General features: G+C 45.9%; 10 protein-coding genes across 10 annotated transcripts; 6 read left to right on the top strand and 4 right to left on the bottom strand.

Moving 5' to 3' along the window:
* Positions 1-13,163: 13,163 nt before the first annotated feature.
* Positions 13,164-14,204, bottom strand: PtA15_10A668 (uncharacterized protein; the record flags this gene model as incomplete). Its single annotated transcript, XM_053160867.1, has 3 exons — positions 13,164-13,793; positions 13,880-14,012; positions 14,092-14,204. The coding sequence occupies 3 exons, from the start codon at positions 14,202-14,204 to the stop codon at positions 13,164-13,166; spliced, it is 876 nt and encodes a 291-aa protein (XP_053024799.1).
* A 7,655-nt stretch (positions 14,205-21,859) lies between these two features.
* On the top strand, positions 21,860-22,127 carry PtA15_10A667 (uncharacterized protein; the record flags this gene model as incomplete). Its single annotated transcript, XM_053160866.1, has 2 exons — positions 21,860-21,983; positions 22,069-22,127. The coding sequence occupies 2 exons, from the start codon at positions 21,860-21,862 to the stop codon at positions 22,125-22,127; spliced, it is 183 nt and encodes a 60-aa protein (XP_053024798.1).
* Positions 22,128-22,892: 765 nt separating this feature from the next.
* Positions 22,893-25,282, top strand: PtA15_10A666 (uncharacterized protein; the record flags this gene model as incomplete). The annotated part of the gene is made up of 12 exons (XM_053160865.1): positions 22,893-22,932; positions 23,004-23,176; positions 23,253-23,344; positions 23,441-23,545; positions 23,641-23,698; positions 23,779-23,837; positions 23,905-23,997; positions 24,070-24,222; positions 24,295-24,382; positions 24,470-24,566; positions 24,667-24,787; positions 24,877-25,282. The coding sequence occupies 12 exons, from the start codon at positions 22,893-22,895 to the stop codon at positions 25,280-25,282; spliced, it is 1,485 nt and encodes a 494-aa protein (XP_053024797.1).
* A 189-nt stretch (positions 25,283-25,471) lies between these two features.
* PtA15_10A665 (uncharacterized protein) lies at positions 25,472-29,016 on the bottom strand (the record flags this gene model as incomplete). Its single annotated transcript, XM_053160864.1, has 5 exons — positions 25,472-25,531; positions 27,187-27,434; positions 27,498-28,298; positions 28,374-28,606; positions 28,706-29,016. The coding sequence occupies 5 exons, from the start codon at positions 29,014-29,016 to the stop codon at positions 25,472-25,474; spliced, it is 1,653 nt and encodes a 550-aa protein (XP_053024796.1).
* Positions 29,017-30,485: 1,469 nt separating this feature from the next.
* On the top strand, positions 30,486-31,944 carry PtA15_10A664 (uncharacterized protein; the record flags this gene model as incomplete). Its single annotated transcript, XM_053160863.1, has 7 exons — positions 30,486-30,541; positions 30,638-30,804; positions 30,882-30,939; positions 31,022-31,158; positions 31,231-31,426; positions 31,515-31,705; positions 31,775-31,944. The coding sequence occupies 7 exons, from the start codon at positions 30,486-30,488 to the stop codon at positions 31,942-31,944; spliced, it is 975 nt and encodes a 324-aa protein (XP_053024795.1).
* Positions 31,945-34,698: 2,754 nt separating this feature from the next.
* On the bottom strand, positions 34,699-36,290 carry PtA15_10A663 (uncharacterized protein; the record flags this gene model as incomplete). The annotated part of the gene is made up of 3 exons (XM_053160862.1): positions 34,699-35,446; positions 35,533-35,704; positions 35,765-36,290. 3 exons carry the CDS (start codon positions 36,288-36,290, stop codon positions 34,699-34,701), a joined length of 1,446 nt encoding a protein of 481 aa, XP_053024794.1.
* Positions 36,291-45,000: 8,710 nt separating this feature from the next.
* On the top strand, positions 45,001-49,594 carry PtA15_10A662 (uncharacterized protein; the record flags this gene model as incomplete). Its single annotated transcript, XM_053160861.1, has 9 exons — positions 45,001-45,006; positions 45,367-45,522; positions 45,661-45,895; positions 46,470-46,819; positions 47,035-47,166; positions 47,282-47,543; positions 47,862-49,011; positions 49,108-49,452; positions 49,525-49,594. 9 exons carry the CDS (start codon positions 45,001-45,003, stop codon positions 49,592-49,594), a joined length of 2,706 nt encoding a protein of 901 aa, XP_053024793.1.
* A 368-nt stretch (positions 49,595-49,962) lies between these two features.
* Positions 49,963-51,118, top strand: PtA15_10A661 (uncharacterized protein; the record flags this gene model as incomplete). Its single annotated transcript, XM_053160860.1, has 3 exons — positions 49,963-50,784; positions 50,858-50,993; positions 51,111-51,118. 3 exons carry the CDS (start codon positions 49,963-49,965, stop codon positions 51,116-51,118), a joined length of 966 nt encoding a protein of 321 aa, XP_053024792.1.
* A 606-nt stretch (positions 51,119-51,724) lies between these two features.
* Positions 51,725-53,241, top strand: PtA15_10A660 (uncharacterized protein; the record flags this gene model as incomplete). Its single annotated transcript, XM_053160859.1, has 6 exons — positions 51,725-52,243; positions 52,347-52,456; positions 52,531-52,600; positions 52,661-52,837; positions 52,923-53,003; positions 53,155-53,241. 6 exons carry the CDS (start codon positions 51,725-51,727, stop codon positions 53,239-53,241), a joined length of 1,044 nt encoding a protein of 347 aa, XP_053024791.1.
* Positions 53,242-56,611: 3,370 nt separating this feature from the next.
* On the bottom strand, positions 56,612-57,496 carry PtA15_10A659 (uncharacterized protein; the record flags this gene model as incomplete). The annotated part of the gene is made up of 1 exon (XM_053160857.1): positions 56,612-57,496. The coding sequence occupies one exon, from the start codon at positions 57,494-57,496 to the stop codon at positions 56,612-56,614; it is 885 nt and encodes a 294-aa protein (XP_053024790.1).
* Positions 57,497-70,254: the final 12,758 nt, after the last annotated feature.

The following is a 70,254-nucleotide window of genomic DNA, read 5'->3' as shown; positions in this document are numbered from 1 at the left end:
AGCCACAGGAGCAATAGCTATAAAATAAGTGGAAAAAAAGAATGGAAACCTCAAATGGTTATGGGAATATGAAAGCAACTGAATACTCAATAACTTAACAATAGAAGAAAATGAAGAAAAGCTGAAGAGATTCTAACAAAAAACCCATTGGTCATCAAGAATTAAATTTATTCAGGAATATACCAGAAACTTCATAACAGTGAATATTCTGAATATATTTGAGAACTAAATACTTTTTTGATTGGTGTGTAAAGGAAATCAGGGTGTTTTATCTGTAGATAGTCTGGATTCTTGAAGATTTGGGGGGGCTATATCTATTCTTTTTGAGTATTCTTCAGGGTGTAAAACAGGTGAGAGACCCATCCCAATTGGGGTTCAGAAAGTTTGGGGAGAATGTTGTACAGGATTCCATAGCACTCTTTCATGGATTGTTTCCCAACACGTTTGATAGACCAAGACAACATATCTAAAGCTGACTGGAATTCTTCCCCTTTTTCTTCATCTAAAGTTTCATCAATAGCAGATGTGTGTTCATAAACTTCATAAAAACCCATTTCATAGAAAGTTTTAAGCCCCAGGATATCTTTCTGTCTATCCAAAAAGCTCCAAAATAAATCCTCTCTTTGATAATCTAAGTCTTTCACAAAATCAGCAATATCTTTGATGGTATCTTTGAGTGGCTGTGGAGTTTGATTGGGTAAAATATCAAAATGCTTCCTTATAATGTTTCCTAATTTTTCCTCCAAGTCCTGATTATAATCCCCAAAATTTGACATTAATATTTCAACTTCTTTCATAAAATTGTCTGTTTTTCCAGATTGAGAAGGTTGATTAATTGGTACTTTGCCTTCCACTGATTTTTATGATTTTTTTAAAGCAATTTGTTTTGAAGATAAGCATGGGATCCAAAGTTCATTATTGTCTTTTTTTATTATCAAAGAAATGATATTTGGGATTACTGACTACTTGTACCCAGAAGAGAATGTGAGGTTTCAGACTCAGTTAGAACTGCAGGCTTGGATGTTAATTGGTCTTCTGCCTTTTTGTCAGCCAAGGTGGTGGGTAGGTCTGATATCACAAATATTATAATTTATAATCAAATTTCATTGGCCTCCTTGGGTGAAAGAATGGTATGTGATGAGACATTGTAGCACTAACATTCTGTGTGTTCAGATGCGGCCACTAAGAAATCAGGAGCATCATAGAAAGAAATATTGATTGATCAGAAATTTGAAACTCTGGTCCCAAGTCTCAAATAAATGACATACACCTTTGTATCTTGATAGGTCTAGGTGCTAAAAGATAAGAATCTTTACTTATCAGCTTTTCAAAGTGATGAAAATTAACAGGTTACCAAATTGTCCATTTGAAACAAAAAGCAAATGAAAAAATTGACATACACTCCAGCATTCCTGTTTCTAAACCATCTTCTCTCAGGGGGCTATGGATAGCACAGTTACCATCAAGAGCCCTCTTTACCAGAGCCTGTGACGTTGGAAGTGGGTTTGCTAAAGTGCTATGGTAATTTAAGAGTTGAAAGACAACTAGAATTTGGGTGAATAGCATGGTTAATGTCTGCTTATCCAGATAAACTGATTTTTGGAATGATGTGATAAAATTTCAGATGATGAAAATGATTGGCAGATGAGGGAATAATGATGAGAAGACTTGAACCACAGAACCAGGGGTCTATTTATAGCCCAAGCAGTATTTTTGAAATTTTCCCAACAACCAACAAAAATTGTATTTACAAGCCTGTATCCATGAATCATGATGAAATTCACCATCCTTGTTTTCCCCCAAAGCTTGTAAATATGTATGCCAAGTGGTTGCTTTTGCTGAGACAAGTTCTGATGGATCTAGTGTTTGAGGTATTTCTGTAGTACAGATACATCACAACTAGTGAAATGGTGATGCAATCCAACTGTATTCTGCCTAGATTCTAGTCCTGGTAGTTTGAACTGATAAACAGGCCTTGGATAAACATGTTTCATAGGTTCTTTAGCTTCAAATTGAGCACCAAAAACTGTACTTAAACTGTTTGTGGAGTACATTCAGATTGAAAAACTTTAATATTCCTCAAACTTGCCCTTACTATTCCTCGAATATTGTCATGTTGATAAGCATGTATACTCAACAAGATGATCAAGGTTTTATTCTGTCAATTTTGATCATCAAATCTGTGCCTGTATTGAGTGTCCAACTGGGGTAATCTGTCTAATTGTGTGAGCAACTCAATCAAACTGGCAAAAACCACCAGTAAATATATGCTATGTTTTAACAAGTGGAGCTTTGGTCAAATATGTGTCTGTGTTTCAATCTGAGCTGACTCCAGCAAGACCAACAAAGCATGGTATACAAGTTACAGCAGGCACTTGCAGGGTCCTTGCTGGAAACACTTTGCTAAAAATCAAGAACTTTTTCAGGAATTCTGTATCCTTTGCTGACTAAAAAATACCTGGAAGTGTGTTGCACAAATGATTTTCTCTAGATATTGTCCTAATGTAGGGTTGTCTGGCACATTTTTTTGGACCAACATACATGATATTGAGTTGAGTAGGGGCAGGCCATCTTACAGCTATACACGTCCATTTCTTGCAACTGCCACAAATAAGGGGCTCTTGTCACATAGAGGGGGCAAAGAGGTTTTGTGCTGTCTCACTTTCTCTTCTTACAGTTTGAAGCACATACATAGGCTACAGACTTCTGTGCTTGCTCAATGGCCCAAAAACATACTAGGGGATTTGTTGGAATTCTGTATAAAAATCCCTTCCCTTTCTCCTCTCACCAATCCGCGCCTTTTATCCTCCTCTATCACTGCTTGCAGTTGACACGCAGGATACTTGAGTCAAGCTGCCATTGTAACTCCACCTGGATGCACAAGTGCCTTTGTTGGCACAGTCACTGTGCAAGGTGCCCAGTGACTGTGCATTGAAGCTTGGGTTGAGTCAAACCTTGAGTAAGGCTGGTGTAACACCACACGCTTCCTCAGAGTTACCACATGTCAACTGCTCACAGTTGACGCAGTTTTTTTTGCAGTGTATATGATTGTCTTCAGATGAAATATCAAACACTTATGAGTCCCCATCCACTATGGTCTGTCTCATATTATGTTCATGTATGATTTCTTACTATCTTGTAGACCTTGATCCCTGATTAGATTAGAGTATCAGCTTTCCATATTATTGCTTATCCTCTTGTGTGTGCACTCTCTGCTGGTGACATTGATGTACCTTTTGAAATGTTGCAATGAGTTTGAGGAGTTTAATATTCATCATCATTTTATTCAATTTCATTCTCAGCCACAGATTGATGCTTGTGCATAGTCTACTTATAGTTAGCCTAGTACAAGAAATCAATCTTCATTGGTCATTTCCCTTGTTTTCTGCCTTAGAGCTGTTCCAGTGAGAAAGTCCTATCTCACTGTCATCCATCTTGTCTCATTTATCCAAACCCATTTTTGGGCTCTCAGGTTGAAAGTTTTTGAATCAGCCTTCACCAATTGAGGTTCAGCTTCCTTGAATTCTTTTGGTTTTCTTTCTACAGTTATGTTTCTCTTGTTTAATCTATTGCTCCGCTCACTGTTTCTCATACTTCTGTTCTGCGGACCACTTCTGCTTTGGGAGTTTTGTTCTCTGGTTGTGTTTGGTTGCGGACTGTTGTGCGCTTGTTTTGTTGGGTGTGTAGGTCCCCACACCTTAATATTGGTTTTATTATTAACTCCATAAGATTACTGACTTCACATAATCATTATAAAGAAAAGGTGCAGAAATTGCATAGAAATCAACTCAGCCCATGCTATGCTTCTTATGAAACCCCTCAAATTTCCAATCAACGCAAGAAACATGGTCGTAGAATGATAGCTTATCCATGTAAATTGTAAGGGATTGTAATTTATTCCTTTTTTGATGTGTTCATCTTGCTGATTGAGCTCTTTTTGAACTTTTTTAGGTGTGGCAAGAAGATTCACCAACCAACTTATGACACCTCCCCAAAAAATCTATCAAATCACATTGCCAGTTGTTTCAAGAGACAGAAAGACTCAAAAGGATCTCAAAAACTCGCCAACCTTGGGATTGCTGGAACAGGCAATATTAATCCAACAGAGGTGAAGTTTATTTCTTCCATACTTATGAAAATCGCATCGCACTGACATGAGGGGGTTTCAAACCACCTCCAGGAAGTCTTCCAGGTCGGACTTTCCAGGAAAAATTTCCCCCGCCAAAAATAAATTCCTGGGACCTGGAGTTTGAGTCCCCCCAAATGCTCAAGAACAGGAAATGGGAGTGGTTTTATCTCATAAAATTCCATTGCGGCTGGGGTCCCGAAGTGCCAATAAGGCCCACAATTGCACCACCTCTTGGAAGCTCGCCGCACTTGCCATTGAGCAGGGCATAGCACGGTGGTATTCAACGCGTTTTTTGGGCCCCTCAAATACTGATTTGTCAAATATTCGAGTATTCGGAGATATTCAACGGAAAAACTTCCAAAATACATTAAAAACACCAAAAAATTACATTTTTTGTGTTTTTGACTTATTTTGGACCATTTCTGGACCATATAATTTTGAGGGGGTCATCCTTCAGCATATCTCATAATGGTGGACGCACTATTCAGAGTGCCAGACGCACTTTTGATAGCGCCGGACGCACTTTTCATAGTGGTGGACACACTTTTGATAGTGGTGGACTCACTATTCAGAGTTCTGGAAACACTTTTGATAGTGCCGGACGCACTTTTGATAGTGCCGGATGCACTTTTGATAGTGCCGGATGCACTTTTGATAGTGCCGGATGCACTTTTGATAGTGCCGGATGCACTTTTGATAGTGCCGGACGCACTCTTCATAGTGGCGGATGCAATTTTCACAGTGACAGACGCAATTTTGATAGTGGCGGACTCACTATTCAGAGTGCTGGACACACTTTGGATAGTGGCGGACTCACTTTTCATAGTGGCGGACTCACTTTTCATAGTGGCAGACACACTTTTCAAAGTGGTGGACGCACTTTTCAAAGTGGCGGACGCACTTTTCAACGTGGCGGACGCACTTTGCATAGTGGCAGATGCACCTATTGTAGTGGCGGACGCACTTTTCAAAGTGCCAGAGGCAGATTTTTCTTGTGTTGCATCCAATGGGCTGGTATAGGGCCTGTGCAAACTCATCTGGGGCCTTTGGGCCCCAGAGAAGCTTGCATTGGCCCTCTACGCGCCCCTTTGAGCCATTATTCAATTTTTTTTGAATATTTGAGCTTAAATTTGCCCAGGCATTATTTGACTCGAATCAAATTCGAATACAAATACTCAAATCGATTCGATTCGATGTGCTATGCCCTGCCATTGAGACCGGGAGTTTGCACCTAAGACTGTGCTGATAACACTCACCACTAGTTTGTACACTTGATGGCCAGTACAAACCAGCCATTGACAAGCTTTGAGTCATCTCGACGACCAGTTTGTACTGGTCATTGAGCAGCTTAAGTCCTCTCGCTGACCGGTTTGTACCGGGCATTGGGAGAGGATCTTGAGTTATCGCGGTCATTGAGAAGCTTGTATCATCTTGATGGCCAGTTTGTACTGGTCATCAAGCAACTTGAGTCCTCGAAATGACAGATCACATCAAGAGGGTTTGAGTCCTCATTCTTGATGACCAGTTTGTACTGGTCATCGAGAACAACCGTCCAGACTGGTCATTGAGGAGCTTGAGTTCTGTCAATGACCGGTCAGGCCGGTCATCAAGAAGCTTGATTCATCTTGATGACCAGTACAAACACTGGTCATTGAGCACCTTGAGTCCTTGATATGACCGGTCAGACCAGTCATCAAGAGGGTTTGAGTCCTCCCACTGACTGTGTGGTGGGAAGATGGCAAGAAAAAGTCCCGGGGGTTCAGTTCTGTTTGGGGCTAAGATAAGATGGTATTGTTTCTTTGTTTTGGACTCGTTTTTCCTGATTTCCTGGACCTCCTGGAGGGTCTTGCCGGTCAGGAATCCAGGTCCGCAGGAGACGTTCCAGGAGGTGTTTTTTTCCTGGAAAGTGCGACCTGGACGACTTCCTGGAGGTGGTTTGAAACCCCCTATTGGTTGGGATCCTGGAATAGGTACCACAGTTGTGCGCGATTTGGTATGCTCAAGGAGCACACCCTTTTTTGGCTCTCAATGAAGACGGGCACTGAGGTCTCCTGCACCGAGTTTTTCTCAAGAATCTACCCTGTTGAAAGTCAATATCAAACAATATATCCAGTTTGTATACAGCTGTGCAGGAGCATCTCATCAAATCTCTTGAGGCGAGTCCTCTTTTGCTAGGTTTTGATGTTTTTAGGAAATTGTTCAACCTCTTCTTGCGGTAGAATTATCGAGGTGCCATGTACTTGGGGCTGGATGCTTGGCAGTCCTCAAATGGCCATGATATATTAGGTACAGTTATATGTATACCACTTGGTTCAAGGAGACACAGGTGGATGCGACTTGGAGGCAATGCCTCTTGACTTTGTTTGCTTACAACAACGGCACACTGGTGTGCATCTGGCCAAAACGGTTCAGATTATTGTGGAAAAATTTGGGATAAAGGACAAGGTGATTAAATCAATCCATCCTCCATCTTCCCCTTGCTGAATTTTTTTCTGGTTCTTCTTCCAGATCTGTGGTATTGTCACTGATAATGTGACAAATAACCAGGCAATGATTGAGGAGATCAAAAGTTACAAGTGGCCCCGTTTCAAAGGAAAAAAACATTGGGTCCGTTGTTTTGCTCACATATTGAATTTAAATGCGCAAACAATTTTGCGACCTTTTGGAAGCCGCAAGAAAAACAATACTACCACCGTCAATGATGATCAATCCTCCTCTGAAGAGGAATTTGGGGAAGACGAGTCTGATGATCCATCTGAACAGATCCAATGGTGCCTTTTTAAATCTGATCACTCCTCTCATTTGATTTTCTGACCAAGTCATCATTCCATTTAGGTTTGCCGGAGAGTATTTTGACTCAGAGAACAAGGATGGAGATGATTCAGAACTCCTTCAAGGCTGCACTGTGTCAACTGAGCTTGTGAATGTTGACGAGATCGAGCTAGAGGACACTGACATCAATGAGATGAGTGATGAGGAGGAAGATGATCACTATACTTCCAAATCATGCAGCAAGACACTTGCAAAAGTAAGTCATCATCTGATTTCGATCTTTCTCTAATTATTTCAGCAATTATTGATAATTAAATGATGAAAAAACAGTTCTGAGTCATTTCAAGGAAGTTGAACAAGTCAACGAACTCAAAAGCTTGTTTTGTGGAGCTCTGTAGGGAAAATGAGTGTGAGAAGCCACATAATATCAGAACCAATGTGCGTACACGGTGGAATTCTACTTTGGGACAATTGTCCAGTATCCTACAATGCTTGGAAGCCGTGTAAGTTGATTCTTTCGTCTCTTTCTCATGACATTGACCAACCCCACTGAATTTCTTTATGCCATACACCACGGGTGCATAATTTTCAAAGTTCATTGTCAAACCGCCCAAGGCAATGATTTGACATTGACTCGCCGCAGCTATGGCAAAAAGCGGTCCCAGTGAGGCAAGACCACCAATCACCATCTCCCGACGGGGTAAGGCTAGCCTTCCGCACAGCAGACCTCCTAGCCCCGTCGGGCAGGAGTTGCCATCAATGAGCCGGCAATCTCACCACCTTACAACGGTGCTGCAAAACTGTGCTGGCCCACTGTCCAAAAATAAATGCCCTGTATTTTTCCCGGCAAGAATACCACCCAGCCACGGGCATGGCATCACAGCACAGCCCCATCACTGGCATGGCTACCCGCCACACATTTATGTACATAGATATGTAAATAAAAACAGTTGTTTAAAAACTGTAATGTAATGATGTTGAATTAACCATAACAGACCATAACTCTGCACTCTGAATTCATTCATTCTCTGCGGCCTCTTTGTTGTCGGAAACACTCCCACCTGCCCCAAGCCAGGCAGCCAATCCTCCCTCTAACATTGGAATGAGGTGTTGGATGTGCTCTTCTCCCCTCGGGACATTGGTGACCTCCTTATTCCCGTGAAATTTGCCAGAATTGACAACAAATATGTATACCAGCATCTTTATGTGCTGCAGTGGCGTTGTTTTCCTTGGCTTCTTTCCGCTGAACACAAACCTGACCTGTGGCTGATGCCTCACACCCTCCTGCAATGGACATGGATGATGAGCGCTGGAATTGAAGAAAATTTGATGTGGTTTGCGGATTAGCCTGTCAGCGATGATCCTTGTTTGCATTATCAAAGTGTCGCCTAGAGGCCAAACTGTTCAGCTCCACGGGTGGCAGGTGGTCAGTTTGCATAAAAGGAGCTTGGTCCTTTGGCCACAGGGGATACTATCTCCTCTCAGCTTGATGTGGAAATCATTCAGCCACCTACCAAGCTTGAAGTCATGGTGAAGATATGGAGGCTTGGAGCCAACTTGTCGGCCAACATCTTTTGATTTTCAGAATTTTAATTCTTGGTGTAAATTTTTGATTTGAGTCCCCCCACCTGAAACTGGAATCCAGCGGTCAAATATTGATTCCACTGCCAAACTGGCCAGATTTGACACTAGAGTCTGTAATGATTCCCCAGTCATACTGGCCAAATAATCTGCCTGGGTGCCAAAGAAGATTCCATGATAATCACATGGCTCATGTACATGCTGTAACCAAGGCATACCTTAACCAACCATTTGATGACCAGAGCAGACTGGTCATTGAGAGAGTGCGTAAACCTCTCAATGACCGGCTTAAACTATGCCAATCAGCAAGGGGAGCTCTTGATGACCGGTATAAACTATGCCGGTCATCAAGGCGAGCTCTCAATGACCAGTTTATGCCGAGAATCAAGAGGTTTAAAAGCAAAATTCTCTCCATGACCGGCGGCAATGACAGGTCTTCCATGGTCATTGAGGGAGTACATCATTTGTACCTCAATAGCAGAGCTTTTGATGAACAGACCACTCATCAAGAGCTCCCCGCAATGACTGGCATAACAGATCATGAGAGGGATATTTACATACTCCCTCAATGGTGGGCATGACCGGTAATCAAAGGGGTTATCTACTCATTTGATGACTGGTATACATAGACCGTTCATTGAGAGGTTTATCTCCTCCCCAGTTTACCGGTATAGACCGGAAATCAAGGGGATTTTGTACTCCCTCTGGTCTTTGAGAGGAGTACTCTCAATGACTGGTAAAATCAGTCTTTGGAGTACCTTTGATGAACGGCACAATACTTTAGAGCCTTCAATGACCAATCAGTGACACATTTCTACTTCATATTAGTTCCTCCTTCTATGGTGGCTTATACAGACAATTCCTGATGGAAGGAGGAACAAAGCAGAATGTGGTTATAATGGCATCTCCATGCCTGGTTTTTTGGTTTTGTTGTTCTGTCTATTTTGACATGAGTGGGTTGCACTCATTATGAATGGCCAGATATGCCTGGCCATCAGGTGCCATCCTGGCCGCTTTGGCAGGTGAGTTAGCCAGTTTGAGACGAATTCACCATAATTTCAGGAATTCTGTCCAGATTGTCGCTCCAGAGCCTCCATAGAAGATGGCAAAAATGCTGCTCTGCCTCCCGGCGAACCTCTGCTCTCAATATACATATGCATTTGTACACATGTACACCTGGTTTCCAAATTTCTGACCCCCCCTATACATAGCTCTTGTATTTCTGTTTTCTTCCCTCGCTTCCAGCTTCCCTTTTGTGTATATTTTTTTGTTTTATTGTGTTTTCCGGGCAGATTTTTTCCTGCCTTGGATGTGTGTGCAATAAAAAATGACTGTCTCTAACATTTCTCACAGTTATTGGTGGCATTGCACGTTGCACATGTAAGGGTTTCACCCTTACTGAAGCTAGAACACACATGCATATGCAATTAGATAGCACACTCTTCTATATAAGCTTGTAGTACAGAACATGCTCTCTTTTCCCCAAGCTGGTCTTCATCCTTCTCCTTCCTCTTATTGGCCGATCTCAGGAATTCACACTCTTTTTATAGACTTCTGGCCTTTGGCCCTCCGTCCCTCCGTTCCTTCCAGTGAGGGTTCACAGAACCCTTACAGCACATTGCGCCCCACTACCACGAGCAAGCGGGCAATACCTGCCAGTTTCATCTTGCCGCGGACGGTTGCACGCGGTAGTTGTGGTGGGGTGCTGTACATATGGTGTGCAATGTTTTGGTCGTGTGGTTTATGGGCCACTGTGTATTGGCTGTCTGTTCTGGCCACCCCGTTTGGTGGACAGGCTGCAAGCAGTCGACTAACGTTGGCTGCTTCCGTCTGGTGATGTGGGGTTTGGACGGAGGATTGGGCAAGGGAATGGGAGACGGCTTCATGAAGCCGTTGTGGGGGCTGGCACGGGGCCCGTGACTGGGCCGTATGCTGTTGCGGGGGAGGTCCTGTCGTGAGACGTAAGGATCATCCCGTCCCCAGACGCTCTAGTGCACCCGGGGTGTAGCCTTGAGTGGCAGAAAGACAGATAACATGGTACTGATCGCCATCATCACATCAACAAGGAAGATATCAACTTAGCATCCAACCTTGTTGAAGTCCTCCAACCATTCTATGAAATCACGCTGCAAGTCTCAACTCTTGGTGTGGCTCAAATATCTGACATTGTTATATTTATCAATCAGATTATCAGCCACCTTTCAACTGCAATCTCAGACAAGAAAGACAATTACCCCCCTGCTTTAAGGAACGCGTGCCGTTCTGCACTTCAGCTGACAAATAAATATTACACTCTGACAGACTGATCCCCATTGTACCGGGTTGCTATGGGTAAGTTTTTCCAAAAAAAATTTTTGAAGCCATATCTGATACTGATTGCCAAGCAATTCTTCAGTTCTCCATCCATTGTTCAAGGAAAGGTATTTCAAACTTGCAAAGTGGGAATCCAAATGGATTGACAAAAAGATTCAGCTTACCCGTCAGATGTGGGAAGCCCACTGTAAACCTTCACCGCCACCAACCACATCCCAACCACCGGGAAAATTTTTGACTGACTACATGTCAAGTGAGGTGAAGCAAACTCCGGAAGGGTCTCCATTGACTTTCACCTTTCAAAGACAATAGATTCTGAATTATGGATTTAGCTTGACCCCACTGAGCCCACCTCAATCAACCTCAGCCCTCCTGAAAAAAGGTTGAGCAAGAACACCCTGGTTGGGGGTTCCGAACTCACATAATGACCCTCTCGAGATGCTGCAGGATGCTGCATACACGGCCTGAGAGGCAGGAAGCGTTCCTCAGACAAGCTGGGGATTGTTCAGCATTTGCACCTGCTCAGGGTGTTACTGGTTTGTTCAGCTGGGATCAGGGCAGCAGCTGAACAGCTAGACACAAGTGCATACAGTGGAATACCAGTGGAGTCTCGCCAGAGTCAAAGGTCATCTCACTGCACGTCACTTGACATGGATTCACATGACTTTTTTTCTGGTGAACCATCCAATACTCATCCCAAGGTGAGTAAATTATGTGAGGCAAATTTGGAATTCAAACTAATGCTGGCGTACATGCTCACAGAAAGCTCAGACCGGAGTCCTTGCCGGGTTGATGGGTGCATCAGAAGCTTGAGGAGGGAGCTCTGGTACAGATCTGCTCAAAGACTGGCTTGCTGGAGGTTTGAGTTTGAAGGAGGACAGTCAACCAGTGGACCCCCTGAAGTGGTGGATACAACAAGGACACTCAGGAAATACACATGGGGGCATGCTCCAGATAGCCCTCAATGTTCTAAGCTGTCCTGGTGGGTCTTTTCATCTAATCATGTTTGTTTATTTCTGTACTCACAGATTATGATTACATGTATAATAGCAACAACTATGGACGTTGAACAATCATTCAGTTTTGGACGGGATTACATTTCTGTAAGAAGACATTGGCTCAGTGCAACATCTGTGTCTAAAGGGATGGTGGTGGAATTCAACTCAAGAAATGTCCAAATACGACTAGGAGTGCTGAATAAGTGGAAGACTGAAAAGAGAAAGGGCAAGGAAAAATCTTCAAGAAAATGATCAAGAAGGCGTTTACAAGGTATTAATTTAGTTTTGTGATCTGTGAAATGATGATTTCAAGCTTAAAATGAGTATTTAGATAGCCTGTTGTGGTGATATAAGCTTTACACCTCTTGCCACCAGGGTGGCAGGTGCGGGTATCAAGAATAACAGTTTTTTGGAGCAGGTAACCCGCACCCGCCACGGGTACCCGGGTATGAGGGGCCATCTCTAACCTTGATGATCAGCCAGCTGGCTTGTCATCTAGGTGTACATGCACCTTGATCACCAAAGCCAGCCGGTCATTGAGGTGTATTCCTTGATGACTGGTTGGCTCTGGTCATCAAGGTGTATGTATAACTTGGTCATCAAGGCACCTAGGTGGCGGGTGTTGCTAACAGGCACTCATGTACCTGGTGGTTTTTTTGCCAAATTCCAACACCCACACCCGGCACCCATGGTGGGTATCCGTTGTACACCACGGGTGCCAGGTATGACTTGGTGATCCTTAAGACAAAGCTTATGTATGTTTGGTTTGAGCTAGAACAGCAGTTCCACAGCAGTAATGGGGCACTTCCTGTCAATCTGCAGCCAGAAAACCTTAATTTTTGCGGGGAAATGATGTCCCAAGGGCTGCAGATCTGGTTCTGCAGGGTCAGTAGATCTTGAAGGGAAGTCCTCCATTGATCTGCATGTCAACTGCAAGCAGTTACTTGACATTTTCTTGCAGTGCTTGCAGCCTGTGGAGTGGCAATCAGAGTCAACAAGCTGTCCTGATTGCAAATATGAGCTCAGATTTGCACTAGCCCTTATCCAGGATGATCTCCTGGAGAATGATGTCTCTGGGGGTGATTTTAGGCCTGGGCCTCATCTGACAGCTGTCAAGATAAAACCCAACAAAAAAAACCAATGATATGTGCTATGCCAAAATAAAGTCAATACAAAATGAGACCAAGATTCTTAGTAAAGACAATCAATAAACTTGAATGTAATCACTCTCTTGTATGATAATGTTATATTCATGCTGTACCCCCGAAAATCCAAGGCTTTCGTGAAAATGAATCTTATAAATCTTTTGAGAAACAAGTTAGAAATCGAAAAGGGTTATGTGCTAAGGATGTACTAGATGTTGATTGTGATTAGATCATCAATGGGTCATCGCTCATAGGTGACTCGGAAGCCTTCGGTTTGGATGACTTGGTTGCAGCTTGGCGTCGCACGCGTTTCTTGGGTGGTGATGGCTGATGAGTTGAAGCTTGAGGGGGAGGAGCATTAAGTTTTGCGCGTGTTTTTCTGGCTGGTGGATGAGGGGGCGAACGGTCCGATTTTGCGGGCCGCTTGCTCACGCCGACCGTGCTGGTACTTCCGCTGCCCGCGTGATGGCCGCCGATCCGAGGGATTGGCGAGCAATCAGCAAGCGCTCGAGCGTGCCGATCGGTATCGAACGTCAGCGTGACATCCGCACCCAGCGATTGTTGGGTGGGTAGTTTCGTGCTTCTGGTGAAGGGGTGGATACGGTGGTCGGCCGAAACATCCAAGAAATTGTCGTATTCCTCTCCTCCGTCTTCACCATCCACTTTAGCGCCCCGCCTCTCATCCGCAGCCTCGTCGAGCACGCTCATCTTCGATCTTCCGACTCGGGTGTTGGTCATGGCCGATGAGCGTGTTACTCTGCCGCTCGGTCTGGTTATGAGCTCCTTCTGGGCATTTGACTTGTCTGACAGTTTGACCAGTTTATTTGCTATCTTTCGTCCTGGTTTCTGCTTCTCCTGAAAAACTCCCCGATTGAGCCATGTCAGTTTTCATGAGACTATAAGCTCGTGCCAAAACTCGATGAGGATAAACGAAAAATCACCTTCGCCTCACTCTCTCCATCAACTTTACCCTTTCCCTTCTTAAGAGGAACAAGTTCATCCGCTTTCTGGATTTCTTTCGACGAAGTAGTATCTTCCGAAACATCATTGGCGTTCTCGCTTGCCCAGAGCCGCCTTGAGACAGATGAAACGAAGGGAGTCAGTGAGCAGGGCACGAGCCAGTTGAAAGAGGTTCAAGGAAAGGCTTGCTCACTTGTTGGGAGGTAGCAAACGGTTTGAAGGTTTGTAGACCTCTTTGGCGAACTTCTTGCGGGTAGCTGGTCTCTTCCTTGCCAAAGGGCTTCCGTCGGGATCTGAACGCTCCATCCGAAGATGCGCTTGAGGAGAGGAGTGTGGGTGAGAGTGGTGCGAGATGTTTGTCACTTCAACCCTTAGCTTGCGGGATCGAAGATGGCACAGCAAGTTCCCCTCCGTCCATGGAGGCGGCTAAGTGGGAAGTCTAGATGGATCAGAGCTGGGCAGGGCGAGATGAGTCATGCTGCGAAGCGTCATGCAAAGACAACGCCCGCCCCAGAGGTTCAGAGATATATGAACCACCCAGCGAGGGAAGCTTCCGAGCTCATCGCTTGCAACGCGGCGTACTGAGAGAGAACAACAGCCAAATGGACAGGCGTGGGGTATCCGGTAAATAATCCGGGATATCTGTCGAGGGACCGCGGATCAAGCCAGATATCTGAAACCCAAGGTTCCGAAACCTGCGGATATGGGATATTTCTGGATCTGAAGCGGGGCTTTTCAGGATGCACTAGCTGAGGCTCAGTGGAATAGACACACGCACAAGATGAGAGGAAACTGGCAAATGGCCTGAATATGAAAAGGAACTGGGGGGAAAACCCCCTATAAGAGAGAGGAAGGGCACCTCAAACAGAAATGTGAGAGTAGGGCCGGCAGATTCATCAAGTTCAAGATTACAAAACCTACACCCGGGGAGTCCCTCCACGTGGGGCCCACCGCGAATCCACGTGGATCCCACGGTGAAGGGGTGCGCGAGGTCGGACCAGCGGCATTTGGTCCACACGCCCTCGTGGGCATCACCAACCGCATCACGAGGGCACCTCGTGATGCCCCCGAGGATTCCACGGATACTTACAGATGTGTACCCGTGGAATCCACGTGGCCACGTAGGCGGGGCTGAAAAATTTAGCGGGAGCAGCCCGTTAAAAAATATCATCAGTGGGACTCGAACCCACGACAGGCACAGGCAGCCTGTGTGTGACGGAGCGCTACACAACGCAGCCATTTCACATTCTTGTACAAAGCTTCTTCACACACTATCAACCCCCCAAACGATGGTTTGCGATCGGGTTTGCAATAGGTTTTTTTCTTAAGTTTTTTTTTCAAGTTTTTTTTTCCTCTCTTCAAAATCGAGTTTTGTCGGACTTTCAAAACCTCAGGACCAGCCTGAGGTGGTCTTGGCTGGAAGTAAAAAAAAAAAAAAATGCCGTGGAACCGACGTGAGCAACAAGCTGACGTGGTCTCCACGCGTGCCGGGAAGGCACATCGTGGAACCGACGGGGAAAAGTGTGAAGCCCATCGGTTCCACGTGGAAAAAAAGCATTTCGTGGAACCGACGAGCTTACCAAGGGGTTACCGAGCCGATCCTCGTCGGCTCCACGGATTACCCTCCTCTCGTCGGTTCCACAAACGGGCGGGGCAGGAAGTACCCCCGCCGTGTATATATCCATAATCTTGTACCTCAAACAGAAATGTTAGAGTAGGGCCGGCAGATTCATCAAGTTTAAGATTACAGAACCTATATATCCATAATCTTGTATCTAGTTTACCCTATCCCCGGGCTTTTCCCCCGTGGTTAGGGCTGCAGCTGCTACTTAGCCTGGATATTCCCGCACCCCGGCTCCAAATCTTTTCCTCACCGAGATTTGGAGACCAGGATCTTCCAGCGCCAACTGCTGACCAGCAACGGGACTGTTTTGTCCAGGTGAGTAGAGTCTGACATCATTGAGCAAGTTACCAAGATTTGGAGACCGGGATCTTCCAGCGCCAACTGCTGACCAGCAACGGGACTGTTTTGTCCAGCTGCCATTTGCCATATCACATAGGGGCATCTTATAAGAAACACAAGGACAAACAACCCCTGGTTGCAGAGAAGCAACTACAGTCGCAACACCGCAGGGCGGATTCAACAAGGCCGTGGTGCTACGACTGCACGGCCGTATTCTTCAGCAAGCTTTACTAAGCCTCTCCAAGAAGGCACAAAGCATCTCCAAAGGAGAGGCTTACGACTAAATTCCCACTCTTTGCCTGAGGCTGAGAAACATTTCCACAGACAATCATGATTTGTGTGTTTACATCTCTTGTATGCACTCATTTCTCTCAGCATAAACTTCAAAGCCTCCTATGCCATGTTGCAGCCCTGATTTTCAGCTTCCTCACTACAAAATTTATTATTTTGCCCCAAAAAAAAATAAAAGTCAACATGAAAAAAATAAAACCAAAATTTCACTCAGGGGAACAAACTGAGCATGCTGAGCCAAAAAAATGAAATGTCACAAACTGAGCAAAAATCATTGGAAAATGTTTTGGGATGGTTTTTTTCACGGGCCTGAGACGGGCCTGCCCCAAAAGCACATTGGGTCAGTATTAAAGGTGTTTTGCCTTGCCCTGGGAGCTGCTGGGTCTTTTGATGGGCCCAAAATCTCAACATGGGCTTTTGGTGGTCTAGAAGTATCAACCCGGGCCACTGAATAGCCCATGGGCCTTTGAATTGCCAAAAAGCCCACCATGACCCCCCACATAGCTAATGGGCTCTTGGTGGCCTGTGAAGATCCCTATGGGCCAACAGATGCTTCCATCATGGGATCCCATGGGCTTTTTGACTTCTTTCTGGGCCACAAAAAGCCCATGGGGAGCGTTTTGGACCACCAAAAGCCCATGAGGATATCTGTTGGCCCATGGAGATCTTCATGGGCCACCAAAAGCCCATGAGGGTATCTGTTGGCCCCTGGAGATCTTCATGGGCTACCAAGAGCCCATTAGCTATGTGGAGGCTTGTGGTGGGCTTTCTGGGAATTCAAAGGCCCATGGGCTATTCAGTGGCCCAGGTTGATACTTCTAGACCACTAAAAGCCCATGTTGAGATTTTGGGCCCATCAAAAGCACCAGAAGCTCCCAGGGCAAGGCAAAACTCCTTTAATACTGACCCAATGTGCTTTTGGGGTAGGCCCTTCTCAGGCCCGCTCCAGGCCCGCTCAGGCCCGGGTCAAGCCCGCTCCAGGCCCGCCAGGCCCGTGAAAAAAAAACCATCCCAAACCATTGTCCAATGATTTTTGCTCAGTTTGGGACATTTTATTTTTTTGGCTCAGCATGCTCAGTTTGTTCCCCTGAGTGAAATTCTGGTTTCATTTTTTCATGTTGATTTTTATTTCTTTTTTGGGCAAAATAATAAATGTTTGTAGTGCTTGTACACATTTTTTCAATCAAGTTTTTCACAAACTCACTTCTCAGCGGCCATTCCTGTGAGGGGTTGTCTTGAGCAATGCAATGAAGCCATTGGATTATCCAAAGGTCAAGGTTGGACACACTCTCATGGGTTTGTTCAGTATTGAATTAAGAATTACAGGTCTCTTTTCAATACAGAATTACCACTGGAGGTATGTCAAATCTTATTTTCATGTGTTTAGGCCGGGCAGGCTATCCGGGTAACATTGAACCGGATAGGTACTCTCAGGTGGATTTTTTACACACAATTTTTTTCCAAGGGATGGGGGTAGCTGTTATTTTCAAAACATGATAATATGTAGAAATAAACTTTGATTCTAAAGGTGCCAGAGGCTGTGAGGAAATCAGAGGTGTTAGAGATGGCAACTTTGCACCCATTGCAGGTACCTGCTATCTGCTGGCGGGTACCCACCAATGGATGCGGGTGTCTGAAATTCCGGGAAAAAGCCGGCAGGTACCCAGGTAATTATTAAATGCACGCCCGCCGGATCCCTTCCGGTTGCCAAGGTTGTACAACCTTGGCAGCCAGAAAGCTCCTCCCAGTCGCCGAGGTCATACAACCTCTTTGACCAGGGGGGATTCCTTCCGGTGGCCGGGGCTGTATCTTGGCGACCAGAAGGAAATCCTCCTCATCACAGAGGTTATACAGCCTTGGCAAGCAAGGGAAAATCCTCCTGGTCCAAGAGGTTATACAGCCTCGGCGACCAGAAGGAAGTCCGCGGATTTCAGGAATTGGCCAAACAGACCAGCGGGTACCCAGGTGCAAAAGTGCCATCTCTAAGAGGTGTACCAGGGGATACATGGGTTCAAAAGTAAATTTGGACAATTTTTGGCCCATTTGGTACCTGTTGGGGGGTACCCTGCACCAATTGGCAGGTACCCCTTGCACCCGCCACACACCCACACAGCAGTGCCAGGTGGGGTACTAGGTACTTGGTTTTGGCTGGAAAGAAGTGAGGTACCCAGTTACCTCCCACCCCCCCTGGGAGGATCCAAGGCTGGGACCCGGTAGATCCAGCTCAGAGGTGTAGTTCTCCCAGCAAGCTGGAAAAATTCAGCTTGCTGGCAGGATTCCTCTTGTAAAGCTGGATACACATGTATCCAGCTTGGTAAGGGGACTCCTCTCCAGCTTACCGGGTGGACCTCCTTTGCCAAGCTGGATCATATCTATCCAGCTTGCCAGGAGGACTGATCCCTTTCCAAGATGGATACAAGTAATAGTCTCCACCTTGCTGGGAGAATTTATTGCAGTGAGCTGGATACAGATGTATCCAGCTTGTGGAGGGGACTCCTCCCAACTCCTCCTCATGGGGAGCTGGCTAGCTTGCCAGGGTACTCCTCCCAGGGAGCTGGATGCATTTGTATCCAGCACGCCGAGAGTAATCCTCCCAGGGAGCTGGATACATTTGTATCCAGCACGCCGAGAGTAATCCTCCCAGGGAGCTGGATACATTTGTATCCAGCACGCCAAGAGTAATCCTCCCAGGGAGCTGGATACATTTGTATCCAGCACGCCAAGAGTAATCCTCCCAGGGAGCTGGATACATTTGTATCAACACCTCCTGGGGAGCTGGCTAGCTTGCCAGGGACTCCTCCCCGTGCAGGTTTGGGCCCGCTTTGCTAGCAGTTTTAGTAGCGGGTGGATTGCTACAATTTTTGCTAATGGGTTTCAAAGAAAACACCCAAATATTTTGAGCAAGCTATTTCAGTGGCCTGTAGCAGAAAATAATTACGCTGACCGCTGAAATAGCGGAAAATTTTTCTGTTATTAGTTCGCTAACTAGCAGGACCTTGAAAAAGTGGAAAATCACTCCACTTTTTGCTAAATAGCGGGAAAAAATGGGAAGAATGTCAAGGGGAGGACATGAATCTTTTGACGGCTGCGTTTGGGTGGAGTGCTCTGCGCGCCGCGCTTAATTTTTGACAGAGTACAGATGAAATTGGTCAAACAGGTAGCGGAGCAGTGCGCTATCCGCTATCCTCAGCAAAAAGCCCCAAAAAGCGAGAAAAAGTGGGTCTTGCCGCTATTGCGCTATTTTGTAGCAAAAACAAAAAAAATCACTCTGCTGAGTGGAGTTCATAGCTTGTGTAACAGCTTTTTTGCTACTGTAGCGCTAAAAATAGTGATCAGCCACTACCGCTATTGCTAATTGGCTTGAGGAATAGCGGGGCCCCGCTACGCTATGCTATTTTGTTGCTTTTTGTAGTGTACCATAGTGCTTGTGGTTTTTTTTTTTTGCAAGCTTGCCAAGAGGAATCCTCCCAGAAAGCTGAATCTATCCAGCTTGCTGGGAGAATTTCCTCGCCATACTGGATTGAATTCTCCCAAGGCACTGGATACATTTCTATCCAGCTTGCTGCCAAAGGAGGTACCTGGGGTACCCGCCAAAAGTATTGCCGGTGCCAGGTGCGGTGTGAGGTGCTGGTTTTGAAAAACAAACTAGCAGGTACTGTTGGAATTCTGTCTCCACGCATCCCTAAAAATACCTAAAATCCCTTCTTCACCATCTCTGCTCACTTTATCCTCCTCTATGGGCATATTTTCAGATCAAAGATATTCTACACTTATGAGTCCACATATTATGGTCTGCTTGTATTTAGTGGTCATGTTTGCCTACCGTACTAGCCATGTTGACTTTGTTCTATGCCTAGATTAGTTTGTCAAACTTTCCCAAATCCTTCTTATCCTTCTGTGTGTGCACTCTCTGCTGGGGATATTGATGTAAATTTTGACATGTTACAATGAGTTGAGAAGTTTATTATTCATTATCCTTTTTATTAATTTTATTCTCACTCACAAATTAATGCCATATACATAGTCTATATAACCATAGCCTATTCCAGAGCAATCAACTCATTGGTTCTCTCTCCTTTTTTTCTCTGTGCCTACCTGAGCCATATCTGGCCAGATTGACACTCTCACTGCCCCTTCCTCAAGCCAACGATGGGAAGTTACATACGTTACAATATCCAGAGGGATTTTCGTAACGTAACTTCCCACCGTTACCAGATAACGTGTTACCGTTATATGGCAACATGGCTCCTTGGGCCGGTGGGTAACGTAACAGAGGGTGTTTTCACCCTCAATACCCAGAAAAATAACGGAGATAACGCGTTAACCGCGTTACCAGAGGTAAAAATGCCATAAAAGGGGGAAAAACCCCCTTTTTTGCGCAGGTTATCCTCCTATAATTGCAAGGGATAACATAACAAGGCTAGCAAGAGAGAGAAAAAAATTAAAGAAAATGTAACGGAAGCTTTGCCGCCGTCATGGTAACAATAACGGACGTTTTTGTTACGCTACCGTTACGGGTAGCTTAACCTCCCATCGTTGCTCAAGCTCTGTCATTGCTCATCTTCTGTATCTTGTTGGTGCTTAAGCTCAAAACTTAACAGGTACCCCAGTTTCAAATGTTTATCTCTAACATAGTGTGCTTTTTGGCACAACACTCCTATTACGGGGTGTATTACAGAGTGTGCTTTGGCACACTCCTATTACGGAGTGTGCACCCCTATTATGGAGTGTGCTTTGGCACACTCCTAATACAGAGTGTGCTTTGGCACAGTGTGCACTCCTATTACAGGAGTGTGCTTTGGGATACAGGGTATCCTGGATTTCTTACTGGATATCCCACTCAGGATATCTGGTAGTGGTTGAAGTGTGTGGAGGTTGAGAATGGTCAACAAGTAAGGGTTGTTTCCCCAGTTGAATTAATTAAGGTTGGGTGAAAGTTGGAGGGATGACCAGAATGCCTGAACGGTTCATCAAGCTTCATCAACCAGCGGGCCACTTCCAAGAATAAGGGAAAACAGGGTTGAAGTGTGTTCCTTAATCTCAAACCTGCCAAGCAAAAAAAGTGGGGGAAATTAAGGGAAGCCTGATGGATATGAAATCAAGAAAACTGCCTTGATAATGTTCTCATAAAATTGCCTCCATCAACTTCTGGAACAAAATAAATTGGCAGTCAAAAGAGCACAGTCCAAATACCTATTTATATGGCACGATGCCATCAGCTTCAGCACTGTCCACTTGCCAAGAAATCCTTCTGATCCATTCAAATGTAGCCCTCCTCCCCGCAATGGTGTGCCTTAACTGGAGGACTTCCCGTTGGCATTTAGAGAGCTCTAGATGCCCCTATAACTCCTAAATTAAGACATCTACTAAATCAACAATCAGTGCACATGAAAGTCATGAGCTGTAGGGTTAGGAAAATATTTTCCCTTCTACCAAAAATTAAGAGTATGGGTGTGTAAATTGAGATCTGGGAGGCTCCCAGACTCGACGGGAAGTCCTCCACTTGAACCACAATTCCACGTTTTATGGCACCGGGTTCATCCTAGACCTCATGAAGCCCGCATTGAACCCCGGCTTATGGTCATGAGCAATAAGACTTGCAAACATTCCAAATTCTCGGTGGTGTCTTGGAATGCAGATCCAGCCAGTAATGGTGGGCTGCTTGAGGCCCACCATGTTTTTTTATTTTTGCCCGTGGCCTGATAAGATGGTCGCGTCAGTGCATGACGGCTCAAGCCCGAGACCTGCCGCCGTGAAGGGATGCTTCCGCTCCGGTCGGGATGCGTCGCTCAAAGAGTCAAACCTCTTGTTGCTATCTCGTCCGACGCCCGGTGGCCTCCCACACCTTTGGATAGTCATCGCGAAACCGGGGGAAATTTCTCTGCGTGACGGTTGCGTATGTATCGACATGCACAGATTCGCCGGGGCGCGTTGAAAGGCTCCTCGACCCGACCATCCGCAGCCGGGCGTTGTAGACTCACCGTGCGGTCGATACGTGAGGCCTTCATCGCGAGGCCTTCCATAGTTTAACATTCGCAACGCGCTCTGATCAACCCCTGATCTCGGCGACATCGAGGTATCTACATAGCTAGGATACCAATTGCGCATGGATGCACTCGCTGGTTAATCACAACACTATAAAACAACATCACTCCTTTGGCTGCCAAGCTTGCCTCAGGAGTCGACACTCACCCGTCTTTTCGCAACTTTCACTTCTTCATATCTCCCTGGACATACTGATTTTAATCACGGATATTGGACATTGTGATTTTCTTCTCACTATCTTTTTGGAGCTGCAACATCAGATTGCAATCATTTACTTTCTTCGCCAAACGCTCACCACCACGAGCTCAGAATCACTCTGATCACAGACATTTTACTTTCATATAGATCTGTTCATTCTTCCTTTTAAATCACTTCTGTCATATACATGGTACACTGACTTGCCAAAGAGACCCAGCGCTGATTTCTATCCTCGAATAGAGCAGCCATCCGCGTATAGAGTGGATAAAGAACACCAGTATATCGATCCCAAAGCAATCGCCCATACTGATTACCGCACTGAAGTTGGTTGGATTGGTTATGTTTCATCAAACTTGACCTAAATTAACTCAGACATTATCAGCATGCTCTCGAAGATGAAAAACAGGTCAAACCATAATCAGTGGCTCTACAAAGGGGTGGAAATTTTGATTTTCACTATCTCAACCATTGGATTTACAGCCCAAAACCCTATCAAAATGGTGCAGCGCAGTATAGCGGAACCTAATGGTATTAAACGTCAGTGAAAAGGATTAGTTTCATCCAAGAATTTCATGATACTGAAATAGTCAACATTCTATACTGCGTAGCTCCAATGGGCTGGAGCTCTGACTGGGCCATTGAGTGCAATGCTCCAAGAGACGAGACAATTTACGGACAGGCAGATCGTATAGATAAGAATGGACTCAAAACAGCGGGATATACCACCATCATATTTGATTGTGGATGGGAAAGGGGCTACAATTCGGATGGGTCGCCCCAGGTATACACATCTTTATTTTTAGACTTTAACTGACCGGGAGATCCTTGAGCTGAATAAGAGGTTCATTCATAAACAGACTGAGAAGGCTTCTTTCCCAAATGGCATCGGGAATTTTGTAGGCTGGATTAAACCAAAAGGCTTTAATTTTGGAGTGGGTACATGGGGAGGGTTAGTTCACATTCATGAATTCCTTCCAACTTGTACGTGTTCGAAAGAGGAGTGGCTGATGAGATCATGACCTTTTAGACCGCAACTGTGCTCTAGACCTTTTGGAGGTGGGCCAGAAGCCGGACTCGATATCCCTTGGGACTTGGAAGCCTACGTAAAAAGTCTGGCTGACCAAGGTGTGGTTTATCTAATGCATAGGCCGTAAGCTTCAACATCTCTCCTATCTGAAAAATAGCATATTATAATAAATGTATGTACTAATCTATCTACAACATTGCATAACCATGATGATACAGCTGTGACATGCCCTCCACTGAATTTTTGCAAAATCCGGATACAGCAACAAAGTTGGATGTGAGTCCATCAAACCTTTATGGGGGTTTGACCAAGCAGTGTTGTATCTATAAAGGATTGATGATTAAAAAAATTCACAGGAGCGTTACATTAACATGCAAAATGCATTACTCAATACCCGTGTATCGATGTTCTATGCGTCAGTTGAATTGAAACTTCCAGGCAGCTACATTTGTTATCATGCTGACTGTTTTGAATATAATTAGTACTGGGCAGTGGGGTGCTTCGGCATTGGCCCAGCAAAAACTGGCCAATAGTTGGAGGGTATCAGATGAGCAATTGCCTATTTGGGACTCCTTGTAAGAAACATAAGTATACTTTTATCTTCCAGTCCATTTTGTACTCACCTCACTTCATTTCTGACCAAACAGTGTCAGGAGTTTGAATGGAGTTGTTGCTTTTGCTCACTACGCAAGGCCTGGAGCATTCAACGATCTTGGTTTTCTCAGACTGGCTCGAACAGATGATGGGGAACTAAATTTTGTTGAGAAGAGGACCATGTTCACTTTTTGGGCTGCTACAAAGTGATTCTCTGTCCTCTTCTTTATCCATCAATTCTCACCATTAAATCTGAATTGTTCTTCTACATTCCAAAGATCACCTCTGATCTTTTCTGATAAGGTCCAAGATGTTGACAAGGATACAGTTGAGATGATAAAAAACCCAAATGCAATCAAAGTAAATGTAAGTCAAAATTCACAAATATAATAATTTCTGGATCATTACTTCTGGACGAAGGATGGTTATCAACATTTGCCTTTCTTAAAATAGCAAGACGAACTAGGGAAAAGTGTCACCTTGAGGCGCCGATACCCCAACGAGAAGGATATATGGAGTGGGCCCTTGAAGGATGGGGGAACAGTTGTGTGTAAGCAGACGTTTGCTCTTTTTTGTTAACTCCTTGCTGTTCTTAAATGTATGCAGCTGAAGCTAACCTGCGTAACGTGTAAAAACTTATCGGATTGTAGTCGTTGTCAACTGGGCACAAGGTGATCAAAGAACAACTATCAAACTGGATGATCTGGGTTTTTCAGCCGCACGCGTAGAAGACTTATGGGTCGGGCAAGATCTAGGCATCAAGGAAAAATCGTCAGTCCTTGAATTTTCAAAGCGGTATCATCGCATTAAGTGGCTAACCGTTTTCCAATGTTTCTTCTTTTCATTTCTACTTTTGGTAGCTTTGAAATTGACATTGCACATCGCGGAAGCCTATTGCTAAAGCTTACAGAAACCAAGGAAGCTCCTCGAAAAGAATTTACACGCTTCACAATCGACCAAGCCGAAGTAGTCGCGCCAGCGGAGATCAAAATGGTGGGCGACCAGAAGGTTGCAAGGTACATCGGGCCTGAGGGAAAGGGCTCGGTGGTCTGGAAGGATATCCCCGGGGGAGGAACGGATGAAGTCACCATCGCCCTGGATTACATCCATGCTGCGCTGCCAGAAAATAATGAAGATACAGGAAATTTGAGCTTTAAAAGAGTCCTTATTACTGTGAATGACGACGCAAATCTACAATTTCAAGTACATTTGCCTAGGACTGGTATGGTCAGTACAGGGCACTTTTTGACAACAGGACTTTCATGACCCTATGTGCAAAATTAATTTCTTTCTTGCGATATTTTATTACGAATACACCAGACTTGGTCAGATATTTACAATGGTTTTCTGGCCTCAATCAAACTTGTAAGTCTTGAGAAGAGAACAACCTAGAATCTGATTATCTAGAGCTGACTGGATAACGTTGACAGCCCAACAAATCAAACACAGTTCGAATTAGTGGATTGGATCAATGGGCTCCTGAATTTGTTGCTCTCTCAATTGTAAAAACTCCAGCTACACCAGCAACCTGATCCTTGTCTTATAAGTTCCACAAAATCATCAAGATTGGTCCAAATGTTGGACTATTTTGTTGATGTCTTGCAAATTGCTTTTTTAGTCCTTGTATCATTCTTTCCACTTTTGATTTAGATCCATTTCCACTCTTCTTGTCAGTCCTGTACCAAAACTTACTTTTTACTCATTTCATTTCCTGGTGATTCTCACAGGTTTTGTTTTTTCTAATTGTAGCACCCTGTCTTTTCTATCCGCTGCTTTTAGATCCACTGTTTCAGATGCTCAACATGTAACAATCCCAATCTTTCTTTTTCCCCTTCTTTACTTGAAACCCTGATAAAAATTGTAACTACATAACCTGTCAAATAAAACTACCATCACTCTGGTATCAACCTCATGGTTGTAATTTGTGCTCTGACACGCTGAATACGCAGCTGAGGAGGACTTCCCGCAAAGTTCCCGTCACCTAAATGGCCAGATTTAGTGGGAGGCGCTAAACCTTGTTTGCTGGTGGAAACTTGATCTCAATCACCTTTCCCCAGCCAGTAAGGTTTAGCCTTTCCCTCCAGATCAAATGTTTTACCCAACGGGGGAGTCCTTCACTACCTGAAATTGAATCTCAGGATTCCCTTTTTTGCAGCCAACATGCCAACACATCTGATGGATCGACTGTTCGAGAACTTTGAAGTCATTGTTTGCGTCAAGATTGGTATTTTGTTCTTTCGTTGATTTCATGAGGAGAGGGGATTGTGTAACAAGGGTTTTGTATAGGGGAGGGTATTGAGCGAAAGAGGGTTGGGTAAACACCAAACAAAAAAGAAGTGTGGGCAATTACATGAAAAGGAGCAAAGAAAAAAAAAGAAGGGCTCGGCGAAGAAAAACCGCCATTAGACAATTATCAACACGTGAAAAATTTGACATTGTGAGATGGTTAGATCGATCCACCTTTCATTGTGAGGGGGGCAATGATCTTCTAGCGGAGAGGATCTGAGACGAACGGTGAACAAGATCTTTTTAGGGGGGGGGGGGGTATCAAGGATGGTCTAATCTTTCTTCTTCTGTTCGTCGGATTCCGGGGGTGGAGGGGTGGAGTCGGAGTCATTCTTGGCCTGTTCGTCTTTGTTGCGGGATTCGTAAACCTGGAAGGTTGAGCGATAGCAATGAGCGATGAGTCGATGCTGCGAGAGAGCACGATAACAAACAGCAGAAAGATGCTGAAATGTGCGTACCTTGGCAAACAAGTTCAAGCTCTTGTTCTGTGTTTTACTGACGGCTTCCTTGATGTCTTCGGCCTTGATTGATTCGTCGCCGCTCTGACTCTTGACAGCAAGTTCACGGAGCTCGGCCACCAACTTCATCACCTCCTCCTTCTCTTCGACTGGAACTTTGTCGCCAAACTCCTTGATGGCCTTTTCGGTGTCTGCGCAGACACTGTCGGCTTGGTTGGCTGCCTCGATGACTCCTCGACGTTCCTTATCCGTTTCGGCGTGCTGTTCGGCCTCGTGCATCATTCGCTCAATCTCCTTGTCGGACAGACCGGACGAAGCAGCGATAACAATCGATTGCTCCTTGTTCTGCGGTAGCCCGATGGAAATATTTCGTCAGTACTCGTTCGGTCTTGGAGATGAAACTCTGAGCAAAGTTAAACTGCTTACTGTTGCCTTGTCTTTGGCCGATACGTCAACGATACCGTCAGCGTTGATGTCGAAGGTAACTTCGATTTGGGGAATTCCCTTGGGGGCAGGAGGAATTCCAACGAGTTGAAAGTTGCCCAAGAGCTTGTTGTCCCGGACCAGTTCTCGTTCTCCTTGGAAGACCTTGATGTCAACTGCTGTCTGGCCATCGGCAGCGGTAGAGAAGACAGATGACTTCTTGGTGGGAATAGTGGTATTGCGGTTAATCACTAAGAATAAATAAAAGTCAATTTAGCGGCTGGCATCACTAAATATATCTACCGGAGGCTTACGTCGGGTGAAGACACCACCAAGGGTCTCGATACCTAGCGAAAGCGGGGTTACGTCCAAAAGAAGGACATCCGTGACGGAGCCGGACAAAACACCGGCCTGGATTGAAGCGCCGACAGCCACTGCCTCATCGGGGTTCACACCTTTGCTTGGTTCTCGGCCGAATAGTGATTTGACGGTTTCGATAACTCGGGGCATTCGTGTCATGCCTCCAACCAATAGAACGTCGTTGATCTCGTCTTTCTTGACACCAGCATCAGCGATGGCCTTCTTGCAAGGTTCTACGGTCCGAGTGACCAGCTTGGAAACCAGGGATTCGAACTTGGCCCGACCAAGTTTGATATCGATGTGCTTGGGACCTGTGGCATCGGCGGTAATGAAGGGGAGGTTGATGTCCGTTTGCGAGGTGGATGATAATTCGATTTTGGCTTTTTCGGCAGCTTCTCGGATTCGTTGGATGGCCATTCGGTCTTTGCTAAGATCGATACCGGTGTCTTTCTTGAATTCAGAGATGATGTGATCGACGAGTACAATGTCGAAGTCTTCCCCTCCCAGGTGGGTGTCACCGTTGGTTGATTTAACCTCGAAGACGCCTTTCTGCATTTCAAGAATCGACACATCGAAGGTACCACCTCCGAGGTCGTAGACCGCGATCAGCCGCGATTCTTCTCGATCCAGACCATATGCCAAGGCAGCAGCGGTGGGTTCGTTGATAACACGGAGAACGTCCAGCTTGGCAATTGCACCGGCATCCTTTGTTGCTTGCCGCTGGGCGTCGTTGAAGTAGGCAGGGACGGTGATAACTGCAAGCGGAAAAAATGAAAGGGGTTGGTGACCAGGTAAAGGCATTTCAGATCAGAAGAGAAACAGCTACTAACCAGCGTGTTTAACCTCTTTCGTCAGGTAACCTTCAGCGGTCTCCTTCATCTTTTGAACAACGTATCCACCTATCTGACTTGGTGAATACTTTTGGCCACGTGCCTCCAACCAAGCATCGCCGTTGGTGTGTTTGACGATTTTATACGGGACTTGGTTGATGTCTTTCTGGACCTCCGAGTCAGAAAATTTTCGACCCAACAGCCTTTTGGTAGCAAAAAACGTGTTTTCATAGCTGCACAATGATGTGGTGACAGGATCAGATTTTGGTCCTGTCATGCGCAAAGAGACGTTGAGAGGAGAGAGAGAGAGACAGGGACAGAGCAGAACTGACTTGACCAGGGCTTGTCGCTTGGCAGGAATTCCAACGAGTTTTTCACCGTCTTTGGTGAAGGCTACGACTGACGGGGTAGTTCGGCCCCCCTCGGTGTTTTCGATGACCCGAGGGCTTTTGCCTTCCATGATGGAGACACACGAGTTGGTCGTTCCCAGATCGATACCGATGACCGGCCCGGAGACCTTGCCGTTAGATGACCATCGCTGCTGGAAGTGGCAGTTCGAAGCCAAGGGGATAGTCCGTGATAGTGTCCTTGACTGGAACGAAAGAGGCTGAACTGCCCGTGATAATCGAGCTGCCGAGTTCATGATGGTATGCGTCAATCAGTGGTATTTGGGTGGGCTGTCTGGAGGGGGGAGGCTCTAGGAGTGGTCGTGTCGGATATGGGGTGTTCGTTGGTGGGGTTCCTGGTGCAGGGTGAGCGCGGGACGGACTGGCAGCGGAATTTTTTAAAATGGGACCAGCGAGGATGCGGGGGAGGCCCCGCAGCAGCAAATCGACCTCTCTCGATCATGCTGGAAGGTCGGGCTCACTTTGCATATGTATGCATCCCCGCGCTGCGCTGGCGAGCGAGCCACTCAAGCCCCTCCGCGCAGTCGCCAAAACAGAGAACCCAGAGACGGCGAGTCCGAAGAGGCAATTCTTCTGTGTGAAGAAACAAAATTTGCCTGGAAGAATAGTATTTACCTTCAGCTCAGCCTCGACCTTCTGATAGGAGGTCTTTGGCCGATCACAGCGAACTCCTCAGCTTGTGCCACGTCAAGAATTCCGACAGCTCACACATGCCAACGGATATTAGACCTCATGGAAAGGATGAGGCGAGGTCGACTGGAGAATACAATCTCCTTTCTCTTTCTTTGCTTTGCCAGCTTTGCTGTGTCTAAATTCTGTCTGGGGTACTGCTCCCAGTTCGTGTGTATGTAATACTTGACGCGAACTGAAAGCCATCCAAAAGACAACAGATACGCTCTATCGATCCAGAGCTCTCGGTAACGAATCATTATGTATGACGTTCGCGAGCTGTGCATGCCACCCCCACAAGGGCGTCATGACCACCAGAAATTGTCGACATGGTACCCAAACTTGTCAAAAGTCGCGAGGAATCTATCAACCAGTGACGATCAAGTACATTCATCATGCTGACTCGCGGGTCAGGGGAAACGTCGCCCATGCACCGCTGCCGTTGCCAACCGAGGTAACAGGGGAGGCCGGTGATTCCGTCGGTTTCTAGCCGTATGCGGTGCGAAGCAATGACTGTGAAGTCTGTTGATTTCTGGGATTCCTTCAGCAAATTGATCTCACATACGAGAATCAACGTGAGCCGATTTCCGCTCAAGTAACCGCTGAGCTGCATGGAACCTCAAGCTGACACACAATCGTCACATAAGAGAATATTCGACGAACCCCTCACCAGGATCAAGGCTACTTTGTTGAACAAATAGTCTGATATTTTCCCCCTTTTTTATTACTCAATTGTCGTATCCAGGCGAAATCTGCGAGTTGTTCCGTCTCTTAGCATATCGATCTCTGAAAGGCTTCAGGCACATAGATCTGTAATTTCCCGGGTGCAAATATGAATCTATAGGTTTTTGATTCCCCCTTGAACCACCGGAGAAAGCAATCAGAAAATCCCAAGATATCCTTTCGGCTTCAAATCACACCCATAGGCTCCTGGATCGATCAACAGGACAATAAGATTACTAAGTGTGGACCTTGGATACTCGATTCATTATTGTTACGTTGTGGTTGTTTTATATACCCTGCAAGAGAAGAATAAATGTCAGAACAGAAATTCTTCTACTCTTCGGCTTACCTCCTCGCAGCACCAATTGCGTGAGTAATTTCAATAACTATTTATCTACTCGGTAATAAGTAACATTGGTACACTGAAAGCAAGAGCATTTTGTTCCCCCTCAATCAAAACGACAGTGCTCTGATTATCGGGATCACCTTGGATCGAGCGTACGCCTCAAAGTTTGCCTCTCCAAAGTTTCGCTGGGGGAACAATGCCGTGACTTTGTTAGCGTTGGCATTCATCGTGATCATTCTCCGAGAAAATTACGCCAGCCTAGTGCCACAGAGTGACGACTTGCCAAGTAGGTGTCCAAAAATTGATCTTGATATCGATTTGAGGAAACTCAACAACCAATCCATTTGTTTCGAACCCTGGCAGATACAGGAATTTTGGAACGCCCTTCCGCCGCCCAGGTGTCCACTCCGGCTACCGTGGGGTCAGTCGCTGATGGCCGGTTTGCTCCAAAGCAAACATGCATGTATGTACTGACAACTCGAAACTCTTTTCTCCTCATCTAGCTGCGTGCAATTTCTAGTTCAAGTATATTACATCCAACATTTTCTCAAAGCAGCTGGAAAAAAGCTCTGGAATGTTGCCTGCCTTTTCATCTGTGCAATAAACTTCTTGACTTCATGGGGCTGCACCATAAGTATATGTAAGTTGCCATAACGCAGGGGATTCGAATGTCAACAATTGATAGTTTTTGTCTTGTTACGTCGGTCTGAAGTAATCAAGCTGAGCAAGCCAGCTGAAGTCGTCGATCTCTCCGAAACCGGACTGCCAACTTTCCAACTCGCAAGACACGTTTTAGCAGCTTGGCTAGCGACTTCCTTGTTGGCCGAATTGGTCATCGTTGCCGGGAATCTTTACTCAGGGCGCAGTGCACAAAACATAGATCAAGACAAACCATTCTGTTTTTTGAAGTGAGTACACTCATTATGTCTTCTGATTGAGGCCAGAGCACTAGTTCCAATCCAATTGCTTTATTTTTTCGCTTCCTCCCTTCTCAAGAAATGATCACATCTTGACAAAGATTGGCGTTGTTGCACTGCAGACCTCGGCCTTGAGTGCTTTGATCATCTTAACAGCGTCCTCAATCTTCCTTGCCGATGTACTCTCTGGGGGGCAGCCTAGTCCGGGAATGACTGGATGTTTTGTATTCCTTCAACTGATGAGGATCCCCGTGGGGTATTCAAGTCTTGGTAAGTTTGATTTCATATAAATTCGCATCGATTCTTGTTTACGACACTTACTCGGTACTTCTTGTGCAGTATTCTCTATAGTGAGAGAAAGGGGCTTATCAATGAACGCTATCCGAAATTCATTGATTGCAACTCCCAATGGGACCTTGAAGGACTTCTCGCTAGAGGGATACAAGAAGAGCGATCCATCCAACCAAGTCACGGTCCATACCGTTACAAGTCAAGTATTCGAAAACTGATCGGTCATCTATTTCCGATTAAAACCCATCCCTCATATGATGTAGTTATACGCGCCAGCCAGGAGCTCTAGCCAACTAAAAACACGATCTCATACTGTCTGTGTCTGTAAATTTATGACCAAATTCTAAAACCCTTGAATAAAATTCAACGACTAATGATTGTAGATAACAAGTTCATAATGTGAAAAATGCTTAATTTCTTAATTTTAAAGACCATAACCAAAATCATAAGCAAAAGAAATAATGCAGTTGATGTAGGCCTTCATGTTGTCTGAATGGCTTAACTCAAAAGTAGATTTTAAACCTTGTTTTCCGGGGAAAACTTCTTCTCAAGCAATTTTTGTCAACAAATTTGTATAGTTGCTTTTTGATATCTTCCTTCCAAATTTGAAGCTTGACTTGATTGTTCTACTAAAACCAATAGTTGATGAATTTTCATGCAATAACAATATATATAGAGCACCTATGGTGTCAGACCATAGGCAGCGCGGTGAGGGGAAAGTGATGTATAGCTTCCCTCATTGCTGTCTGTAAATCTCAAGCAGAAAAAGGATAAAATAACTGGATAGTGTAGGTGGGGGCCCGGGGGAGGATTGGTTTGAGGAGACAAGGGGGATGAATACCCTTGGCAGAATTGGGTGGATGAGAATCAAGGAAATAAGGACTAAAAAATTGTGTTGGTGAGTCAAAGAGAGAAGCACAAGGTTCAACTATAAATATGGTGGGATTGGAGGGTCAGGGAATTGGAGAAGGGATCTGGAATAGGCTCAAACCTGAGAATATCTCGCATGAGAGGGGAGCCTGAACTCTTGAATCAGGATCAGGATTGGTAAAAACTCAGGATGTGATGTTCTTTCCCTTGGATCAGGATGGAATTGCATGGGGGACCTTGTCCAAGCTCCCAGGGAACTTGAACTACATTCTGGGGAGGAGTGGCATGTGCTTGTATCTGAGGCACATCCACTACTAAGAAAACAAGATACGCAGACACAACAAAAACAACCAACACCACAACCAGGCAACACTCTGCAACCAGAAATCCCAATGCAGCAATAATTCACAGAAACAACCAAGGATAGAAAAGAGCGGAACAGAGAAACAAAAACAATGTTGAGAAAGAAAGAAACATAGCCAAGAAGAGTGTAATGCAATGGAAAACCTGAATTGGCCAAGTGGAGGCTAAACCTTAAATATTGGAGGCTGATCCTTGAATGTCAAAGTACAATGCCTTGGCACTAATTGAGATCTTGATCTTGATCCTCAAATGTCTTGAAGCTTGGTCTGCCAGCAACACTCCGTAAATTGAATTCCACCATGTGCACTGTTCTGACCACCACACCAATTGATATATTTCACATGTTTTCAGGATAAGATTTATACAATTCAGATCTGTCACTGGTTCAGGGTGAAGCAAAATTTTGGCAGAGTGGATATGTATGCTAGGACTCAGGAGGGAAGTGGCCAGTTGGAGGGATACAAACCACAAGCAGAAGATGTTTGTATTAAATTGGATACCTCTTGAAGCTCATCATCAGATGTTTCACAGACCCAAGCACTTCAGCAAGCTCAACACAAACAGCCATGTTGAAATCACATTGAGCCATCAAGAAATTCACCTGGCAAGTATCCAGTAAGCCCAGCCAGTTTGGATGAACTAACTGAGCCTGTTGATCTCCTTGGTTGAGCAGTATTGATTTTGAAGAAAAAGAACCAGAGACCACTCATCTGGAGAAAGCCAAGCCAAAGCAGTCTGGTCAGAAATGCTGGCAGTCTCTTCTGAGCAGTCCAAAGTCATATTCACTGACACTTGTTGTCTCCTAGACCTGGCTTCCTTTTGATGGCAAAATGGAGAAATGAAACTACAAAAAAATGCATTTAAATACATCATTGCAAATTTGCAACATTGATCATCAGATCTTAAAGAGCTGCTGACATTGACCAAAGATACTCTATCTTCTACTTAGTACAAAAAGAATTAACTAAAGCTTCCTAACACATCCAACTGATAACCAGTTTTGTAATTGTTTGCCACAAGAGCATTTTGCACTTCTTATCTTTTGAAACTACAATAAAAAGTTAGATTGCTGGCAGCAGTTGGCCTCTGGAAACTCTGGGGAAGCTTGTTTTGCTCTTCAATCCCTGCCCAAAGGGTACATGTTTCAACCAAATTTGGTGCACAGTGACTGTGCAACCAAGGAGATTGTGCAACAATTTGGAGTTAAAGAGCACTGGCACTGGAGTATCATTATTGACAACTTGTAAGTTTTTCTTGTATTAGAGGATTTCAAAGTTGACGGCAGGCAACTTACATGCATTTTAGCACGCTGCTCTGCACAAATAACATACATGGTAAGTTACCAAAATTCATGCAGGTTGTAGCCTGTGTTAGCTACATGAAGCCTTGCCATCAATATTGGCAACTCACCGTGCATAGTTTTGTGTGCAGAGCAACTTGCCAGAATGCATGCAAATTGCTTGCCCTCAACTTGGAGTATTGAGCTTGCTTGATTGATTCACTAGGGTGGGTTTCTTTAGAATCATTCTCATGTTCTCCCTACTTCATTGAGAGTTTTAGCAAGTCAATACGCATTCAGCCTGGACATATGAGATTACCTTGGTTGGAATGCATTCTGCACGAGTTTCAGTTTGAGAGTCGTTCAGAACGTCATGTATTTCAGTTTTGGCCATTTTTTAGTCACACACAAAGCTATGCTCTTGATCTACAGCACAATGAGAGTTGAGAAGAATGTTTTTCTACATGAGTGTCCAAGTGCCGATCCAGATGGTCAAGAAGGGGATAACCAGGATCGCGAGTAGACGCAGAAAGCCGGGTTCGAGCCAGAGATCGGTTTGATGGGCAGGGCTGAGGGTATCACGGATGGCGTGTTCGAAATGTTTGCCCATGACGTCTGTGGAGAAGAGCTCTTGGACGCGTTTGCGGCCGGCGTCTCCGATCAGGCGTCGTTGGTGGTCGTCCATGTCGAGGATGTTTCGGATGGAGTGTGCCCATGTCTCGGGGTCAGGGGGGACGAGGAAGCCGGTGCGCTGGTGGCTGACGGTCTCGCGGGGTCCGCCGGAGTCGACGGCGAGGACGGGCAGCCGACAGGCCATGGCCTCGAGCGGACCGATGCCCAGATGCTCGTTGGAGGCCGTGTAGCCCAGCAGTTTGGTCGACCGGGCGTGCAGGAGCGCCAGTTTGTGCTCCTGGGATACGTTGAGCAGGAACAGCACGTCCGGCACACGCTCCGCTCGCTCGACGATTTCCTCCGTCGACAGAGTCAGCTGGACTAGATCATTCGGAACGCTCTCCTGAAGTGCCTTCAAGGTCTGCCGGTTGTCCATCAACCGCTCGTCGTACCCGCCTGCTAGGACCAGGCGAGGGGCCAAAGTCGGATTACTGGCAGTGTTGTCGCTCTTCCTCAGCTGGATGTACGCTTGTAGCAGGAGGTTGATATCCTTCTTCTGTTCGAAACGGTTGATCGACAAGATCGTTGGCCGGTCACTAGATCGAAGTAGAGTTTTAGGTAGATTTGCAGAGATCTGAGAAAAGCAGCCACCAACTAGGGGAGGGAGATGAGAGAAACGCACGAATGGATCACGCTAGTTTTCTGCTGGTCGATCTGGTCGGCTTTCGGACAATCGTAGATGTTGACATCCACGCCAGGATAGACAACTTTGGGTTGCTTGGTGATCGAGGTCATTGTCCGGCCGAATACCTCGGCGGTGAACTGTGAGTTGACGAGGATAGTATCGGCATTGGCTAGGGTCTAGAATAATCAGCGGTTAGGCCCTGATAATAATGATAGCGATGAAGCCTGACCGGTTGTGGATTCCTCTAGCCAATCCAATGGGATCCGGTAGATCAGCTTGAGTTTCGAGAGGAGCCATGCTTGAGTGGTTTTGGGTGGGCTACTGGTGCTTGGGGAAAGCAGTAGGTCTGGGAAGTGGCAGTAGAAGAGGAGCCGGGTGCGGGTACCATATCTGAGCAAGGGGATGGAGGCCGAGAGCTGGTCGACGAAGTAGATGTCAGCGGCGTCGGTGTCTGAGAACAGCCTGGAGATGATCAGATTGATGGACAGGTGGAGTTGGCGGAGGATGGCGCAGACGGTGATGAAGCGGTTCTTGAACGATCTGGGGAAGAGCCTGTTGCCGAGCAGCTTGACGGGGATCGTGCCGTCGGTCGTCTCGGCAAACGCCCGCTCGGGCTGGTGGGATGAGGTGTAGATCGTGACGGCGTGGCCGAGCCTGGAGAGTGCGATGGCTGCATCGACGACCAGTCGTTCGGCGCCGCCAATGCCGAGGTCGGGATGGATGAATGCGATCCGGAGTGGTTTGGGAGTGGTCATCTTCGGTGGGCCCGCTGGGGGTGGGAGCCTTGGAGCAATGCCCCCCTCGGCCGTGCTTGACTTCCCCTCTGCCTAACTTAACAAAGGCGCTCCTCTGCGGGGCTGAGCGGGGAGCAGAGTGCCGCCGACCGCCGGAAACTCTGGTTGATGTGAAAAGGCCTGGCAAGGTTCCGACCACATGTGCATCTTGGCTCTGTCTTTCTATCGACTCCGATTTTGAAGAGACCTCGCTCAAACAAAAAGGCGATGGAGAGCGGAGAGCCGCGGTGTTATCAGGACCTACTCTTACGTAATATCCTAGGAATTTGCCATTTTGAAACGGCTGTAGTTTTGGTTTTTTGGGTTACACACCCAAATTCTTAATTTTTGACCCAAAAGGGAAATGTTTTCCTAACCCTACAGTTCATTTGGAGGACTTCCCGTTGCCTGATCTGTCGCTCACTTTTGGATGTCCACCCACTGCTCCAGGGTGGACTGGCAAATTTTTCCTCCTACAAATTATTTGTCTCTTATGCCTCGCATATGAGTAAGAAATAATCCGTGCAAAAAAAAAAAAAAAAAGAGGCCGCTAAACCTTGTTTGCTGGTGAAAACTTGATATCAATCAATTTTCACCAGCCAGGAAGGTTTAGCCTGTCCCTCTAGATCAAGCAGTTTAGCTGATGGGAAGTCCTCCATTAATTTCATGTACACTGGTTGAGTTTTTGATAGGTGTAATTCAGGATTTAGATGGGCATCAAGAGCTCTCTAAATGACAATGGGAAGTCATTGTATATTCAATTTTGCAAATTTTGGCATAGTGGATTTGAAACAAATCACGTGAGTAACATCTGCAGCAAAAATGGATTAAAACCAACAAAAATGACTCTTAGAAGCCTCTCAGACCTTACTTGAACCTTTTAACGTAACACTAGAGGCCAAGGCGGCTTTGCCGCTGCAAATCTGAGGTGCAATTTCCAAGGAAATATCAAACAATTTCAAGTGGATAGTTGCCCCTCATATCCACTTTTGTGAATCAATATTCAAGTTTGTTCTCAAACAAAGCGGCAAAGTTGCATGCAAGCCAAATTTTACAACATCCCTTGGCAGCTTGATTGGATGACTTCCCTTCAATTCTGAGAGCCTCCTCAAAAACATTTTGCACTTTTCAAATCTAAAATGAAAAATGTGCTTCTGTTGTCCGGTTTGTGTAAATTTATGGTATTCAAAATTGCATATGTCACTGGTAACATAAAATCATAAAGCCAATTTTGGCTGGGAGATGTCAGCGTGCATAAAACTTAAAGTGACATCTCCCAGCCAAAATTGCAGTTTATGATTTTATGTAAAAAAACCTATGCAATTTTGAATACCATAATTAACAACTCATCCCTCTAAAGCCCAGGTGCTCACCACAGTGTATGCACCTTGGTCCTTGAACCACATCCAGCCATATCCTCATCCAAGCAAGCACCACATCCAACAGCACAACAACACATCACCTCCACAAATCTTTCCTGCTTGTCGATTTGCAAATCTATGGAACTTCAGCACAATTGATTGAGCCAATGTGAACCCCAACGGCAAGCCCCAGATTGGCCAACAATTTTGGGGGTTAAGTACTCAACTCCCAAAAAATACATTCCAACTCCCCAAACACATTTTTTGGGAGTCAGAAGGTAATTCTGCTGCATGGAATGGGAGTCAAAAATGTAATTGTACCAAAAATTACAAAAAAATTAAAGAAATGATAACTTCTCACTGGGGCGCCCAAAGCACACCAAAATTTTACAGCGGATAGCGGCCCCTCTCAAGGGCACATGGTGAACTGTGTGGCGTCAGTGCACCCCAGTAATGGGCTCTTCACTGTGGGTATAATTTGGAGGATTCACTACAAAGCTTTTAAGCCCCTATTTTGATTATCCAGAAATTTTCATTACTTCCTTTTCACATGTACCACATGGATAACAATTTGAGAGAACAGAGTATTATGCATAAAAGTAAATAACTGAAAGCTTTAGCAATATTGTGCGCCAAGACTGGCCCCGGCTGGGGACAATGCTACACCGGCAAACACACTACCACCAGCAAATGGACCAGCAGGCTGTCCAGCAAGAAAAGTATGGCATCCAGTGAGCGCGCTGGATAGGGGGTGCTGAAGAGTAGGATGTTCAGTGCTGCGGGAGGAACTGGTGTTTGGTGGGTTGCTGATAGATTTTTGAGCGCATGTGAGGTGTGGAAAAAGAAATCAAAATCTGCCTGGTTCACATCACTATTGAAGGTCACTAGGGAAATAATAATGATCCCAAAAACATCATTGCCTTCTGAATCAGCTTTCTCTACAGGCGGGCAGGTTCTTGAAAACTATCAAATGCACCTGAAAAAAAATTGGTTTAGGCATTAATATGTAATCAAGACTAGATCAAGGCGAGGAAACCATCTGCCAAGAAAGTGGCCTAAAAGTTGTGAGAATTCAAACAACTAAAGTGTTTATTGCATTAGGGACTTGTTCTAATGTGAGTGAAACAGAAGAGAATAGAGACAAGTCATTGCTCTTACCTAAAGAGAAAGGGTAATGGTGCTAATGAGTTAAGTTGAGCGTGAATGAAACAAATAAAACGTGTATGATTGAGAATGGGATTGATTTGCTGTTTTTAATTTGAATGGTGTGATAGCTAAGAAATTACTGAGTGAGATCAAGAAACAGGACAATTACAGTATGTGTAATAGCAAACAGAGATATTATGTGCAGGTTCAAATGTAGGAAAAGGCAATTAAGGAATATGGCTTAAGTTTTTGAATGGAAAGGAGTCATTAGATTCTGATGCACTAAGGTGCTACAGGCTGGAGATGAGTCAGAATGAAAGCTAAAGTGTTGTTTGTTATGGATAAGTGAGTAGATGAGATTGGATGAGGAAGTCAGTTATTTGGTTGAACTGAGATGCTCATTTTATAGCCCAAGTTCTTCTGTACTCACAGGTAGAGGGCTCTCCAAAGCAGGAATACTTTTTTGCTGAAGATTCAGGTTTCAGGGTCCATTGGCTCCATTCCTGGTGAAACATTGGGTTCATGGACTGAACAACGCCGGCCAAAGCTGCAGTAACCAAAACTGTGCTTGTATGAAGTCAGTTTAGGAATGAGGCTGGTTTGACAGTTGTCCACAGCTTAGTTTTGCCAAAACAGGTACTTCAGTTCAGGAAGTAGTCAGCTTCTAGATTACCAATCTGACAAAAGTAACCCTACATTTTTCCCACTTGATATTTATTCCGGTGTATCTTGGCTTTATGGATATAGTTTAGAAACTACTCCTGAGTCATAAACATTAAATTTGTTTTCTTTTTTATTATCTAATTTTTGGCTGTGGCCTCTTGGGGGCCCATGGGCAACCCAAGAACAGGTTTGGGCTGCAAAAAAATTTCAGTAAAACTGAACCAGCCCAATGAGGAAATCTGTCTGGTGCTAGGCCGGAAGCAGTTGGGGGAGGGGAATGGAAAAGGAAATGATTTATGCCCTCCAGGGAGAACTGGTCAAATAATCCTGAAACTTGTGTAAGAATTGCAGGGGGGTGATTTTATGTTGGTTTTGCTGTTGTTGAGAGGGTTTCCAGGGATACTGCCGGTGGGGATGTGATCAAAACCAGAAAACTGGGAGAGATTTTTGTGCAGGGTTTAAACTTAGAACTTGTGACACCAGGGTAGAATTTGACGCACTCTCCAGAGAGTGCCCAACTGTAAATTTATTTTGTTCTGGGTCTGATGTCAGTCAGATGTGTATCAGCAAATGGTTGATAAATTATTCAGAAGTCAATGGGAAGTCTGTCATAATTTATGAGGAAGTATCACAGGACCTCATTCAATGTTGTATACACCACGGCTCCAATTGTAAAGTGAGTCGCGCGGCGGACCCTCCCGTCAGATTTGGGTTGGGCCGTCCTGGCAGGACATCAAGCAGCCCTTTGGGTCGGCCCGACCCTTCCCAACCACCCGTTGGCTGTTCCTCCCAACAGGGAGGGCAGGCTGACCTTTTCCAACCGTGCCAACCCGCAAGGCATGGTCGGCTTGTCTGATAGGTCCGGCCAACCCATCTGCCTGCAACAGTGGGTAGTTACGGTACGGTTATTGGTAACGTACCAATATCGTAACGGGTTTTCTCTTGTTACCGTTACCGTTAACTGTAACGGAAGTGCGTTACAATATCATACACCCAGGATGTTTGAAATTTGACATCCGTTACGATATCTGCCCACACAGGGGGGCAGATATTGACTGAATATGATCCAGAGGGGGCCATTTGCCCCTCTTTATCTCGTTAACCGGTGGTTAACGCGTTACGCTACTAGTAACGCGAGTAACACACCAAAAAAATCAGGCCCGGGGTTACAACTGGTCGTTACTATTAGCGCTAACGTCTGAGCGCAGTAACAGCAAGCATTACGCTACGCAGATAACGGTGGTTATTGTAGCGTATCATAACTACCCACCGCTGCTGCCTGGCGGGTCAGCATGGTTGGCCGGCCCTTGAGGTTGTCAACAGGTTGGCTGCCCCCGGAAATGAGCTGACCTGCCCAACAAGTCACCGGACTAGTCAACCTGTCCGTTGGCCCAAGGTCAGAAACTCACTTGAAAAAGTGAATTTCCTGAGACCACCAGTATGATCTGCCAAGCGTGCTCGCGGATCGTACATAGAAAAGAAAAAAAAAGAAGAAAAAATGTTGGAATTCACACCGTTTGCTCTTCATGATAAGTAGAGAAGGCGGTATATAATGTTGAATAAGGTGGACACTGATATGAAGATTGTTGTTATCGCAGTGGCTGGAAGTGATTGCGCCGGTGAGCAAGTAATCTCCGGATGTAGGTGTGGTTGCCGGATTGACCCTCCTGCTGGATGCTTTTTGCTGCTTGGATCTCATCATGACCCTGGGCCCCGCGGCCGACGTCTGGGTAATCCCAGCTTGAAGCCCAATGTCCGGGTAGGATTCGTGGCCTAGCCGCCGTCAGGGGCAGCCCGACCTTCCGGACATACACTCCTCCCAACTTCCGCCGTGCAAAGTTTTACTGCAGGGGTCGGGCCGGACGTCTGCCCGCCGTCCAACTGCACCCGTGGTGTAGAACTGTTGCATTCTTTAAGGATAACTCAATTACAACCTATACTGAAATGATATTTACTCAATGCCCAATTATCAATCATTTATGGTGAATTTATGTTGATCAATTTCTCTACGTGTAAGGGGTTTCACACAACATAAATGTGACTAGCTGTGGCTTTAATGGCTTTTTGACCAGTTTTTACTTGTCATGGAGCCGTGAAAAGCCCCTCTGGTGATCTGTCATCCCAATGTACGTGCGTACACAAAGGTGACATTGTAAAAATGGAAAAAAGATCACATGCCTGTGCATGGAGACATTGGAAAACAAAAAACCATAAAAACAACTCACAAGCTTATATGTGTTAAGAAGTCAGGTTATCTAGCTGAAATCTGTTACCAAAAACCTCCATGCTTGACTTGACAAATACTTTCACCCTATTTTCATCCTTTTTTGGCTCAATTATAGATGATACCTGCCTTTTTTTAGGGAAATATGCCAATTTGGGTGGGCCTTTCAAATGATTCTAACCGGTGTGTACATGTTGTTGATCTGAAAGAGGCCCAGCCTGCAATTTGTAAAAAACTTTTACGCGCACACATAAGGGAAAAATTAGCAAAGTGAAAACAATGAGCAACTTCATTAGCATGTGAATAATATGAATTGAACCCAAGAAATCATCCCAACCAACAAACAGTTGAAATTGAGTTATGATTTGATTGTGGCCATTGTTTCTTAGTGGTTTAAACTGTTTTCTGATTGATTTACAGTTGAATTCTGCATGAATTCTTGATGATTGATGGATCAATCCAGGATCAGTTTCAGAACAGTTGTGGATGAGTTCAAGCATTTTTCATTATTTCTTACACTATTTTCACCAAAAGCATCCAGCACAGTTCTGGAAAAAGGGTATGGTATGGCACTCTCTGGAGAGTGTGTCAAAATCACCCCTGTGAGAAATTGGGTGTAGCAACACCAAGAGCAATAATCATTTTCTGTGCCCCATCTGAGCCACATCCGGTGATCAATCCATCATCACCTCCCCTTTCTCAAGCATCATAAACAGCTCCTCTCTTGCGCATTGGCGGCAAAGAGTTGAAACCCCAACAATTACTTCTTGGCAGAATTTCAGCATTCACATTTCTTGTTTTGTCCTTGGCAACAAATTGGAAAAAAAAAATATCCTGAAGTCTTGGCTCTTTCTATCCAACAACCATTTTCCATCTGATTCATGCTTATTCACACCCGCAGCTCATGTTTTTTCTACTGGCAAACTTACTACAAACTGTCCAATCATTCAAGTTCAAGCTGTCTCAAAGTTACATGTTCATGTTGTCTAATTGTTCAAGGTTGATCATGATGCCCTCTTCTGTACCCAACCCATTGGTAACCATCAAACCCAAGAACCCTGGCTACATCAAATTCAAATGGATATTCTACTTTGACAGGTTCCTCAAGCTTTGTCAGCAGAAGGATAATTTTGGGATGACAAGTATAAGGAAAAGTAGCTAACATTTTTAGATGAATGCCATATGAAGCTTTCTGGTAAGATTGAGAGGAAATATAATTAAAAGACTATTTGAAATGCTTAAACAATGTGAACCTATCAAGAAAGTGAAATGCTGTTGATAGAAACAAGTATAGGAGAAACTTTGGATTCCTTAATGGTTCTTGAAGATTTCTTTCATCTTGAACCTCTTCAAGGTCAGGATTTACATCTGTTCTGGAATTCGGGCTAGCAAAATGAACCAAAGAGAAGTTTTAGAAGATCAATTATGACAACAAAAATTTAGATACAATTGAGTGAAAAAAAATTGAGATTATCAAGTAGTGAAGGAAAAATAAATTACACACAAGAGTCACTCCTTTCATGGGAGCTTCCACAAAACGGGCACTGAATGTTTTCAGAGCTCTTAGTGTCTTCATCATCTTCAAGATCAGAAAGATCATGATATTTTTGCCAAACGGCACTAGCAAAACAACCCCAAAAATAATTTCATATATGCATATCAGTTAATTCATTATGAAAACCCTAGATTTGAACTGAGATCATAATAGAAAATCTTTTTTCACTTATAAAAAGTTGAACTTAAAAGGAAAAGAAAAGAAAAACTCACTCATGGGCTTTGCATCCAGAGTGTGATTGTTCTTCAAAAGCATCACAGCTCATGCAAGAGGTTCTCCATGTCTCATGGTAAGAGTTTGTGCAGCCTAAGTGGGGACATAGGCATTCATTCCCCATTGCCTCCATTCTGATAAGTTCAGGATCTTTGCATGTTGACAAATGATCAAGTGCACACACCATACTGATCAGTAGCAAAATAAATAAAATAGATGGGTTCAAAATATGCATGGCAATGGTATAATTCAAGATGTGGGTGTAGTGATGAAAGTGTATCCGTAGGTTGAAAGCTTCCAGGTTTGGTTTATAATCAGTGTGTAATATTTTGAAGAAAAAAAGTGGCTTGGTGGAGGGAATCCAATTGTTTGCCTTCTTTAGTCACAATTGAATTTGTATAAAACTTCAATGAGGCAAAATTCTCACTCAGAAAAAAGTAGGAGGTCAGGATGTGATCAGTGAAACATATTCTCCAAATGAAAAATACAAGTCATACAGTCATGAGGAGTACAAGATCTAGTAATTTCTGGTAGTAAAAAGAGTACAGTCAAACACATAAAACAACATAATACCACATATGTACTCATTTGGGTCCACCAAATTTTCATTTTGGCCTGTAGCTAACCCTTGTACTCACATAACCTGCCAAGAAACGTAGCTCAAGGGGTATGTGGGTTCAAGGGTTTGACTGTATGTACAGCCATTCCCAAAAGGCTTGAGGTTGTGTAGGCTACAGAATATTCCAGCCTCAAAGCCTGTATAGCTCCTGTATTTAAGGTTTCCTATTTACAGTAAGATACTTGGAAGAAACATCCTACTTTCTTTGTTTCAAAATATGGGGGCTTGAGGGCTGTACAATTGGAACCCTGTAGCAATTTTACTTTGATCTGGCAATCTGCTGCACAAGCACCATCTTCCCTGCATTTGGCATGGCACCCACTTACAGAAAACCTAGTAAACCAGAGGGGTTTTGGATGCCTATAAAGTGAAGCTGTATAGGCCTGTGACTGAAATGCAGGAAGCGTTTTCAACCAGTAAACAATCACTATTAAAAAAAACTTGAGTAACTGCTGCCAGTTGACATGCAGCATGCTCAAGTCCATTCCCGAGTGATGCAAGGCTCATACCAATGAATTGAAGGGTGGTACACCCTGGAATTCCTGAACATTGCTCAACTTTACACCAAACTGAGTCTGAGCTATGTACTTACACAACCCTATTGTGAGCTAAAGCTCAGCTGGGAAGACTTTCTCAGTTGATCAGCCAGTGAGCCACCCCTTGGAGTCAATATAAAGGCCAAAGCCTAAAAACTTGGTTTTGTTTTCACATCAACTTCTCCGCAAATTGCATCTTATCAATCTCATCAATATGATCATAAAATCATGATCACAGCTTATATGATGGCTTTGCTGTTGCACTTGGAGGAGATTACAAGAAAAAAAGTCAATTCTCTTCAACTTTCCTTTGGTTTTCCAGGCTTCTATCAACCTCTTGGGGGTTTGTTATTAAATGTCTAGGGATCACTCAAGATGAAGGTGAACATAAATATTACATCAAAGTGCACTGTGCCACTGTGTGAGTTTCAGTTGTCTGGAAATTTCAAGAGTAGCAATGTTGTATCTGCCGCGCTACACTGAAAAAAGTGATTTCTGCCATGCCTATTTCAAGCCCTCTACACAAAAATTGGATGACTGGATGACTTCCCGTGATCAAGATCTGCAGGGGTCCCAGAAGTGATCTAGAGCCCAAAAAGCTAGATTTCCCTGCAAAAATCCAGACATTATGGGTCTAAACTAGCATCTGCGGGGGTCCCAGATTGCACAGGAAGTCCTCCATGTAAAGAGGTTCCGATTGTTCACTTTTGGACCCATGACTGCCTTTTGGGTGATGTTCAGGTGATTTGGCGCCTACCCGAGCGGACCCCGCCCCCGACCCCGGAGTATAAAACGCTGGCGATAGTTCTGGGTGGCCAGGCCCAGCGCATCCACTGCCAGCACGAGGCCAAAAGGAAAGCCCATCGAATCGCTCCACTTGACTCTCTTCTAATGACCGTTGCCTCCAAACCAGACCAGCCAGCCAGCCAGCGTGAACGATCGGTATCCCGAGATCCCAAAGATCCACTGCCAGGTCGAGAGCCCTCCCCAGCTGGACCTGATCGCAGTGGCTCAGTATCCCCTCCGAGGCCCCAGACTCACGCTCACCAGCGCAACGGAAACTCGCATGGCCAGAACTACGACGATCGAAACAGATACCGTCCCCGAGATCGCTCCGAGGACCGGGAGATGAACAGAAAGTACGACCGGAACCGCTCGAGGGGCCAGGCTCGTGATCGCGATCGTGCTCGTGATGATGACCATGTCGAGCGCCCTTTGTACGAAAGTAACGGCAGAAAGGAGTGGAACAGAGGCTCCGATAAGGACCGAGGTCGCTACCGAGCCAGAGGGCAACACCAAGAGCGCAATCCCGCCAACACTTATCAGCGCTACCGCCCAAACCACAACGACACCGAGCCTGGATATGGTCGAGATGGTAACGAGCGCCGGGATTACCGACAGGCAGACCACTCTGCTCGTCGGTACTCCAATGAAAGACATCCCCACTTGACTTACGACAGGTGGACGAGCAACAACAGGCAGAGTGATTATTCGAACCGCTCCCGCAATCAAGCCCAACAATATCAATCCTCCTCTCATCGTAGGCGAGCTTACAGCCCTCGTCCTGCACCCTCACCTAGCAAGTCGCCCTTGCGGAGACCGGTCGATCCACGCAGATCTTCAATGCTTGATAAGAATGATGATAGGCGTAGCAAACGTCGCAAGATAGACTATCGCTCCCATAGGTTAGTCAACACCTCTGGCCAGACATTTTCAACGATCCATCCATCCATTAATCAGTTTTCTGACCCATCGGCTCTCTTTCTTGGTACCTCCTGATCGCTTCAATGCTGTGTTGGCGCTCCTAAATCCGCCCTTTAGTCGTTCACGGAATCGCGGGACAGGCCCCACGCGCTCAATGAGCCCATCAAGATCCCGCTCACGAAGTCCGAGTCATACCTACTCTCGATCACGCTCACGATCTCGAGTTAGATCTTCCTCGCATTCGAATTCCACCGACCTCTACTACCACCCGGTCCGTTCACCTTCGCCCGTCCCCCCTATGCCTCCTCGTCCACCCAAAAGCAAGCTGCGCCCAACCCCTGTTGCTCGAGATTGCGAGGTGCTGGCCTACGACTCCTTACGCTCGAAATCGCCTTCTCATTCTCCCCGTTCTCCTCGCCGGCCTCGATCCTTCAGATCAAGAACCCCACCCTCTGCCTTTTCTGGCTCTTCCCTTGATGGACGGCCTTGTGTAGCTACCTCACGTTCTCGTTCCCCCAGACGCTCCCGGAGTCGCTCGCGAGCTGATAATCGTAGACCCAGACACAGGTCGACAAGCCCAAGTGTGGTTAGCGGTTACTCGCGCACGCCTTTCGAAAGGCGCTCCATTTCACGCTCCCCAAGCCCGCGCACCTCCTCCGACCGCAGGCTTTCCTCTTCCTCCAGGCGTCCACATCGCTCTCTCAGCCGGACCTGCAGCTCCCGCGGACGTTCGAGCTCTCGTTCTCCGAAGAGATCGCGTCCTTATCGTCGACGACGATCGATCGAAGCGGATATAGGCCCCCCACCCGTGCCTCCTCGGCCTCCCATCGGACCCAGGTTTGCTGCACATGACTCGGCTCGACGGGGTCGAGGCCCCGACCGATGGTATGCGCGTGAATCGAATCGGCCAAGAGATCCTTCACCTCCGCTGCTACCTTCGCCGCCCACGCAGCGCCCCGAGGTGGCTGATCAGTCCGAGTTGGATGGTGCTCCTAAAACTTCTGAAGAAGCTTCCCAAGAAACTGCTCAAGAAGATGGCGAATCTCTTGATCCCGTGACTGCCCCGAAGAAAGCGCCTCTTCCGATTTCGCCACCACCTGCCATCCCGCAACCTCCGCAATCACCCAAGCGGATACGCACCAATGTCTCTACCACTCGAAAGCTTCCTGGAATGCCACCCACGGCGCCTGTCGCACAAACCAGTGCAGGTGTTCGTCGGTTTTTCCCCGGAGATGATGATGACGATGAGGATACAACTGTTGTGATTCCCAGCGAGCCGCTCAAGCTACATCCCGCCTTGAACCATTCTGATGAACCGGAGACAGCAGCAGCCGAAATCGATCCCAGGCCACCCTCGCCTTCCCCTCCTCCTATACCCCCAGCCCCACCACCGCCTCATCGTCCCATAATCAAGAGTCCAACCTATGACTATTTACGCCAGCGTAACTACAGAAGGCTCTCTCGCACCCCTTCCCCTGTCCCTCCGCCCCCTCCTACTGCTCCTCCGCCCCCACCATCTGCATTAAAATCAGTCGAGACCACCCACGCGTCCTCAACTGCTCCCATTGCTCACGACTTTACACATAGTCGACGCACGACGTCAAGTCAACCGAGGTCAAGACACTCGCCGCGCAGAAGTCAATATCGTGAAGGGGAATCAGGTGATTATAACCACTCGCGGAGATCGTCTCATCGTTTCTCGAACCGACGCGATCACCACGATGCGCCGCCTGATGCCCCCACGGATCCCTTACCCTCGGCCGGAACGAAGGATGACTGGGGAACGGCCCAAAAAGTTCCCCCAACCCAGCATACTGCACCTAGTGTTCATCCGCCCCCCAGAACTGAGTCCCGTATGGCACCGCCTGGTTATCCGACGCAGCATGCCAATGTCCTACCAGCTGGCTTGCCGGTGCCCACCAAGCCTAGCTCGGCCATTCCCAGCGCCCCTCCAAGTGGATCCCAAACGGCGGAACAAACGTTTGCCAGTCAGCAACACCCACCCCAAGGGATTCGGTCTGCCCAGGGGGGCTCATTCCAAGCGCACATCGACGGACAAACATTTACGAATGGCCGTCGGGAGACCAAGGAGATCTACGAGCGGATCGTGCAGGTGGGAGAAGGGACGTATGGGAAGGTCTACAAGGCTCGGAACGTGGAGACGGGTGAATTGGTGGCGATGAAGCGGATCCGGATGGAGGCCGAGAAGGATGGGTTCCCGATCACGGCGATCAGGGAGATCAAGTTACTCCAAGGACTGCGCCATCCGAACATCGTCAATCTGGTGGAGATGGTGGTGAGCAAGGGCCACGTCTACATCGTGTTTGAGTACATGGACCACGACCTCAGCGGGGTCTTGCACCACCCGCACATCCATTTCACGGATGCGCACACGAAGAGCTTGATGTGGCAGTTGCTCTGTGGGCTGCAGTACATGCACGAGCGCGGCGTGCTCCATCGGGACCTGAAAGGATCCAACATCCTCTTGAATAAGTCTGGCCAGCTGAAGATCGCCGACTTTGGCCTCGCCAGACGTTTCGAGCGCGGCAAGGAGCCCGGCTGTGAAGGTAGAGGAAGGGGCAGGGACTACACTAATCGGGTGATCACGCTGTGGTATAAGCCGCCCGAGTTGCTGTTCGGCGCGACCGTTTATGGCGAGGAAGTTGACATGTGGAGTGCAGGGTAATTTGTAGTTTTTTTTTTTTTTTTTTTGTCGTTTTGGGGGGGTTTGTTAGGGATGGCCGATCTGATCCATCTTTTGTTTTTTTGTACTTGTAGGGCGATCTTTCTAGAGCTGTTTACGCGGCGGCCGATATTCCAGACGGGGGACGAGATCGACCAGCTGTATGCGACGTTCAAGCTGATGGGCACGCCGACGATGGGCAGCTGGCCGGAGGCGTTCGAGCTGCCGTGGTTCGAGCTGTTCAAGCCGAAGCTCGAGCAGCCCTCGCGGCTCCGCGAGACCTTCTTCGGCCCGGAGAAGAGCGTCCGGACTGAGGCGGGCATGGCCCTCGCCGAGCGGCTCCTGACCCTTAGACCGCATGACCGGCCGAGCGCCCGGCAGGCGCTCACGTCGGCCTACTTCACCAGCGAAGATCCGCCGATGGAAATGCCTACTGACATGTACGTCTGCCATCGATCGCTCCGCCTTCTCGATCCTCTTCTTGCTGATCCTCTTCTCTGGCCGGCCCGTAGATTGTCTGCCGTTAAGGGCGAATGGCATGAATTGGAGAGCAAGCGTGCGCGCCGAAGACGGGATCTCTGAAGCTTTCTCTAACGGACACTTTCTTTCAGCCACTGCTCATATGCCCACTCATTCTCTATCCTCTCAGCACATCTTTTTCCTTGCTTCCCCTGATCGAGACAGAGCTCTCTTGGCTGTACTGTTGTATTGTTGTTTTTTGGGGTGGTGTTGTTGTTGTTGTTGGGTTTTGTGTGGATGATTGTGATAGATAATGGCATACCACCGGTTCGAGCAAGAATGGGCGGGGTGTGTTGTCAGGGACAAGGAGGGTGCTGCTAGTGGATGGCTCTGGAGGGCAAGGTCGAAGCTTGCTGGCTGGTGAAAATTGAGTCAACAGAGTTCCAACTCGAGCCACTTTGGCCGCCGGAAGTCCTCCAGGAACCACTGCGATGGGCCTGGTCGACTACCCCAGCTCAGACGACGACCACGAACACGAACCACCCAAAACCAAACACACCGTCCGAATCCACCTCCCCCCACCAGCAACAGCAACAACAACGACCAGCAATCCATCCCAGAACGACCTGCTCGCCAAACTCAAACTCAAGCGCAAGAGCCCCAGCACCTCAGGCCTCGCCAGCCTGCTCCCGCCCCCGAAGCGCACCCAGCCGCAAGCACAGCCATCCTCATCCTCCTCACTGGCCTTCAAGCCGAAACCAGTAGCCAAACATGCCCCCGTCGAGCCAGACCCCGCCCCTCCCGTCGGACAACTGCTGGACCCGTTTGGCCTCCAGCCAGACCCCACCCCTCCCGTCGGACAACTGCTGAACCCGTTCGGCCTCCCCCCGCCGCCGGCCAGCTCCTCCGCCCCGCCAACGAACCGCGCGTCGCCCGAGGCCCCCGAGCCGCGCCCATCGCTCAGCGTCTCGTCCGCCCCTCAAGTCGCCGACGAGAGCCCGCCTCCGCCGGGTCTACTAGACCCCTACCCGGGCTACTGGCAGAAGAGCGACGGGAGCTGGTGTGCCCGCGAGGCCTCCGACCCCGTCTGGGCCGCCTTCTATGCCACCCACTATGCCGCCACACCCGCAGGCCCGGCCGACAGAAACACCAGCAGCCCCTCGCTCCCCAAGGACTTCTTCAAGGACGCCCCCCCCTCCCTCGTCGCTTTCGACGCCAAACAGGCCGCCCAATCCGCCTGGGAAAACAAGCCCAAGATCATCGATCCTCGCGAAGAGGCCCGCCAGCAACAACAGGCCAATGCCAAGCCCGCCGTACGACTCTCTTCTCTTTAACTTCACTTGGCTCGCTTGTTAACTGTGCGTGTGTGTGTGTGTGGTTGGGTAGAAACACGTCTCGACTAGGGCGAGGGGGCGCCATCAACTGTCCGCCCTCCTCACCGACGCCCAAGCCAATCGCGCCGAGCTCGAGGACCGCATCTCCCGCGGGAAGTCCAACCGCAAAGCCGGCGGGGCCAAGTATGGTCAGTCTCCCCTCCCCCCCTCTCTCTCTCTCCTCGCGTCGGAAGCGGCGGTCTTGTTTTTTTGTTGGTGGGGTGGCTGATCGCGATGTCCTGCTTTTTTTGGGTTTGGTTGGGAAGGCTTCTGAGCATCCGACATGTCCTTGGTGGAGGAGATCGGCTGCAGGACACGTGTCCGACGGGGATCTTTGTGCTACTCGCGCAGAGCGATTGCCGATCGAACTGTTGACCAGTCCTCGTCCATCGAGGCCCTGGCCCATCTTGATATCTCTGTGGCTGTGTGGCTGTATTTGGGATGGACTGGAGGAGTGTCCGGTCTCCAAGCAAGTCGATGGACATCCCCACAAGTCGGTTTCCTGCTTACTTATATCCACATTTGCCTCCAAAATGTATCTATCCACTTCAGTCATCTTGTGTTTTGGATACCTCATGAGCGCATCACACCGAGACAATCAAAGTCTGCCTCGTGCAATCGGGCCGGCCACTCCCGAGGCAACAACTGAATCAGGGTGGCGGAGAGGGTGGATTAGATTTAGCCAAATGTCAAGTAGGGTTTTCGAAGTTGAAAACATACACATTTCAAGCCTCATGAGTGCTAGTTGACTGTTGAAAAACTGATATAGGCCAAGTTTCAGGGGGTAGAGGGATATTAAAATTCCCTATCAAATTTTTAACATTTAAATAGTCCAAAAGTACAAATGTCACCCAACTTTGCTTGCTGGGAACTTCCAGCAATGCTTTTTGGGGTGGCCCAGATGTCACAGATGTGTGTCTGCTGGGTGACAGCTCCGGGCGGCCAGTGCTGGTGGAGCAGTGTCTGTTGGCGCAGATCGGCAAGCCCAAGCAGAACGACGATGTCCTTCCTCAACCGAGTCGGCATCGGATCAAACAAGCTCACCACCAACAGCAACAGCAACAGCAACAGCAACAGCAGCGGGAACACCGCCAGCGGAAGCGCCAGCGCCGCCAAGCCGAGCTCAGCAGTCTCCCCAGCAGCCGCCTCCTCCCCGCAAACAGCCACCAACAAATCCCCCACCTCGCCCGTCGTCGCCTCCAACCCCGCCGACCCCGCCCACCAGAACCTGCACAGCAGCCTCAGCAACCTCTCCCTCGGCGGCCAGCCCCGCGCGATCACCCCCTGTGCGCCCTCCGGAAAGGCCCTCTACCTCTGCAACCCCTTCGTCAAGGCCGCGCTCGTCAAGGGAAGCTTCCGCACAATCGTCTCCTTGCCCAGATACTGCGACGTCAACGAGGTCCGTCCCCTCTCCTCTCTCCAACTTCAAAAGATGCTGTTTGCGTTTGCCAGATCCCTCTCTGATCTCTCTGTCGCTTTCTTCTGCTCGTGGCGGACGGTAGTGGGTGGCAGTCAACCTGGTCGACTTCTTCAACTCGCTCAACTTGATCCTCTCTCTGACGACCGAATCCTGCAATGCCAACGTCTGTCCGACGATGTCTTCCGGGCCAGGGTAAGCCCACCCGCACTGTGTCTTTTTCTTGGCTGGATGCTCACCTTCTCTTCGATCTGCTGGGCTTGCTGCAGGATGGATTACACGTGGACTAGTATGACGGGAGGGACGAAGAAGCAGGTCAAAGTCCCTGCGCCCCAATACGTCAGTCCCCCCTCCCCGTGGGTTTGGTAGGAGATTGACACCTGAAGTGGGTCGAGACAGATCGATTACGTGATGACGTGGGCCGAGAAGCTGCTCGCCGACGAGGCCACCTTCCCCACCAAAGCCGGCCGCGAGTTCAACCCGAACACCTTCCCGTCGTCGGCCCGGCACCTCTACACCCAGTTCCTGCGCATCTTCGCCCATCTCTACCATGCCCATTTCGACCATTTCGTCCACGTTCGTCCATCTCATCCCCCTGTCCCTGTCTTTGCTGGCCTATTTGTTATGCTCAATTGTCCGGTTTCGTCGGATTTCCGAGCAGTTGTCTTCCGAAGGCCACGTTAATTCCTTGTTCGCTCACTTCTTGCAATTCGGAGTCGAGTTTGATCTCATCGATCCCAAGGTAAGCCTCTCTCCACCCCCTTTCCTTCCTGCACACCCGTCCCCCCTAACCTACTCCCCTCAAAGAAAGGCCTCAAGAATCCGTCAGTCTAACGGAATATATATGTTTTTTTTTGGGGGGGGGGTGGGCAAATTTTGGCCGGGTTTTCAAGGAATTGAGAGCGCCTAAAGAAGGCTCCCCTTTTGTTGTCGGCGACTTACTGGATGCATGGAAAAATATGGGCATCTTGACCTGCTGATCTCTTGATCTTCTCATCCTCACACACATACATCCAATTGAATACGATCACACACACACACTTACACCGACCAACTACGTTCATCATCCCCTCCTCCTTCTCTTTTTAACAAACCTCTTTTTTTTTTTTTTTTGAAATAAAAAAACTGGTGTGTGAAGACTTGGTACTCTGTTCGCTTACACAAATCCACATGGCATCCCGAAGAGCCCAGTTTTGTAATTGTAGATATTCAGCCCCTGCTTGTTGTGTTGCATGGTTGAGTGTCATCAATCATGAAAATTCTGACTGCATAAACTGAGATTTTTTTGCTAAGAATCCCCTTGACTGTACCCTATTTTCAATGCTTGATTGGTGGACGTCCTGTCAATCTGCAGCCCCCTGTAGAACCAGATCTGCAGCCAGAACACTTGAATTTTTGTGGGCTCCCGGGGGCTGCAGATCTGGTTCTGCAGGGTCTGTAGATCTCAAGAGGGGAAGTCCCCCATTATCAATCAGGTGCTGAGTCTGGTTGGCCCGCCCTCCTTTACTTTTCTTTTGAACTGACAAGACTGCAGGTGTCACGGTTTTGATGGAGAGGAGAGAGGGTGGTACAGCTATTCCAAAAGCTGTTGTCCTTAAGATGTGGGGCACTGTTTGTCACCTGAAAGGGGTGTGATAGTGGTCTACCTCTATGACCAATTTGTAATTCCTATGAAAGATGATTGGCCTATGGCCAAATTTACAAGATGCTTTGTTTTACAAGTTGAACAGCATAGATTATGTAGCAGATCACAAGGATTACAATGTTACCATCAGCGGGTATCAAATATAGCCAAATCTGTATTTATGTAATTGACTGGTTTTAAAAAATGTACTATTTTTAAAACTTGTTGGTTCTTCACTTATCAACTCTTGTGAGCCTTTGATGGGAAACATAAATTTTGGCTAATTGGTGGGTTTCTAATTGTGAATTTGGTATGTTTGATACCATCTATTGGCTTCCACAATTTTGATGATACTGATGGTCATCTGGGAGGTTTTGTGGTCCCTCCAGCCATTTGGCTGGTACTGCTAACGCAAGAACTTTAATATTGCATGCAAGTTGGTCCCTGGCAGGAGGGTGCTTGCACCACAAGCAGCTTTGATTTTGGAGCACTACTCCAAAGTTGGACCTGTTTTGGCAGTTGGAAAACATCTTCCAGAAACTTAAGTTCAACCAAGCTGTTATCAGTAGTGCATCCACTGCACTACTATAAAGAAAAGTGGCCTTTTAGGGCAGCAGTGCACAGCTACAGTCTAAATTCCCAGAGCAAAAAGCAATAGCAAAGCAATCATCTGCTGCGCTACTTGCTACACACAGCAATTGACCACAACCTACCCAGAGTGAATATTGGCGGTGCAGAGAAAGCAAAAAGTTGTCACACCACCTGCTCAATTAGCAAATATCAGACCTCTCTTCTGTTTCAAACTTCTTTTTTTCTGTTTTAAACTACGGCCCCGTTTGGAGCCAATATAAATACGGACTTACTTCGCGCACTGCAAAAAACACTTCGCGCACTGCACAGTGCGCGGATTCCCAAACACTTTGCGCACTGCGGGTAAACTACGCAACTTTTTGAAGATTTTTCTTGACAAATCAATAGAAAGGCTTCTCATTGGCCTCTCTGAATTTTTTGGAAGTTTTTCAAAGCATTCTTCTATGTTTAAAAAAATCATTAAAAACCAGAAGAAATGTTGGATTTGGGTGCCTAAAAAACAAGGTTCCCATAACCCAAAAATTTCAAATAATTTGTTGAGTAATGTAACATGTAAGAAAAGCTACTTCAAAACCTTTCAGGCACTTTGTGCAAGCATACAGGTCTGAAAAATAAGAAACTTCAACACATATTAGCACATTGCATCTAAATTATCCTCATTTTTCAGACCTGTATGCTTGCAAAAAGTGGCTGAAAAGTTTTGAAGTAGCTTTTCTTACATTTCTAATTACTCAAAAAATTATTTGAAATTTTTGGGCTATAGGAACCTTGTTTTTTAGGCGCCCAAATCCTACATTTCTTCTGGTTTTTAATGATTTTTTTAAACATAGAAGAATGCTTTGAAAAACTTCCAAAAAATTCAGAGAGGCCAATGAGAAGCCTGTTTATTGATTTGTCAAGAAAAATCTTCAAAAAGTTGTGTAGTTTACCCGCAGTGCGCGAAGTGTTTGGGAATCCGCGCACTGTGCAGTGCGCGAAGTGTTTTTCACAGTGCGCGAAGTAAGTCCGTATAAATATAGGTGATATAATCATTTGTAAATTCAATAAAAAATACAAAACTCAAAATAAAGAATCCAAATTTGTTTTTGTAGGAAACCTACAGTACTGGTCTCATCAACTATGAAGTCAGATTTAACTGATTCAGCCATCTTCAGCACCATAATACCATTATATTGCTTTGTTTTGGTCAAAATCAATATAATGGTACTACAGTACTGAATATGGCTGAATCAGTTGAATCTGACTTCATAATTGAAGAGACCAGTATTGTAGGTTGCCTAGAAAAAATATTTTGAGGCTTTATGTTGAATTTTGTAGTTTTCATTGAATTAACCAATGATTATATCACCTATGTTTATATTGGCTCCAAACAAAGCCTACATATTCCCTTTTCCTTTTTTTTTTGTACTCCCACGTGGCAGTTAGAAAAGTTGCACTAGCTGCTTTGCTACTGGTGGAACACAGTGGTTCTCTTTGCCAGGGAAAACCAAAATCCAGTAGCACAGTGAGCCCCAGCGCGTAGCGGGTAGCACAGCGGCACACAAATCTGCTGCGCGTGGGTACACCGTTGTTGGCACAGAAAACACATTCTTTAATGTTTTCTTTTACAGATTGTCAGTGACAGTGGATGACTTTCCATTGAGTGGGCCAGATCTCAATTCACACACCCAAACTGTTAATTTTCAGTAAAAATGAGAATGTTTTCCGAAGCCTCATGTTCATTGCTTCCATCTTTGCTGTTGGTGGGTTTGGTAGGTGTCTTTCAGGATTTAGAGGGGCATCCAAAGCTCGCTGTGCAATGGATACCAAAACTAAGTAAACAGACTTAGGGGATCGCGCTCTGATGCGTGCGTCCATTCATTCCAGGAAGCTGGATACGACTCCTTTCTTTTTGGACGAGATTTGGGAAGTTGGGATTAATAATACATGGTTATTTGATTGGAGTGGACGATGGAGATGTAAAATGGCGGGTATGTAAGTATCCAAGAGATGTTTTTTTTGTGTAAAATGCTTCGGAGGTCGGTCGTGTTTGTATATATTGATAAGAGATGGACTATGGAACGATTACAAAGTCTGACCAACGGAAATCCATAGTCCATGTATCCTTCCGATCTATAAGATTATGATTATCATTATTATTCATCGTGGCTTTCTGACTGAGAGGATTCACGTTCGAGGATCCAGATCTGTTGAGGCCACCTGGAAGGGCAATCAGGCCATCCAAGGAGGCCGAGCAAGGATTTGAGTGAGTTGGAGGAGGTCTGGCTTTGGCTGGTGGGGAGCGGCCTGAAGCCAAGCTGGTTGAGTGCAGATTTGAGGAAAGGGTCGATTGGGGAGAGGATAGGGATCGCGATGCGAGCAAAAGATGGGTATGTAGTGAAGACGCGTCGCCGAACGTGTTCGAGGAGATCGACGTCGATCCCCGCTGGCCGGAAGTCGGGCGCACTTGCCAGATGGCGCACCAAGACCGTCTGATGACCGACCGACGGGCTGCCTAGTTCCTCGTATCCCTCTAGATCGACATCCAGCGCGACGATGCCTAGCTGGCGGCCATCATAGTCTAGAACCCATATCTCCGAGTGAAGCTCCTGGTGATCGGGAGCGCTATCTCCAGGATCCGATCCATGATAGTATGCGGATGGGTCTCTGAGGTCTCTCCGACTGAGGGTCTGGACCAGGAGGGAATGGAAGTGAGATCGATTGGCGCGGTTGAGGAGGACGAGTAAGATAAGCGGGGGTGCGAAGAGGAACGGGAAGCTGATGATGATGGCGGAGAGGCCGCTTGAGGAGGTGTCGGGCCGCAGGAGGAGCCGGTTGAGTGCGAAGTAGAGGGTGAAGAGGATCGTCCAGAGGTAGACGAGCGGGTTGGACCAGAACAGAGCCTGGTTGGCCGGCGCTGTGCGCGAGAGGATCGCTGAGCCGACCAGGAAGTTCAGATACTTGTTGTCCCGGGCGTGGTCGTATGGCCGGAGCGAGCCTGGCGGGAGTGTCTCGTCGGCGGGTCTGGCGGGTGCAGCCATCGGATGAAAATCAGGAAAATAACAAAAAACGAAACCAGGTGGAGAATGTGAGATTGTAGCCCGTGGGGAAAGACGGGGACTTCGGGTACAGTCCCCCCCCCCTACGGGGTGCCCCGCGAGGCAGTTCATAGCACCAGAGCAACAAAGTGACAGGCATTGTTGCTTGATGTCACCTGATGTCTGGGATGCCACGCTCCTGAAACCGTTCAAGAACTCAAGTGTATTGCACATCTTTGCCCAACACCATTGGGAGGGATCTGAAGTGAGAAATAGGCGCTAAGTGGAGGACTTCCTGTCGCAATCTGGGAGGCTCCCAGAGTCCCAAAGCCTAGATTTCCCTGAAAAATTTGGCTGAGATCTAGGCCTGGAAGGGGTTCCCAGATTGATGAGAAGTCCTCCAGTACTGCTGGCACCAGGAAAACTATACTGCCACTAGACTACAGGTGACATCAGCCTCAGTTCAATGAGCTAACCACTAGTTGCACAGTTGGACACATGGACAGCCCCCTATAGGAAACAAAGGGTCTATTGTAGCCTAGTTGTGGTGGCACCAGAGCAGGAACAAAGTAGCATTCATTTACTTGATATCACCTGACTTCTGGTGACAATTTATTTACCCTGGTGCGGTACCTGCCCGCCAGTGGCGGGTACAGCCTACGGATACAGGTGCTGGTTTTTTGATGAAAACAGATGTGGCACCTGGGTACATACTTCTTGCACCGGGGTCCGCAGCCACATTTTCTCTAAATCACAGGCCTCTTCATCTTGGGAGCCAATGAAGGACTTCCCATTGCATTCTGGGAGGCTCTCAGAGTCCCAAAGCCTAGATTTGCCCTGGAAAGTCTGGAAGGGGTTCCCAGATTGAAAGGAAGTCCTCCAATGACCCACCAAACAAGCCAGATTCCTAGCTTGCAACCCAAAAAAAATTGATATCAGATGTATGAAGATGAACAACATGATGACAACCATGACCCTGTACATGACTGGGAAGAACTGCCCATTGTTCTAGATATTTTGTACCAAGAGTTTTATGGACTCAATCTTCTTATGTACCAACATTTCCCACTTTTTATACTTTCAATCATCAAGCACCATGGAAGATTTTAGGGCACTCCCCAGGGAGTGCCACAGCTGAATTTGGGGTTAGTTTTTGTTTGAACTGGGGCAGAAGTCCTCACAATATGATGGTGAATTGTTCAATTACTGGGCAAGAACTATAGACCAATCTAATTTGGAGTGATATGTAACCATTGGACGTGAACTATCATTCAAATCTATTGAATTCATCTTGAATTCAAGTTCATTTCAATCCTAACTTAAGTTCTACATTTCAAAATCAGGTAGCTCTTGTATATCCAATTTTTTCACATCGGGGTGAACTGCCTTTGTCAAATATATATCACGCCTGAACCACAACTGCCTAGATTTGGATAAAGAAAATATTAGAAGTGCAAAATATTTTATTATTCACACAAGAGCATGAGAACTGTATTTTGCCTGGGTACACAAGGGTGAAACAGTTCATAAATTGCTCAGCCACAAATACCCCTATTTTCTGAAAAATGTGTGATTGGTGTGTTATTTGTCACCCTGGTGTACACACATACAATAGGGTGACAAATCACAAACCAATCACATTCTGTTGAGGCCACAGCAGCAAGTCAGGGTGTAAATGGGTACGGCCAACCCAAAACCAACCCAAGTTTGGGCACATTCTTGAAGAAAATGACATGACCCAAACCCAACCCAACCGGACTTGTAAAATTGTTGGGTTGGGTTTGGGCAGCCTATTTCCTAATTGGTTCAGCCTGCAACCCGGCTATGACGCCTCCAACAGTCAAGTTGGGGGATTTTGGCGCCTATGAGGTCGGGTTGAACCAAGACCCAACCCAACCCAACCCAAAATGATATGACATTGGGTTGGGTTCGGGCAGCATATTTTAAAATCTGCCCCGACCCAACCCAACCCGCACTAAAAGTCAGATCGGGTTTGGGCACTGTTTTTCAACCCGTTTACACCCTGAGCAGCAAGTACAGGAGGGTGAAATGGTTCCAACACCATTCAGATTGATGTCACCCTCCAGTACAAACAATCTGTGAGTGGTGCTTTACACTTGAGTTAGACTTTGGTTACATACACTTTGTGTTCTGTGGTCCAGTTTAGTTACTACTGAGTTACAGATGAGTTCCAGCTGAGTATGGATACTTCATATATATTTGTCAACTTGTATATCATTTCATGTTTGATTATACATGTGATGTAGTAGACATTGTGCCAAGTTTTGAAAAAAATTCAAGGTAACACACTACCTGGGGAGTGCCCCCCAAGCTTCCCTGGTGAAGCAATCAATTCAATTCACTTCATCTCATCAACCCTAATTTCAAAAAAGCTTTTTTCACTTCTCAAATTTATTTTGAAAAAATCATTCTGGTCCAAAACAAAAAAATTGGGTTACCTTGTTAAAGGCAAAATCATCAAAAATTGCCATCAAGGTGGCTTCTTCATCAATATCAGAAAAGCTGAATGTGCTGCTGGAATTTCTGATTTTTTTTCCTGCATGTGTATGTGGTGTAATAAAACTGATGTGCTTGGTGGTGGGTGTTATCAACGCAGTGAAATGATTTTAGTGTTGGATTTGTTATCAACCGGTGTGGGGTGGTATCTGTGCAGCTAAATTTGGCTCTTAGCACGCGGTACTTTAGCCTAGCATTTAGCTGAACCAATGTGGATGCTCTAAGGAATCAACTGCAGCTCAATACAAGGTCCAAGCTGGGTTTGGGAATGGCCAGGGTGTAAAAGCTACGCTACAAAAAGTGTAGCGTGGTGTTTTTTTGGATTGCTGCACTGCACTGAAAGTAGCGGCCCTGCCCGCTGCTGCACTACCACTTTTTGGGCTGGCTACGTGTAAACCCCCACCCCTTGTGGGGTTTCACAAGTCCTGTCATCCGCTTACATCATCCTTGACCTGCCATGAGTACTTAGACTTGTCTCCTCCCCCTCCTTCCTAGTCCAGCAGAGAGCTCTCCCTCTCTCTGGTCTAGGTAATCCAGTCACACTTTCCCCTTTTCTTTCCTCCTTCCTAGTTTTACTTACAGAGAGAGCTCTCCCTCTCTCCGGTCTAGATACATGCAACAAAGCCCCCCCAACATTGGAACTAGAACGTTTCACGGCCTTCGTGCCACTTCCCGTGCCCCTTTGACGAAGTTCAGTGAAGTACTTGACAGAGTCCTTACAGCACGCTAGAAGGGCTTTTTTTTTTGCCTGGCGCAGCGTTTAAACCCTTGGATTTCGGAATTGGGTCATCAGATAATTGGTTTGGTTCAAGTCTCAATGGCCCAAATTCTTCATCCAACACTTCAGGCGCTGTGATTTGCCGCAAAGAGCAGCAAAATAGCGCAGGGCAGTGACCACTTGATTTTCTTGGCAACAAAAAACAATAACAGCGGCGGCAAAATGCTGTTTTCAGAGCCAGTGTAGGAAAAAATAGCTGCGCGTATTTTGAAATTTATGCAGTCAAGCAATTTTTCCCAGCTACCGCGGTAAAACAGCGCAGCAAAAGCGGCGCAGCAGCTCAGAGCTTTTCTTTTCCTACCTAAAAGAAAAGTGATAATTATAAAAGCGGCAAACTTATTATATGATGGTGAAAACTTCAAAGAATTTCTGGACCAATTTGAACTGGCGGCGGAAGTTTATGGAGCAGAAGGATATGACATGGTTTGGCAGATTTGCAGCTTTGTTGGACCTGAAGACCTGAAGCAAGAACTGGAATTGATGGACGGATACAAACAACGGGACTGGAACATGCTTAGGGGTAGCATGCACTGCAAGAAAAACTCTAGAAACTGCTTGCAGTTGAGATGCAAGAGCTCAAGGCAAGCTGTGCCTCATGCATGAATCAAGCACTGGTTGACACCAGGGGAGATATGTTCCCACTCCCCAGGGAGTGCCAGAGCTGAATTTTATGTGAGTTTTGGTTGGATGTGAGCCTGATGTGGATTAGTAACTCATCCTCAAAATAGTAAATTGGATGGAGAAGTTAGTGAAAAGTCAGTCACAATTGATTTGGAAGTCAACACAATGTTGTGTAGAATTCTTTTTTTTCTATGTACAACTGTAGGAAGAAATATGATGAAATGATATTTCACCAAAGTCCAACTCATCAATTGCTCCTGTTTACTGATTTTTAAGGATAACAAAGCAAAAATATTCCCATTCTCAAAAGTAATTCCTCCAAAAAAATGGGTTTCTTGTAATTCACATTATATGCCCTGATGTACAAAATTAAACTAAAAGTTGACTTGGTATTATTGGGTTTAGATTTTTGGAATGTGGTAATGTTGCAGTCATTGAAATTGAAACCCATTTTCTTGGAAATGCGGGAATTAATTTGAATTTGGCTGATAAAAATGACAAAAAACTGTTTTAATAGGGTGAAAGTCTGAGTTAAGTCAGGGTTGGATTGCGGTGCCAATTCACTTTGGCCATACATCCTGTCCTCCTCACAAAAATGATCTAGTGAATTTTGTATTTTTTTGCTTTTCAAAATTCACATGTGCACATGCAAGTTAACCTTTTTGCACTTTGCTAATAGTAACCCTGATGTACGCGCGTACATTGAGGTGGAAATATCACAGGATGGGCGTTTCACAGCCACATGAAAAGTAAAAAATTTGTTTTGAGACACCAATTGTCCCCCTGATGTACGCGAGTACATGAGGGGGAAAAAATCACAGGCTGGGCCTTTCACATCTCCATGGAAAGGACACACTGGTCATGGAGCCGAGAAAGGACTATATTCTGGATGAGTTCTGGATGAATTATAGATGATTTCTGGATGATTTTTTGGCAAGTTATGGTTTATTTCAGGATGATTTCCAACTAATTTCCATGCTGACTTCCAGTCTTGTTCATACCTATTCAATATTGCTTTACCAAATGCCTCCAGCACAGTTATGGAAAAAAGTTACGGTGAGGCACTCCCTGGGGAGTGGGAACATATCTCCCCTGGTGTGATTCCATGCACATTGCCTAATTTATGCAAGAGTGAGTCTAGGTACCAAAAACTGAGTACAGGAGTTGATACCTGTGCAAATTCCCCTTTCATGTGAAAATTCCCCTTTCATGTGCACATACCCCTTTCATGTGCACATATCCCTTTTGTATGCATTCACCCCTTTCATAATGTGTACATAGCCCTTTATGTGTGTATATCCCTTTCATGTGCATGTATTCCTTTCACAATGTGTACATACCCCTTTCATCATGTGTTCATGACCCTTTCATGTTTACATGTCCCCTTTGAGTTTTTTGCATCCCTTTCAATACCCCTTTCATCATTCAGGTTTACATACCCCTTTGATGTTTACATATCCCTTTCATGTGCAAATACCCCTTACTGCACATACCCCTTTCATGCATGAATACCCCTTTCATGCATACATACCCCTTTCATCATGTGTACATATCCCTTTTATGTGTTAATACACCTCATCACATTCCCCTTTCATGCGTACATATTTATTTCATCTGTACATATCCCTTTCATGTTTACATATCCTTTTTATGTTATTCTGGCTGGATTCAATGGCGCATGGAGTGTTTAATAAAAGAAAATAAAAGGGTGCTCAGGGGGATGCTCATTTGCCTCAGCCTAATGCATGATCACTACAGCATGTTCAACATTGAAATGCTGAACAAGGTAGACACCCAAGGTGCACCAGCACGGAATTTGAGTGCTTGACTCCAGCTTGAGCTGAGCCTTGATTGAAGCTTGCTGCATCTCAACTGCAAGCAGTTTCTAGAGTTTTTCTTGCAGTGATGAAGGAAATATGGTGATACCCATGCAAAAATTCAATTCACCATTTGGGACCTGCAAAACTTTGTGGAAGAACAGGCAAAGGCTGGTGGACCTAAAGGATTTAAAGAATACAAGAACTACAAATCAAATTTTTTATTAATAACAAAGTATTTGGTTGCTGATGAGCACGTGTCGGGTTGACCTGAGACCCAACCTGGACCCAACACCTTGTAAATTGGGTCGGGTTTGGGCAGCGTATCTGCACTTTTGTCACGACCCGACCCGACCAGGGGTTCACGTTGGGTCGGGTTTGGGCACCATTTTCCAACCCAAACCCAACCCGTTTACACCCCTAGGCAAAAGCAATCGATGCTTTGACTGGAAAACTAGCAAACCCACCAAAAGCGGAATACTCTTGTCGAAATGAAAGGCCAAGTGGACAACTATACGAGCCCCAACCCTGTACCTACTGTCATCAAGAAGGACATTCAGCTTTTTCTTGTTATGAAGCTCAGAAGGACAAAAGAGAAGGCTTAGTCAAGCGCGACGGACGTGACTTTTGTCTTCCCAGTGGTGAAAAGATCCCAGCGGACAACTCAAGACCCATTTGTGTGGTGGTGGCTGCGGAATCCGCAAAACCTAAAGCAAAATTAATGGCAGCATTCAGAACCAATAATCCAGCAGTATTTTCAATCAATAGTGAAAGACTTCAGCAAGAATGTGACTGTACCTCTTTGATGCACAAGGTCGACTGGGAACCTCCAAGGCTTGGATCAGCTAACTTTGAAAAAGTGAAATTTGAATCCAATGTTGCGACAACTAGAGCAGAAGCGCTCCTTGGACAACAAAAACCTCCAGAACAAGCGGATGATTCGGCAATGGACATGGATCAGGAAGTCGGACCAGAAGAAGTAATTCAAGAAGTTCCAGCAACTAGGAAGACTCCTGGACAAATCTTGGACCCTAACAGGAAATCAACACCATCAAAGAAGGAAAATTCAGCAGAAACAGCTCTAGTAACTGAACTGGACAACTTGAAGATACCAACTACCTTTTCTCAACTTACGGCAATCTCTCCAACCTATGCTCAAGAAGTAATCAACAAACTCCAAACTTGGATTCCTGGATACAAAACCTCTACAATGTCATACTTGAATGGAAACAAATCGGAACCCAAGGTTTCAGCTTCAATGTTACTTAACAAGGAGGAAGAAGATTTGGAATACAACTGTTACTATAGTTGCGCGTTAGGATTTATCAAGACTCAAATCTCCGGACACAAAGTACCGTTCATGGTGGACTCTGGATCAATGGTCAATGTAATTCCGAGTCAGGCAGCTATTGATCTGGACCTGGAAGTAGTTAAGGTGGAGATCCCAATGAGAGGCATTGGTGGAGAAAGATGTGATATCAAAGGAGTAGTGGAAAACTGCACCATTGGAATTGGACGATTCTCTGGACCGGTACACCTCTTTGTTTCACCACAAGCTCAGGAATGTATCCTTGGACAACCTTTCCTTTTCAACTACAATTGCACTTTGGACTATCCGGGAACTGGCAAATTTCTATCTTTTCAAGGGGATAGCGGATGGAGGATTACGGTGCTGTTAAGGTCTGTTCTGCGGAGAGGAAGATGGGATCTGGGGGTTCTGGATCCAAGATGGTAGATTGCAGGATGAGGAAGAGGCTTGGATCTCCAGCCTCTCAAACCTTGAGTATGGTCCGTGACATGTACGTGTAGTCTATGTACATGTGAGTCTGCGCTGCGGAGCCCGCGCTACGGCTCATAACAGGTGCCTATAGCTAAAGTTGGACGAGGACAATGATGGAATCAGCTAAAACATCTAGGACCAAGTCCCTCACCAACTGCAAAAACAACTGCTTACATGACACAGCATTCAAATCAGTCACGCTTCTCAAACAACACGGACTTGGTCAAGATTTGGACTAAATTATCAAAGAATTTGGGTTGGGTCAAAAACATGTGTTTACGTCTCTGGAAGAAATCAGAAAAGGAAAAACTGGTACCTCAGATTGTGACACAACCACCAACCCTGGACAAAGATTTACAAATAAACAGTTTGTTAGCCACCGGGCTAGGCGCTTCAGCACAGAAAGGTCTCTGTAAGAGGTGGAAGGAGGAAAACATGTGGTGTATGACGAAATACAAAACAGTGGCCAAGAAAGTTCTACCTATCAATCAAGCCATGCCACAATCAATCAACCCACCTCTTCAACGACCAGCTTTATCACGGGATCCTTACGAAACGCCTTTAACACCTAATCCACCAGAATTTCAACCTACAGCAAAAATTACAGAAGAGCATCTGAAGGTCGTCAACTTTGGACCTGAAGGATGGCTCTGGCCAGAGGAACTCAAAATTTTTAACCTCTCATTGTTATCCGACAAAACTCTCTTGCATTCTGTCCGGCAGAACGTGGATTGTTGAAAAACTCTTATGTAGAACACACTCCATGGTAGAAGAAACCAATTCCCATTCCAGCGGCAATTAAAAAAGAATACACTGAACTAGTACGGGAACGAGTTAGGACTGGCCTTTACAAACCATCAACATCAAGTTACTCCAGTCCAGTGTCTTGTGTTGCCAAACACAACGGGAAGCTCAGAATCGTACACAATCTACAAGAAATGAACAAAGTTACAATCAAGGATGCTGGCTTGCCCCCTGCCACAGAGGAATTCATTGAATCTTTTGCTGTAAGAGCTTGCTATGGACTTGGTGATATCATGGGAGGATACAACAAAAGGGAATTAGCGGAAGAATCACGACCCCTCACAACTTTCGACACTCCATTAGGACGATTCCAGCTTACTCAACTTCCTCAAGGTGCAACCAATTCAGTAGCAGTATATCAGCCTCAGATGATGTGGATCTTGCAAGATGAGATTCCAGAACATGTGGGTGTGTTCATCGACAACAGTGGCATCAAAGGACCACGAACAACCTGTGGTGGACAAACTTTGAAGGAAAATCCAGGAATTAGACAATTTATTTGGGAATACGCACAAACATTGGAATGTATATCATTCAGGGTAGAAGAAGCAGGGCTCACAGTTTCAGGGAAAAATTTTTCTTGTTGCGTCCCTGCTTTGGACATTTTTGGACATGTGGTTTCTCAGAAGTTTCTACTCAAAAGAAAAACAAGATATTAACCTGGCCTACACCTTCAAATGTCACGGAACTTCGCGGATTTCTAGGAATAATCACTTACATACAAATATTCATTGAAAATCTGTCTGAAAAGGCAGCACCTTTACAACAGCTCACCAGGAAGGACGCTGAATGGACTTGGACGGATAAATGCAACTCAAGGAAATAATTGGCAAAGATATCGTTCTCAGAAGCATTGACTACTTGGCGGACGCAGGATTGATTAAACTGGAAGTTGACTCAAGCTTCATAGCGGCAGGTGCGGTGTTGATGCAACAAGAACTCAAAACTAGGTTGGATTGACCTATACTTTACGAATCAATAGTTAGGGTGTTCAAAGTTGACTTGCATAAAATCATAACACCATAAAATCATAAAATTCTAAGCTGAAAAAAATATGTTGCACCCAAGCACTCAAATTAGAGCAACATTTCTAGAATGATACATATGAAATCATCACTTGAAAGTTTTATGATTTTATGATTTTATGCATTGAAAATTTTATGATTTCAACTTTGAACACCTCAAGTATTTTAACCGGTGGAATCATGGTACTCTCAGGCTAAGTTGGAGTTGTGCGGAGTAGCTAGGGTTTTGAACAAGTTACAGATCTACCTTTGGGGCCAACACTTTGAACTCCAAGTGGACGCCAAGTCTTTGATTCAGATGATAAACTCTCCATCATTACCCAATGCACCTATGACTCAATGGGTGTCATTTATTCAGCTATTTTCTTACAACATAGTTCATAAACCTGGGAAAACTTTCACATTACCAGATGGGCTTTCAAGACACCCTATTTCTAGCAACAACGAGGAATTCTACGAGGACCAGGATGACTTTGACAAGGAGGAACCCCTGATCAAACCCTGTTACACATTTAGGATCTGTACTCAATCAACCATTCTAGAGCTCAAGGAATGGGAGTCTCCAGGATATTGGCGGAACCTTCAACACTACCTGGAAACTTTGGAACCACCTGATGGAATGGCAAACTGGACATTGCAAGATTACGGCGGAAATCAGCTAAATTCTTCAGTAGCAATGGACAACTTATGCGGAAACACTCACCTTCTCCACAGATAGTAATCTCCAAGGAAATTTATCAGGAAAAATTGTTACGGCAGGTTCATGAAGAACTGGGACATTGTGGAATAGAAGAAACTTATCAGTGATTGTTAACTTGGTTTTGGTGGCCCAGCCTGAAGAAGAAGGTCAAGAATTGGGTTCGAAGCTGTGAAGCTTGTCAAAAACAGGATCCAACACACCAGGGGAGATATGTTCCCACTCCCCAGGGAGTGCCACCGCTGAATTTTATGTGAGTTTTGGTCGGATGTCAGCCGGATGGGAATAGTAACTTATCCCTAATCTGATCAAGAACTCTGTCAGAAGTGAGTCACAAGAAAGTTGAAATTAATCCAGAAGTGATTCACAATTGATGCATAAGTACGGCAACAAAATGAGGCTGAATTGAGTCTCAAGACAGCTAGAAGAAATGTGGGAGGTAACACAATGTTGTGTAGAACTCTTTGATTTGCTTTTCTTAATTGTAGTACAACTGATGTGCAATGAGACATTAGTACAAGCCATTCAAACAGTAATTCCTGTTGAATATGTGTTGCGCATCAGTGTAACTGAATCATTACTCCAGAAAGATTTCGTGTTGTGGAATGAATGCCCTTGCAAAGAAGCATGCTTTGCCCCACCTCAAGCCCCATTCCACTGTGCAGGACAGGCAGGGTGAATGTGAAATCTGGCAAGGAAGTGTGATATTTTAAAAAAGATACTACTCAAAATGTAAAAAGAGCTATAAGGCTAACTGGATGGCTAGATAACGGTTACTTAACTGCAAGGTTCATTCATGTGACGTACCAATGCTTCAGGGGAAAACCTTATATTTTGCAGTCGTAAGTGAGGTCACTCCCACATATCCCACATATTGGATATTCAATTGTCACGTTAAACATAGAAAAACAATCTTCATGAATATCCTTGCCTGTGAGTTTACATAAAGATTCAATATCCAAAGGGGCAAAGGGGAGATGATTTCATGTTCATGATATGTTCAAGTTGACCCTGCATGCTCTTGTAATCAAGTAGCAATTTGGACCACCCTAACCCAACCTGCAGAGCTCAAGAGCCCAAATACAAGTGCCAAACAAAGTCAAAACAGATTTTTTGATATTGTCATGCTCAGTGATACCCCCAGTGGCCCATCTCTGGAACGTTTCAAAAGGAACACACTATCTCCCCTGTCTTTCTCAGTTTGCATTTGTGTAACAGAATAAATCAAATTACCCATCCCTTTCCACAAATGTCTTCAACATTCTGTCTTGGCCAATTTATCATCACCTTGCCTTCCACTAGGACTGTAACACTTACTTCTGATGTCCCTCAGGTAGCTTTTCTTCAACAAGGCCGACAGCTAGTTCACATATACTGCGCGCCACATAATTGCTTTGGAGATCTCAGCCGAAAGCAGAGTGAATATCTAGGTCCATTATTAGGGCCAGTTTCCAGCTGTTCAACTCCACCCACCCAACCAGAAATCCCTCCCAATGATGTAGCTCTGGTGAAGTTGCGTGCCTTTCTCGTGACCAAGAATTGTATACAGCCTCAGCTGAGGGGATGTGTCTTCAGCCGCTCGGAAAACATATCTCAAGTCCAATTGGCCTTTGAAGCTGCCGAAGTGGAACTAAGCCCAATCTGGAACTACAGCCCAGATGTTTTCTTCGCAATTCCCCACCTCACTGAAACCACTAGGGACTCAAACTCCAGACCAGCACCTTGGCTCTCGACATTGCTTCAAAAGTGCAAGACAAGTATGAAACCCCATCAGATTTCCGCCCTAAACTTCCTCCTCAAGAATGAGGACTCCGAGAACAACAAGCCAGAAGCCTTGTGGTACCATCATGACAATGCCTGGCTTCGCGATTACTGCAAGAAAGATTCAAATTCTAGCGCAAAGGAACCAAATCACAACAGGTCCCAGGGATCGATACTAGCTGACAATATGGGATTAGGAAAGACGTTAACAACCCTTGCTTTTATCCTGGCGACAAGTGATAACGCAAGAAATTTCCGACAAGCTGATCCCAACAAACGATCTGCAGCTACACTAGTCATCTGCCCTCTGGCAACCCTTTCAAATTGGAAAAACAAAATTGATCTCCATTTCAGAGATCACGCAATCCCTTATGAGGTTTTCCATGGAGACAATCGGAAGAGCCTTACTAGTGAAGACCTGCAGTCGACAATGCTGATTTTGACAACTTACGAAATGATCGGAACGAGTGGTAACAAGAAACACCCCAACCAGCACAACATTGGAGCTCTAGATCTGTTCTGGTTCAGGATTGTATTGGATGAAGCCCAGTAAGTGAAATGATTCATGTGGACAATTGGCATACATGGTTCTGATTTATTTTTACGATGATAGCTTGATAAGGAATGCAGCAACGCACCGAACCCAGAGCATTCAAAATCTTCAGTGCCAGTTTGTTCTTTGCTTGACAGGGACACCTGTCCAAAACCAATTGACCGACTTGCAAAGCTTGATTACGCTGTTGAAAATACATCCATGGGACGAAGAGTGGGTATGGAGGAGCTGTCTGGTCCCTCGAATGAACGTTGGTGCTCGAGAGGCAATCAAGACCTTAAGCCAACTCATGGAAGCTGTTTGCTTGAGAAGAACAAAGGATGTTTTGTTGAATCTCCCCGAGAAAGTGGAGAAATTCATACTTGTCAAAATCAGCTCCGAATGGGAGGAGATTTCGAAGGATCTGCA

Source organism: Puccinia triticina, chromosome 10A (assembly GCF_026914185.1).
Source record: "Puccinia triticina chromosome 10A, complete sequence".
Taxonomy (NCBI): Eukaryota; Fungi; Basidiomycota; class Pucciniomycetes; order Pucciniales; family Pucciniaceae; genus Puccinia; species Puccinia triticina.
This window is presented reverse-complemented; position numbering and strand designations above follow the sequence as displayed.